General features: G+C 35.8%; 2 protein-coding genes and 3 long non-coding RNA genes across 7 annotated transcripts in view; 1 reads left to right on the forward strand and 4 right to left on the reverse strand.

Annotated features, from left to right (window-relative positions):
• The first annotated feature begins 7,861 nt into the window (after positions 1-7,861).
• LOC131536170 (NAD(P)(+)--arginine ADP-ribosyltransferase 1-like) lies at positions 7,862-14,419 on the forward strand. The gene is made up of 2 exons (XM_058768916.1): positions 7,862-7,912; positions 13,619-14,419. Exons 1-2 carry the CDS (start codon positions 7,862-7,864, stop codon positions 14,417-14,419), a joined length of 852 nt encoding a protein of 283 aa, XP_058624899.1.
• Positions 9,272-11,798, reverse strand: LOC131536173 (uncharacterized). Its single transcript, XR_009269873.1, has 3 exons — positions 11,642-11,798; positions 10,322-10,413; positions 9,272-9,557 (listed from the first exon to the last, which is right to left on the reverse strand). It is a non-coding gene; the product is annotated as an uncharacterized LOC131536173 (long non-coding RNA).
• Positions 12,128-13,703, reverse strand: LOC131536174 (uncharacterized). Its single transcript, XR_009269874.1, has 3 exons — positions 13,303-13,703; positions 12,749-13,023; positions 12,128-12,159 (listed from the first exon to the last, which is right to left on the reverse strand). It is a non-coding gene; the product is annotated as an uncharacterized LOC131536174 (long non-coding RNA).
• Positions 14,420-16,405: 1,986 nt separating the features above from the next.
• On the reverse strand, positions 16,406-19,893 carry LOC131536175 (uncharacterized). Its single transcript, XR_009269875.1, has 3 exons — positions 19,852-19,893; positions 17,410-17,476; positions 16,406-16,511 (listed from the first exon to the last, which is right to left on the reverse strand). It is a non-coding gene; the product is annotated as an uncharacterized LOC131536175 (long non-coding RNA).
• Positions 19,894-50,353: 30,460 nt separating this feature from the next.
• Positions 50,354-55,881, reverse strand: part of LOC131536168 (butyrophilin subfamily 1 member A1-like) — a 293,670-nt gene continuing 288,142 nt past the window's right edge. For all 3 annotated transcript variants that reach the window (XM_058768911.1, XM_058768913.1, XM_058768912.1), the window contains 4 exons: positions 53,985-54,026; positions 53,315-53,359; positions 53,047-53,073; positions 50,354-52,699 (listed from right to left, as the gene is read on the reverse strand). In XM_058768911.1, coding sequence (XP_058624894.1) covers positions 52,167-52,699; positions 53,047-53,073; positions 53,315-53,359; positions 53,985-54,026 — 647 coding nt within the window. In that variant the 3' untranslated portion in view covers positions 50,354-52,166. The remainder of the gene's footprint in view (positions 52,700-53,046; positions 53,074-53,314; positions 53,360-53,984; positions 54,027-55,881) is intronic.

Raw genomic sequence — 55,881 nt, forward strand, 5'->3', positions numbered from 1 at the left:
TCCGGTTTCCGCTCACATGCGCTGCGCGTTTGAACCGTTATAGCAGGCTAGAAAGTTTAAAGATTGACAAAAATCAAGAGTAAATAAAGGCATTACACTACTAAAATAAAATAAAACAAGACAGACAACCTTTTCCTGCGGCTTAGAGGCGATTTTTATAAGAAAAAATAAAACAAATTTTTAAAAGTGAAAAAGTCTGGGTTATATAACACGTCAGAAGTCTTAAACTTGACAAAAATAGAAGAGTAAATAACTAAACTAAAGTAAATAAAATAAGCACCATTTCCCTGCGGGTTAGGTAGGCCTACTGTTTGTTTAAAAGGTCAAAACTAGACTAACCTAATTTTAAAATGAAAAGCTTTAGGATGAGTGCCGAATTGTTTCATTAATTAAGAAATACTAAAGATTTATTAAAAATAACGTTCGTTCTAATGTTAAAACATTACTTTAATTCTTTTAAGTCTTTGCGTCGGTCTCTCCTCACGCTGTTAGGGGTGGCGAAGGCGTGGTCTGGATTCACCGGCGTAAACGCATTCTGAGTTTTGACGCTAGTGTGCGGTTATCTGGCGGAGTCTGCTCTTTTTCTTTTTCTTTCTTTCTTTATTTTACATCGCAGTTATTTTTTCTCTTTCTTTATTTCTAACTTGTAACAAGATTTTGACGAGTAGCTTACATATGAACGTGTCTGATGCTTTTTTCTGTTTTAGAAGACGGGTAAGATAAGTCAGAGCTATTTGCTGTAACTTGTGAGAAAAGCTACCTTTTAATCTGTAATGATAGAACGTTGTAAAGTATGCTTTTTGTTTTAGAAGATGAGTCGACATTATTTAGCTTGTAATGTTATGCTATTGTTTTAACTAAGGTGTTTTGTTTGTTTTAAATAAACAAACACGCATACACTTCTTTTTATTTAACTTAAAACGTTTTAAACTAGTTAGAGTTCGTTAGAACAACGCTAGCAAGTCGTTGCTCATTTTACGTATATGTTTGATGTTTTTGTTGATATGTGTGCGTGAAAACTCTAATAAAAACTTCCTTTATCCGTTTAACACAGTTTCACAATTTAAAGTTTAAACACATAATAGTCTTCAATGGCCCACACAAAAACACGGTTCCCAAAACATTCATAAATACCTTAGGATCACTGGACAGTAAAACAGATGCTCATTTAGATGGGTGGGGCGGACAAACAGGTGTCCAGTTTGGGTGGGTGGGAGGGGGGGGGTCTTATCTTTATGAGGGGCAATAAATCAAAAATTTGGACACAAAGCATACTACTATCTCTCTTATATATTAGCAAATAACATTTACAAATGTTTTTAAGTAATGACACATTTATGTAATGTCATGTAATTAGACATAGATTTTGAGATTTATTGTATTAAACATTTAGTTTCATATAAATTGGAAAAAAGAAAAACAGATTTCAGTGCACCAATGTTTTTTTTTTATTGTTCACCAAAGAAATGGTAGCACAACAATACATAAAACTTGTCAGCCACAAGACAAGTAAAAATAAACAGCTTGTTAACAATTGTAACTATTTTGTAGAAGAAACATGAACACAGTATTCAAGAATATATGCTATATCCCTTGTGAATGCCTGGATGTGCATTAACAACTGGGCATAAATTAAAACAGAGGCAAGTCTCTGTAACTTTAAACTTGGCTGAAGAATTGTGTGAACACACATTAACTAAGCACTAACAGCAGTAAGATGCAGAGACAGAATACACTTTAATGTCTCGTACGGCAGAACACAAGTGACTTCTCATTGAATGCTTCTTGCATTTCCTAACATTGTAGGACAATTTTTCAGAGTTTGCAACCTGGGTTAGTTCACTGTGGCCCAACATGAGAAGTACCTTTTGGATGATCTGGAATGTGTTCTTCATAGATTTAGGGTAGTTGAGATGCAGTGCTTAAGTCCATACAGAATGCACATAGCTTTTGACAAGTCTTCAATACTGTCCATCACAAAATCTCCTTCAATGATGATCTTCAATGAGGCTGGACTGAGACGCAGAGAGGATGAGAGCACATCACCTTCATGCTCAATGAGGATGATTCCAATGCCCAGCTGGTGGAATGAGTAATCGTCATCAGAGTCGATACATTTTCATTACTTAAGCTGTGACAATGAAATGCAAGCAATGCATGTCTATAATGAATATAGAGTAGACCAACCTTGATTTGTTGTGAAAGCTGTCAACAGCTGCCCAACATTACCTCTTTAGACTGAAATATCTCAATTAGATGATTGTTTGAGATTCTTGCCCACAATCCTGTAGAACTCCATGAACACCTAAAACAGAGAAACAAAGTGTTACATTTCAAGACTAACTGTAACTTTTAGCATAAATGTTTAGCATATGCACATCACTTTAAGCTCAACAACTCAGTTGCAGTTATTATAAATAATAATAGTTACGAATATAAGAGATAAACTAGCATTAACAAAAAGCTAATTCATGAACAAGTGCTGATATTAAACGACTGAAGCTAAGGGTAATGAAATGCTAACATCACAGCTAAACTGAACATGCAGAAACACACTTGCTGAACTTATCTTAACTGTGAACCAAAAGAAACACAGATTTTAATATTAGCATTATAGCTTCTGTGAACCGACAGGGGAAAAACCATCGATCAGTAAGTTAGGCCTATAAGACTACTTTAGCTTTAACTACAGTAACGCTGTCATCGGACCGGCCTTTTGGATGATCAATTATCCCGGAAAGATAAAGAGAAAGAAGCTAATTTACACACTCACCGTTTCATTATGTTTTCCAAATCCATCGCGTGCATCATCAACTGGTCTCAGGTCTCAAACATCGCGCGCTCACGCAGACGTGTTCAAATGGGGCTCCTCCCCCTCAGAGAAACTTAACACAAGCTATCTCTACTTAACATGATCATTGCATGCAATATTTCGTCTGATTACTTCAAATAACTAATTATATTTAGTAATGGCGACGTGTTTTACAAAAACAAGAAAGAATAATTAAAGACAGCTAAAAACGTTTATTTAAAACTAAATCCGGGTTTAGAGTGTAGACACATTCAACCAGCTTCTGGAGAGTCTCTTTGGACAGTCTACACACAGACATTTTAGGTTTTAGAGTGAATTTAACCCTGTCGGGTTAAAAACGAAGGAGTCTCCCACAGAGCTGGAGGTTTTGCTGGATAAATATCCTTCCAGCTTGAGTGAGAAACCAAGAAACTTCAAACAGTAAAGTCACTAGCTCTGAATTCTTTGAACCGGACCACTTTAACTAGACCCACATGTTGTGAAGTTCACTGATTTCTGAGCATTTTATGAACACTGATCAGTTGATGGCAAAATTCAAAAATAAGTTTCTGTGATGCAACCTGCACATGTGACAACCTCACCATCTATATTTTCAGTTTGAGGAGTTATTCAGCTGATCTGCTCTTGAGCTCCTGAAAAATAAAAAGAATACACGGACCTTTACAAAAAGAGACAACAATATTCTGAGGTAAGTTTAAAGTAACAGTTCAACAAAACATTGTGTGTGTGAGAGAGAGAGGTCTGAGGGGTGGGTGTCTGTATATTTAAATTACTTTTTAGTCATGAAAGTAATTCAAGCAATTTCAACTTTTTTATAAGCAATTTAAGTTGAAATGACAACCAAGTTGACTGCACTTAAAAATTTAAGGCAGGAGCTAAACTTATGTTTTCAAGTTGAAATTTTTGTTGTGACCATCACATATTTATGTGATTTTTCGGTAACACTTTATTTCGATAGTCCACTTTAGAGATTCTGCTAAAAGTAATTAACTTTGCAACTACATGTCAACTAGCAGTCATTAGAGTATTAGTAGACTGGTGACTTAATATCTTCTAACACTTTATTTTGATGGGTCCACAACATACAACATACTGACTATGAGAAACTTTGCAAGTATATGTCAACTTATTCTACTAACCCTAAACCTACCCTACTGAGAGTTAGTAGACATTTAGTTACAAATTAATGCGAATTAGTTGACATTGTAACTTCTCTTTCTTTCTTGTTTTCAGATTAGCCACATATGAGGGTTTTTCACTAAGATCAAATAAAGCCCAAATATGAACTTCAGCAAACAATATTTCTTCTGTCACATTTATTCACCCAATGAGAATATGTTCTTAATTATATAGGATAAAGAAAGAAAAAAGTAAGTCTCGAAACCTAGTCCTTGATCTTACACCAAAGAAATCGTCATAAAGTTCTTATCTGAGAAACGATGATCCATCATGTGAAAAAAGTGAGTTACTCGTTCTGAAGAAAACATTGAGTGCGTTGAAATATGTTGCTCCGCTTTATAGTTGACAACTCTGACTGGTAACGTTAGCTGAATTAGCCTCCTCAAAAGAATCCAAATCAAAAGCATCTCCACTCCAAACAGTACTCAATTGAACAGTCTCAATCAGACATGTATCCAAAATACATCAGGAAATGAAAGAGGAGAAAGAAAAAAATCCTTCTGAAAAAATAGAAAATACCAAAAACAAATATAAGTATTCCTCCCACATTATAAATAACAGAAGACGACAATATTCCATTATACTTAGGGATGGCTGACGCGAAGCTGATGTTTCGACACAGTGTCGAGATCCCGAGCGCAGATGTTTATAAACACTGCTCGAGCGTGATTGAAACACCCATGTCACGTGACTAAAGGCGATTCGAAGCATCGGGCGTGTCTAAGTGTTTCGAGACTTGGCATACCTGCCGAATCAGCGTTTGATTGACAGGGTCAGGAACAAATCACACAATCGCACATCTTTCTCAACCTAACTCCCACAAAGTCTAAAAGTTAAGTTAACGCATTAAGATTTTGCGATATAGTGATATTTATAGTGTAATCTTGTTAATTATATTTAGGCTAGATGAAAAGTTATTATTAAGATATTGATAGACATAGGTTATAGACATTGACAGATAATTAGGATAAATATACTGATACATTCATATAGGCATACATATACATTAATATGAGTTAGATAGTGACAAGCACAGCAAGTTAGAGATAGGATATCATAGGCTAATTGATACATAGATTATTTAATACTGATAGATCACATAATAATGGAAGCTCCATGCATCTGTGGTGTGGGAGCATTTCCATTTGGAAACACAAAATAAAGTGAGATGTATGTATTGTGATAGGCAGCTAGCCTACTGTAATAATACAACATCCACGATGGGCCATTTGAGGAGCACTCATCCTGGCCTTTTGGGGGGTGCAGAGGATGGTAACATTGTCCCTGTACCTAGGCCTGCTATTGACACTGCTGGGCCATCTAAGCAGAGGTGTAAAAAGTACTCAAAAATTTTACTCAAGTGAAAGTACAAATACTCAGTGAAAATTTTACTCAATTAAAAGTTCAAGTATCTGACCAAAAACATACTTGAGTAAAAGTAAAAAAGTACAACTTTAATTTGTACTCAAGTATTAAAAAAGTAGAAGTACTTTCTTTTCTGACAGACATTCAGAAGTTTGGTTAAAGGGAGAAAATGAAACAAAATGCAATGGTGCAGGTCAAACACGTATATCTAGTGCAACAACAACAATTAAAATGCAGCACAGCGGAACACCGGAAAAAAAAAATACAGGTAAATGGATTAAAAGGAGACTCCATCCTTTCCACCCTCATGCCATCCCATGTGACATTCATTTATCAGATGAACACAAACTAAGGGTTTTAGAAAAAAAAATTACGTGTATGGGACATCCAAAAATGACACTTCAAAAACTACACAAAGTGAATATGACAGTAACGCATGCAACCCCTTTTAATGAATCAATGTCTTCTTAAGTGAAATGATAGGCACATGTAAGAAGGATACAAATACTAATATTTTAAATTTGACCGTCGTGTTCACTTTGTGTGGGTTCTGATGTGGTTCTGTTTTGCATTATCTGGACTAAAAATCTTTGCTTGTGTTCATCTTAAGAAAGAATGTCATGAACATCTGACATGAGGGTGAGTAAATAATGAGAGAATTTTCATTTTTGGGTGAACTATCCCTTTGAGGAGCAAGATGTGATGCAGAGGCTAGAAACATATTCCACACAGAATACTAGAATGAAAGTCATAGAATTAAAACATACAACATTAACGTTTATAAAGGCCACTTTTTTGTGTGTTGTTAATCTTTTAATTATTTATTTGGGGCTTTTAGAGTTTTTTTTTTTTTTTTTTGTCAGCAAATATTGATAAATAATTATTTGTTACTATTTAGATTAATTAATGAGCAAATCATGTAATTATTAAGATTAAAAAAAAACATTGACAGTCCTGATTCCTACTCGATGTGTCATATAATGACATAATATAAATACAACTTATCCACTACCTGGTGAGAACATCACTAAACACGAATTACAATTAGTTCAACAAACAATGCTTATTTAAACACTTTTGGAGATTTTTAATTAATTAAGAAAATATTTCCACAAAAATATTTCCACCTCATATTTGATGGTGAACTTTCGAAGCCAGACATTTAACTGATGAAAGTCATAAATGAAGTAGAAATACATGTGCTTGATGCATGAAACAATGATCATTGGTTCTCACATCAGGCACGCATGTTTGTGCTTCCGTTTCCCATATTTAATGTGCATAAGATAACATAAAAATGTAATGTACTTTTCAAGATGAAATAAAATTGTAAGGAGTAAAAAGTACTGTTTTTTCTTCAGAAATGTAATCAAGTAAAAGTACAAGTAGTCTGTTTAAATTGTACTTGAATAAAGTAAAAATCCCCCAAAATAATACTTAAGTACAGTAATCAAGTAAAATTACTCAAGTATTTTACACCTCTGCATCTAAGCAAGGCATACATTGTATGAAATCTAATTCAGATCACAAAGTGTTGAGACACTGTTTAGAAAATCCATATTTTAAAATAAAAATCTTTATATGTAAAAAAAAAAAGAAGTCAGACATTGTGGCTTGATGTCTTTTATTAATGTTCATTTTTCATGACCAAAATAACATTTATTCATAAAGAGTTCATTCAGATGTCAGACCGATGTTTCAACACATTAGAATAGCAGAATAATAAAAACACAAATTCTAAATGTTTTTTATAATTTTATGAATTACTGCTTCACCCGGGATTCGAAACAAGGGTGACAGCATTCCAGTCATGAACACTAACCACTCCCCCAAATCACTTGACGAACCAAGGAACACAACATAGGTTATAATTCGTATATTCGCCTAACTGCTTCTCTGTCGAAACTGTTTCAGAGCAATACTTGTAAATGACCATTGGGTGTCACCGTAGAGACGGGTGTCGAATTGCTTCGAAGCCTCGACACATTTGCTTCGACTGTTTCAGTGTTTCACGAAGCCTCGCTTTGCCCACCACTAATTATACTCACATGTTGAGCTTAAAACCAAAGGTTTCTCAACTAGGACTTTGTAGACGCACAGTTCAACGTAGCCACAAAGAAACATGTGTTCCCTCTACCCAAACTGAACTACTTCTTCAGGCAATTGCACACCTGATATACAATCCAGGTGAGTCTAACGAGCGCCCTCTAGTGCCTCGTAGTATTACCACACATAGAATTCTTAATTGCAACAGCAAAACCGTGACAGATATTTCACTCTGTTACAACATGTAGTGTAAAAGTTACTTATAGTTAGAAGAATGTCTAAAGTGGACTATCGAAATAAAGTGTAACCAATTTTTCAAATGGTTCTGCTATCCACTAGAAGATACATTATTTTGCAGATCTATGTATATATTCCTATTGAAGTAATTGTCTTGTTGTCTTTCAGCATCTGTGCTTCACTAGATTTACTAGATCATCTGAGAGATTTAACTGAATCAAGATGATGCTAGTGATTGAAGCTCTTCTTCTCATTTTAGCTGCTCTAGGACAGGTAAGCTTGAGTTCTAGTTTGAATATTACCCAGACAGCACACGTACGTCTGGCCGACGTCGGCCCGATGTACAAAAGTTCGCCGGCACGATGTCGCTCAGGGATCGTTTGCTAATCGGCAATACGTCGCCGCGACGTCGGCCTCTGATCGGATATGCCCTCCGGCCGATGTTGGGACGACGCAGCTGTAAATCCCGGCCGCTCTGCGTGGACGCGGTTCACCGGCGTTTTGCTCATCCTTACGGACCACCTGCAGCTGCCGCCGCTGGTTTATAATAAAACAATACACACCACTCTCAAGAACAGCTGCAACTTTATTAATATTTTCATTTAACACATTACACATACAAATAAATTTACATTTACCAGATGTTTTGATCAAAAGCGGATAATTCACGATTATTTGTAGTCTTTTGAAAATTAACCATGATTTTACCACAGCATTTGCAGTAAAACCATAGTAAACTCAAAATCTACCATAGTTTTACTACAGTAACCATGGTTTAACTATGACTGTTGCAGTAAAACCATAGTAACTACAAAATAACCATTATTATAGCATTTGTAGTAAAACCATAGTTACAACATTTACCATAATTTCAAAAACTATGGTCATAGTCATAGTTACCAGTTTTACTGAAGTATTACTACAATGTTACTATAGAATATGACATCGAAGCATGGTTTCAATAAAAAAAAAAAAAACACATGGTTACTATAATCATGCTTGCTAGTTTTACTATAGTAAAACCATGGTTAAATATTGTATAAGTATAGCACTTTTCACAATACTTATTTCAAAGTAGGTTTACAGAATATGCATATTTCAAGGTTACAATTTAAAACATCCTTTAATCAGCCAGAGGTGACTGAGACTCACTGGGGAAGACCATCTTCTGGCAACAAAATAATGTCCATATGACAGTATTTCATAAAACAAGTCATGTGTTCTGTGCTGTCAGCATCGAAGGCTATCTTCATGCAAAAACTGAGTTACAATAATACAACAGTTGCATAAACACAAATTAAAAACCAGGCAAATAATAAATAAGCAGTTAAAAATTTTAAATAGCATGATAAAAATTCTAAAATATTTTTATTTAAAGTCTCTATTTTGTGTTCAGTTAAACATTATCCTTCAACATTATTAAAGGGTAAGTTCAACAATTTTCAGTCCATTTTGTATTGTTACAATGTTGGTAACATATGTAAAAGAACAATGTTTATTCTTTCTCCAAGATACCCAGTGTATTTGTCAGCAAAACTGATGCAAAACAGCATTTTTCATTTAGATGCTGCAGAAGTGTTTGTGTCATTTTGTCAAAACTCATTTCATTTTGCGTCATCTTGCAGTGCTGCTTACAAATAAAAGGGGACAAATAGGGTCCATATAACTCAGAGAAAGAGTAAATATTGTTCATTTACAGATATTACAGACGTTGCAATAATACAATAGCGGGTTGAAAATCGTCAAACTTACCCTTATAGGCAATATAAGGATAATATTTGTTTTGTGTGTCCAGTGTTTTGTGTGTCCATGTACAGTTGCCGTCATCTGTAGTCTTTGTGAGCGTTGGCATCTTCACAAGTGAGTTTGGATCCAAACTGGAGCTGGCTTCATCTCTAGTAACCTCGGGATGGGCATCCTAAGATAGAAACAGGAAATCAAAAGAAGAAAGTTTAGCATAGCTGCTGTTCATATTATTCAGACATATAACTGGAGTGCAAGGTTATCAGATGTGTTGTGTGAATACTTGGCTAAAACTACACATGCCACAGTATATTTAAGTGGGTGGAACATCATATTTGTAATTTACACTACTGTTAAATGTTTGGGGTCAGTAAGATTTTTTTACGTCTTTGAGAGAAGTCTCTTCTGCTCACAAAGGCTGCATTTATTTGATCAAAATGAAGTAAAACTATTTAACAACAGTTTTCTGCATATTATGCAATGTAATTTATTTATGTGATCAAAGCAGAACATTCATTACTCCAGTCTTCAGTGTCACATGATCCTTCAGAAATCATTCTGATACGCTGATTTGCTGCTCAAGAAACATTTCTGATTATTATCAATGTCAAATGCTGTACTGTTTTAAAACTTTATTCACCAAAGAATCCTGGAAAAATGAATCAGCACAGCTGTTTTCAACGCTGATAAGAATCAGAAAATTAGAATGATTTCTGAAGGATCATGTGACACAAAATTCAGCTTTATCATCACAGGAATAAATTACATCTCCAAATATATTCAAATAGAAAACAGTTATTTTAAATTGTAGTAAATTGTAATAATTTCATACATTAAACTGTGGTTGGCATAAGAGACTTTCAAAAACATAAAAAAAAACAAAATAATCATACCAACCCAAACTTATGAAACAGTGTGTATGTTCGAGACTTTACTTACTAATCCTGCGGTTTATAGCATCTTGGTGATGTTGTCTTACAGGAGTTCACACTGACTCTGCTGGGTGCAGCAGGCCATCAGCACTGAAGAATCTAGGAACAAAACAAGCAATTTGACACAGAGCAAACAATATTTAGTTTGCAACTCCAGATTTATTAGAAGGAAACGAGCTAGAGCAGCAGTAAAATGCAGATAAAAGAAAGAATAATATATATAGCAATATAATAACATATACATATATAACTAATACTACTAATAATATAATCTTAAGATAACAGAATCTATGTTTTTAGTTTTAGGTCGAGTGTCACTTCTGTTCAGATAAAATCTTACTAAACAAGTCTCTAGTTTTGTGTTCAGTTAAACATTATCTTCAACTTTATTAAAGGGTAAGCTAAAACATTTTCAGTCCATTTTGTATTGTTACAATGTTGGTAACATGTAAAAGAACAATGTTTATTCTTTCTCCGAGATACCCAGTTACAAGCATTAGTGACAGAATCATCAGCCAATCAAATTTTGAAGTTCAATGACAGCCCGCCCTCTGGGTCTAGTGACGTGCCCAGTGCTACCCCAGCATTATACCGCCCTTTTAGTGAGGGATTTCCAAGGTACGAAAGTGAAATTCAATGAAAAGAAAATGACAGCTGCAGTCATCGGCGCCTACACCAAATCTTGTTGCCTAGCTACTAAAAACATCTTTTCAAGGCGCTCTTTTGAAGACAAACGAGAATGACTGAGAAAGGAAGACCTACACCCAAACTGAATTCGCTAACAAAGGCCAGCAAAGTTTTTATGCGCCATTTCAAAGATTGCAACTATGAGTGCTATGAGTGGCTAACAGCTAGCACCGAGCACAAGTTATTTTGTTGACGTGTTTACTTTTTAATCCAAGTAAAGAGGCATGGAATGATAGACCCAGGGACTTTATTTACAAGTGACAGGTGAGTGCTTTATTATTTGATGAGTATTGTATCATGCACATTGTTATGGAGGTGTACATGGTGCGTTGATAATACTGTGGTGTGGTGTGTGGATGTCCAGCATTTGTACAGTTTTGCTGCTTTGGGCGTGTTGTCATTTTAGATTGACGTGAATGTGCATAGTGACTTGTGTATTGGCGGATTACTTTTACTGATCATGATGTAGGAAATTTACTCTGCATTTAACCCACCTAATCTAGCCTACTGTTGAAATTGTTGATCAGCAGTCACTGTTGTTGAGAGCCTGTGTGCGGCATAATATGTGCATTACGCATATGGCTACATTAGCTGTAACAGAGATGTGTAAGATGTGTACATGTAGTTTACAGTTGCTTACTGAAGGCCCTGACTGAAACCCCACGGTACGCCACTGTCTGACAGTAGGTTCACTCCAACTCCGCTGGGTGCAGCAGGCCATCACCACTGAAGAATCTAGGAAAGAAACAAGCAATCTGTCACAGAGCCAACAATATTTAGTTTGCAACTCCAGGTTTATTAGAAGGAAACGAGCTAGAGCAGCAGTAAAATGCAAATAAAAGAAAGAATAATATATAACAATTATTAACAAATATATATACACACATACACAACAAATTCTACTACTACTACTAATAACAACATAATCGTAATATAACAGAATCTATGTTTTTAGTTTTAGGTTGAGTGTCACTTACGTTTTGATGTCAAGGCCTTCTTAAAATTGGCTAAATATATTTTGAAAAATGCACATTAATATATTTCATGATCTATATTTCAGCTTCTTCAGTTCACCTGTATTTTCTAAGTCAGTAGCTCCTTCAGAAATGTTGAAATCTTGGAGCTTCCTTCTGTTATGTAGAGTTTCTTTCTGTCCTCCTGAAATCACAGAACAATTTTTATTAATATTTGTTTACCATGAAATATCAAAACTTGTTTTCAGTCGATTACACTCTCCATGTAAGTGATGTCATCGATTCAGTAAAGTCTTTTCCAACAACCCTTTGACAAATCGCCAGGAAAACCTTTACAGAGCTAACAAAATCTCTCATATGGGTAGTTGACATATCAATGTGTCCTATGGTGTGACAGCAAAAAAAAAAAAAAAATTAAATTAAAATAAACTAACATTGAAGATAAACCTCTCTCATGCTATTTGTAACTCTAAGAATGAAGATACATTTTCTCAAGTTATTTGTAGACATTTTGCTGTCACACCATAGGACACAGTCCAATTTTATTTTATTCGAATATTTGATTAAAAGCCCAGGGTTTCATAAACACGAGCTCAATCTAGAGTTAGCCTACCTGAAACTGCTAAGATGCTAACAGACTTTTTCGAAGACACTAAACCATTTCTATAAAATAAATATTTAATTGAAACATGTCAATAACAAGTAAGAAACGTGTCAGGGACGTTTGTATGTAATATTTGTGTGATTAAATTTAGGGATTATACAGTATTTACCTGAAATCAGTGGAAACCGCAGCGAGAGACGGAGATTACTGTTCGCCAGTAGTTGTGTCAACGCCCCGTTTCCATGGCAACTCTGCTCCCCGCTCGCGCAGAGCTCAACGCGCACACAGCATTTACACAAATAAACATATAGGATTAAAATATTACATTAATAAATTACAGTCTCGTTCAATTAATATTCAATAATGAACTTAAAACTCAATTTGTAGTTCAAAAAGCAACAGCAACAATAGCTCACCGTATAGAGACGGATTCTTTCTGGCAGCCTGTAAAAGAGTGAAAAACACGGCGAAAAAGCAGTTAGGACTTCTCTTTAATAATCCGCTTTAACATTTCCTCAGAGAAATGGCTGGAAACGCATTAAGGCATAAATATTAATTTTAAAAATCGCTAGCGTGACCGTTAGCTAAACAAGTTAGTTGAAATTAGCCACAGTCTCTTCACCTGTGCTGTAGCACACCAAATGTGCCTAACTAGTACCTTTTAAGTGTCACAGAATCAACAAAGTAGTATTTGTTTGTAATTTAGCTGAAGTGAAATCTTACCTGAAAGCACAGATGTCTCCGGGAGGAGTGTCTTCTCTCTGTGGGTTGCTAAGAGACGAATAACTGGGCTCGCCGCAAACAGAAAAGCGCGGCATCGGCCTGCGGTCGTGAACCGACTCAGGGCCGACGACTGATGAGCTGGAAAACAGAGCACTGACCGAATTATATCGGCCTACGCCTGGCCGATGTTTATTAGATGTTTCAGGTAGTGAGGCCGACGTTTCGATATTGGGCCGACGTCGGCCAGACGTACGTGTGCTGTCTGGGTACAGACATGAATACTGATGATTGATCAATATGATTGCTGTCACTGCAGGATAACAGAACTGCTGCTACTGATGAAAGACAAATATTTCCACTGGATATGGCAGAAAATTCAGTTGATGACAAATTTGATTGGTGTACGAAGAAAATGGAACTTCGTGTACAGACAGAATTTCTGAAGAAGGAAATTAACTCTAACTCTGTATTTGCAGAAGTTTGGGAAGATGCTGAACAGGAACACATACCGCCAGGAGATAATTTGTCAAAGAATCATTCAGTCGCTATTTATGCGTACACTAACTCAGCTTTTAATCTATATCAGCTCTTCAATGATGCTGTTCGTTCTGGTAAACAAAAATATACAGACGAGAAATATGCATGGTATTCACTTCACTTTTGGTTAACGGAAGCGATACAGATTCTGAAGAAAACACAAACTAAATGCTATACTACTTATCGTGGTACTAGAGTTGAGTTTGATAAGAATGTTAAGGGTAAAGAAATTCGTTTTGGTTCATTTACGTCTTCCTCTTTTGATCGTAACAAGACAGTAGGTTTTGGAACTAAATCTTGTTTTGAGATCAGAACTTGTCAAGGTGCCGATCTGACAAAATATTCTAGTTTTCCTGATGAGGAAGAGGTGCTGATTCCTCCATACGAGACATTTAAAGTCACTGATATGAAGACAAAAACAGATCAGAAAGATCTCTGGTGTGATACTGTGTTCACTTTGAAAAACTACAAAAAAATAAGTTTCCTGAACTGTGCAGTGGCACATAACACTGGAAACCAAGTTGCTTTTATGAATGTTTTACTAATTTTAACCTTACTTTGCTATTTGTTTAACTACTAATCAGTTAAATACTGCATGTTTCTTGATGTTATTAAACATTGAATTGATTATCATATTTTGTTGAATCAAATATTCATATGCTGGTCAGCAATGGGAAGAGTCAAAGCAGCTACAATGACACAAAGGCTGATTTAATATATTAGAAAACTCTTGAATTTTGAAAATTTGAATCTCTGCTAAATATGTAGTTAATATGCATGATACAGCTTTTAAAATAATTTTAAATTACCGTATTGTCCCGAATATAAGACAACCCTGATTATAAGACGACCTTTTGGAAAAAGGCTTTTTGAAAACCAAATGTTGTTTTTTTTTTTGTTTTTTTTTCTCTTCTCTCTGTAAAACAAATTTTTTTCTTAAATTATTTTCAAATTGCACATTTTTTCTATTTAAATTTTTGTTTTGAAAGTATAGTTAATACTGGTAAAATGTACCAACAATGACATTGAAAAATATACACTTTTCGATATACCATTGAAATAACAGGTAGGCCATCTGAATTATAACATTTAGGCTATCCATCTCATAGTAGCCTACCAAAATTGTATTATCAGTAGAAGTGAAATCTTATTATAGTCTTCAAACCTGGGTACTGTCTTATGTTTTAAAATCACTTACAGAGGAAGTTTGTTCCCATCAGGTGAACATGACAGTCACGACTCACGCCCCTGTAAGCTTTTCTTTTTCTTTTGTTTTCACTCACGATCTTTACAACACACATTACATATTTCATGGCACACTCGTTTTATGCGTTTTTGGCGCCACCTATTGTTGTGGGTGTGTTATTGACATGTCAAAGTCTAGACCCCGAATATAAGACGACCGCGTTTTTTCAGATGTATTTCCAAGAAAAAAAACATCGTTTTATATTCGGGTCAGTACGGTAATTTTATCTTTATATTAAGTAAATACCTAATTTTTATAAAGCAATTGCAAATATTTTTTTCTATATGTTACTCAATAGGGCTTTTCACACTTGAACTTGTTAACCCTGGGTCACCCTAAACCCCGGATAAGCGGAATCCCGGGTTATCTGTAATCACGTTTCACACTGCTCATACTGTGCCTGGGGTTAACTGTTAACCCTGGGTATTCATTAACAGACTTTTCACACGGTGCATTCCTAAACCCCGGTTAAAGTTCTTATTTGCATATTTGCGGTGTCACTGTCTCTGATTGGACGAACAGCATTTCCCTTACAAAAATTACCTGTGGTATTACATGTGGTAAAACATTAAAAGTACTACACAAAAATTGTGTGGTAATTATGTGGTATTATGTTGTTTTTTGGGACGCTTTACCACAGCATTTTTGTTGTACTGTATGTAATATATCTGTGATATTCCTGTGGTACTACTGTCATAAACCTGTGGTATTACTGCTGGCTTTCCTGTAATAGTCCTGTGGTCCTTTTGTTATATTTTTGTGGTATTCCTGTAATAATTTTGCAGGGGTTTTTTTTATGGTAACACTTAATTTGCTATGATATTCCTGCAAGAAAACCATAGTTTTTCTGTCATAAACCTGTGGTATTACTAGCATACTTGTCATAATCTTAAAAATGTTACAAATACAAAAATGTGACACAACATACTACATCTGCCATTTCAACATTTATTCACCATGTGTAACAACACCATCTGTGTACACTACAAAGTAGGGTATATGACACAATAAAACAATATAAGGCACAATTAAACAAAGCATGAAAATGCAAATTCACAGTATTCAAACATTAACATCTCACAATTAAGCTTTCGCTCATTTGATCATTTGTTGTGAACAGCCTCTCTCAGGGATCCTGTGTCCACATTAGGGAAAGCATTGTCTCGCGTAGCCAGAGCTTCAGACATGACGGCTTTCTTCTTTCGTGAGGAGTTCGGCGTCACGGCATCTTTGATTCCAGGTGGAACGTTAAAGAACGCAACAAGCACGTCTCCCGGAAATCCTGTATAATTCAACCAGTCCGATGACGACATTGAAACTCTTGAAGTGTTTCCACTTTTGTGTGCCATATGTATCAGATGTTTAGCCAACGGTTTGTGGGCGTGACGTCTGAGGCTGAGAATAGGGAAAGCACAGCTCACTTTTTCTGCAAAATAAAAAAATGGACATGACTAATATACATTAATAAATAACTGACAAACTACCGATATGTGTGTTGGAGCAGGTTTAGAACAAAGCTAGGACAGTTGCCCTCCAGGAGCCGAGTGTGATACCCTGCTATAAAGTGTTATAAAAAAAAAAACCTCACAATTCCAGGAAAGTTAGTCTATAAATTACTAGACCAAAGCCAAAACCATGCTGTACTGTTTTGCTGTTGTTCTGAATATGAGCACCGCTATCATGTGTCCATAGGAACAATGATTAAACAACAACATGACTGCAATTTTGATATTGCTCTTTCACAACAGTACATTAAAAATGTAATTAATAGTGAGTAGAGATGCATGACATATCAGCAGATGATATATTATTGGCCATAAGAAGGAAAATTCAAACATTGTTATTGCACCAATAACATAATTTCCACCAACAGTTCCACAGATAATTAAATCTGGTATATTTACGTACAGAGAAATTCATAATTACACGCAGCTTCTTTCATTTTGCAATTTGACAATGGCACTGAGCAATAACACACAATAGTAGAGAACTTTTATGTTATCATGAGAAGTGTACAAATGTTTCAGTTTATTATGAAACTGTGTGTGACAAAGAGTGTGCTTAGTATAATGTGAGCAACACATATACTCCACTCTAGGTTTTCTTTTTCTGCTCCCTACTCACTAAATATGAGCATTGAGGGCTTTCAAAAAATATGCTCCTCAATTCAGATCAATCCATTCCCCAACCTGCCTCTACTGTGCACCACATACATAATCTGGAATATTGTGAACACAGAGTAATAAAAACAGTGAAATGTCTTGGACCAATCAAATCTGAGGATTGAAACAACATTTTTTTTCTAAATACAATTTTATATTTACCTCACTTTCAGTTTGAGGTCGTGCCTCTGTCCTTAGCCTTCTCAGCTCATTGAGAATCCAGGAATCTCTGAAACAAGATTTTAACTAATTATTTTTTATATAAACAATTTATTTTATCTTATAAATAATTTAGAGAAATATAAAAGGTGCTTTGAAATTTTTCTATAAAAACATATATTTACATTTATCAGACGCTTTTATCCAAAGCGACTTACATTGCATTCAAGTTACAGTTTTTACATTTTATCAGCTCTTGCTTTCCCTGGGAATCGAACCCATGATCTTGGCGTTGCTAGCGCCATGCTCTACTATTTGAGCTACAAGAAAGCCTATATTATATTAGAGACTTCAGACTATGTTTAATTTAAAAAAAAAAAAAAAAAAAATTATTTGTTAGGGACAGATAAAATAAACATAGATGAAACTGAAACAACAGGCATCCCATGCATGTACCATAGTGCTTATAGCCAAAGCTAATTTGCAACACTTGTCCCTAGGAGGGCTTTTATAAATTACAGTTACAAAAATAAACAACAAATAGTACACAAATTTATAATACTAATACACTAAACATGACTACAAGTTTGTTGATGTATCAACCAAGATTTTGTGGCTTTTTTAAAATAATTATAATTAGCAGTAGATTTTAAATAATCCGGCAACAAATTAAAAGATTTTACACCTTTCACTAAGAGAGCAGTCTGAGCAAATGATGTTTTACAATGTGTAACTCTACAGTTTCCACTAGAAGCTGCTCTAGTGGATCTACTGCTTCCCTGTAATCTCACAAAAAAATTTACAGAAAGGCATAGGAGCAAGTCCATTTAAACATTTAAAAACAAGCTTTACATAATGAAAAAAGACAAAGTGAGCAAAGCTCAAAATCTTATATTTACTGAGGATCTGACAATGATGGTATCTTATTTGCTTTCTATCTAAAACTTTCAAAGCTCTGTTGTAAAGACATTCAACCTGGTTAGTTATGCATTGATTTGTCTGAGACCAAATAGATAATCCATATACTATATGTGATAATATCATCGAATTTAAAAACAAAAAACATGGTCATATGTTAAACAATTTCTTATTAATCTAAAGCTGGTAAGATTTGCCTTAATTGTTTTACATACCTTTTTAACATGACTTTTCAAATTTAACTGAGAATCTAAAATCATACCAAGATATTTTTCTTCTGATACTTGTTCTATAATCTCATTTTTAATTCTAATGTTTAATGATTCTGTTACCGGTAATTTTGTTATTGAAAAACATATGGACTTTGTCTTCTTGGTATTTAAAGTTAAAAAAGAGGCATCCAGCCAAGCTGACACTTTCTCTAAGTTTCTTGATAACTTTTCTTCAATTTCCACACAATTCCTACCAGATACATAGATGACCGTGTCATCAGCATACATTTGAAGACTTGCATCAGGACACATTTCTGGAAGATCATTAATATAAATACTAAAACGAATCGGACCCAAAATTGTTCCCTGAGGAATTCCTATATTGATATTATGAGGAACTGACTTAACATTATTAATGACAACACTTTGTTCACGACTTTTTAGATACGAATCAAACCATAACAGAGATCGTTTTGATATATTATACTTTGTTATTTTTGACATTAAAATATTATGATTTACGGTATCGAATGCCTTTTTCAAATCCAGGAATACTGCACCAACTTTGAGTCCTTTATCAAGTGACCGCTTAATATTTTCTAATGATAAGCAAGTAGCTGTTTCTGTAGAATAGTTATGTCTAAAACCAAATTGTAAAGGATGTAAAAGATTATTATTCTCTAAGTGATGCAAAAATTGTTCTGATACAACCTTTTCCAGCACTTTAGAAAGAACTGGTAGAAGACTACTTGGTCTATAATTAACCATGTCATCTGAATTCCCAGATTTGAAAATAGGCTTTACCAATGCTTTTTTCCAACTATCAGGAAACTGCCCAGTTCTGATAGAAAGATTAATTAGATGAGTAAGGGGCTTGACTAAAGCACTTACATTTAAAAAAAAAAAAAAAAAAAGACAGTGTCAAGATTATATATATATCTTTAGAATATGTAGTTTTTAATTCATTAATAGTTCTCATAATCTCAAAATTATACAGAGTGTAATCAATGAAGCGGCCATTTACAACACTTGCATCATGTCAGCACTTCACTGGAGAACTGTATGTGGAAACATCTAAATGAACTGGTTATTTAACATGCTCAACCTGACTGTATTGGCAGATCAAAGTCATTTTTAAGATCAGGTAAATATTGGCTCTATAACAACTGCATCAACTTTTTAGAGAGCATATTGTTTACTTTTTATTGTAACTGCTTTATAATATTCCTCATTTTGTGAGAAGTTTTTGTTCAGATAAAATATAAATACCTGAAAGACGTGACTCGAGATCTCAGTCCACTAATTTGTCACTTACAGTTTTCAAGTTCCTCTCTGAGCCGCTGTTTTCTTCCTGTAGCCCTTCTATTCTTCTTTACATTTCTTGAAAGGATACATAAGCAGCATAAACATTTATTGTCTTTTGTGGTATTGTGTTTTGAAAAACTGGAATTGACGTTTTATAGTATTTAGCCTACTATTTTTTGCCTGTTTTCTTGTGGACTTATGTTTAATTAGTTGCTGCATTAAATGCTGTCCAGTCTTTGTTTCTGTTTTTCTTTTTTTTATATAAAAGATTGTCAAAAAGAACATACTTACTGAGGCTGAGCTGACAGTTTTTTCAGCGTCATCTGAGCTTTTTCGGTTTTACTATTCTTCATTTAGTTTACCGGGTACATCAGCACCAGGCTTTATCTTCCCAGTTAATCTGGCTCTCTCTTTAAGCAGGTTTTCATCCAGGCCTGACTCTGTAATATAAAAACACGTCAACAATAGGGTTGTCAGCTGACTGAACTTAGTAGCTGAGATTTTTGTTTTAAATATGGGAAAAAAAGTAGATTTCTGCAGCAGCACTCTTTACTTGTTTAACTCACACAGAAAACACATGATGGTGTATTACACCGAACTCAGTAATCGTATTAATAAATTAAATCATGAAAACTGGCTATACTATGTACTGATCCACCAATGTAGCTCAGTTCACGAACATGACACTATTAAGCCAGGCCTTTTTGGACAATTTCAGTGTCCAATTTATTAACAAATAACTCTTATGAACCCGCTCTTTTAATGAAGAGCTGTATGTTATTTCCAGTCGGTCTAAATTCGTTATATTGATACTTACTATCTCATCTAAACAGAGTGATATGTAATCGCGTGGTAAATTAAACTAACAAATACAACACAGGTAGCATAACATGCACATAAAAGTACAGCAGAAGCACTTAATCTACTCACCAGCAAAAACTGATGAACTGAGACGTCTGGTTTCTCGCAGCGGGCCAGCTGACGATTACTTCCTCGGAGAAATACCATTCTTCCTTAATTACTGTTTCGTGTTTTATATTTTGAAGAAAACGAAAAGGCAGTGGTGTTTGATATCATTTCGTTTTATTAGTTCCCCTGATTCGAGTCTTCGGGTTTGAGTCGTTCGTTCATCACGTGACAGCCTCATACACGAACCTATGCAGTCAGAGCCGGAAAGAGAATTGATTCGTTCACCTCCCGAATCATCGGGTTTGAGTCGTTCGTTCTTTTGTCACGTGACGTGACAGTTTTGGACAGAGAAATTAGTTAATTTACAACCTTCCTTACAAACGGGTGCATAGTCATTATTATTATTATTATTAGCCTATTATTATTATTTATTTGTACAATTATGTGATGCATTTCTGGTCTCAAATTACTGCTTTTAATTTCTGTCACGATGGTTCTTTTCCATAATACTGAATGTAGTAATAAAGATAATAAAGAGTTGGTTATGCTTTAATTTAATTAATTAATTTTTATTTTTTTTTTGGAGTCTATCTTCATTAAATACAATACCTTGTTGTATTTATGTCTTTTGAGTTAACCCTTTAGATTAGACTATAGTGTTATACTTTAACATATGACACTTTAGACATTAACACTGTGTACACACTCTTGAATTGTTTTTTTATTGTTTATTTTTGTGCCAGAAAAAGCTTTAGCAAAGAGGATAACTATTCCAAAATGAATTAAAACAATTTAAATAAAAAATACAAGAAAATTAAAATATAATAAAGCCACAGAGCCAGATCATAACCTTAATATTTTAAACTAACATTAATCATTCATATTCAAAATGTTATTTGCTTTCACTTTATGTCATTGTGTCCTTTTGACCAATCTTCTTATACAAACATTAGACCAATATGTCAAGTCTACCTAGGAAAAACAATTATACCAGCAAAGTCAAAATTGGAGTAAAAATGAACAAACTATAAGTGCTTTGTAATTTTAGGCTTGGATTTTTTTATTATATAGTTATATTATATGTTTATTGATAGACAAAGACAGTGAAAGGACAAATAAATCAATATTTTATTTATAACAGGGTTTTATTAATTTATAAAATAACACATCCTCAAGAAACAGTAACAAAAACATAGTGACAGAAATGAACAGACCATTTTTATTTCCAGGAAAATGCTTATTACACATATTTTGATAATTTTATGATAATTCTTAAATATGATCCAACATACAAAAAATACAGTTTTACTTTATAGTATTTTACTGATCCGGCAAGTGGTCACGTGACAAAAGAACGAACGACTCAAACCCGATGACTCGGGAAGTGAACTAATCAATTCTCTTTCCGGCTCTGACTGCATTGGTCAATAGCATCCAGCTGCAGCCCCGCAGACTCACCTCCGGCTGGACACCAGTGGATAGACAGCCTACGTCATTTCCATTTTCTCCGTCATTTCCGTTTCGCCGCTAATTTCCGTTTTCACCGCTGGATGGACAGCAATTTTATTTCCTATTTTCACCTTTGGATTGACATATATTTATTTTATATTTTCACCTCTGGATTGACATATATTTATTTTATATTTTCGCCTATGGATAGACAGCATATTTATTTTCGGTTTTCACCAGTGGATAGACAGCATTCTATAAAAGCTGTGTGCAAATTGAAATATGATCTTTATCATATCTCTTTACTTAAAACAATTCTCAATAATATACTTAATATTATAACATCAATAATTCATGCAAACTGCATTCACAAGAACCACTTTGAAAATATATATTGTTCAGATCATATCACTATTTTTGTGACTTAAATTCAGCCTAGATCAATGGACTATAACGTTTTGTCAATACAACAGACTTGTACATGTTAATTGCCCACAGTTTTTTGCCTTGCCCATTTGGATATTCAATTCAGATTTTTTTTTGTAAATGTAACCACTTCTGTTTTTAAAATATACGTAGATTCACATGATCAGACAATTTACCAAACAATCCAGATCAAATTAACACATGGTTTCATGGTTTTGCAATATTTATTGGAAATTACACAATCTAATTAGTAAAATTAGACCATCAGAATGAAGATGCCACAGTCAGGCCCGTAAGGTTGTGGGGGAAGTCTCTATTTCATATTTCAATAGCCTGTGGAAACAAACACAAAAAAAACATTAACTACAGATTCAAACAATATACAAATATACAAAACATAGCTAACTATAGCTAGCAAACTCTCCTGTGCATAGACAACCTAGCATTTTTGACTATTCTCTGCCAAGACTGTTCTGAGATCTCGTTAACTGGGTACAATCTTCACACATCCAAGTGAAAAAAAACGTATTTACAATATTAAATCATACCACTCAAAGAACGATTTAATTGGAAAATCTATTGTAGCAACCTAACGTTAACTGTTAGCTCTAGCATTGAGGCACACCAGAGTTCACTAATACCTTTAAAAAACACGACACAGTACCTTGAAAACAAGACGATTTTTTTTACTAGTTAGTTTGTGCATTTGAATTCTGACATGACCTATAAATCATCGACAGTTTATTATTTTTTCTTACCGCTGACATCTGCATGGCGCGTCAAATTTGAAAAGTGAATGACGATACGGAAATGAGGTCAATTTGAAAAGTGAATGACCATACGGAAATGACGTCTGCTGTCCATCCACTGGTGTCCAGCCACTGGTGTCTAGCAAGAAGTGAGTCTGCGGGGCTGCAGCTGGATGCCTCTCGCATTGGTTAGTGTGTATGAGGCTGTCACGTGATGAACGAACGACTCAAACCCGAAGACTTGTCAGATAAGAGGTGAGGTGAGCTAATCAAGACCCAGATAAACGATTAATTAATCTTTTCTGTTTCTTATAGCATTATAGTTTGTATTGTTTGTAGTGTGATCAACTTTTGCATACGTAGTAGATGTGTTAGGGAAGTAGCACGTAACATTTTAATTATATTTAGCTAAAATGAACGAAATGACTCGGAAAAAAGATTCGTTCATTTTGCTGAACAAAGACTCAAAGGTCCGAGTCAGTAAAATGATCCGAACTTCCCATCACTAATTCCCACAATCCAATGCGGAGAACCGACGAGCTGTTAGAGAGAGCGGGAGCGAGCGAGTGAGTTTGAATGAGAGATGCCGTTTAATTTACAAAAATGATGATAATTTGGTGGATATTTAAAAATGTTCGTTGGTAGCATATTCATTCTGATGTCAAATTATCGGTCACCTGAGGGCGCTCTACAGCCATTGTCATCTTATTTGAGTGCAAAAACGCTGCTCGGGAGAGTTTCAAGATACTACAAACAATAAATACATAAAACGTGCTAATGTGAGTTTATTTTTGTTGACAATATTTTAATAGTATTTAATGATTATGACCATATAAGCATTACAAAACAAATTAATATACCTGAAACCACAAAGCCGATTACAATTTAAAGTCATTTTAAGTGTTATTGCTATTAATATTATTTTCTAAAATGAGGTACATGTAATATAAAAGTACATATGTGACGAAGATGTTTTTGGCAACAGCCAAGTCTCACGCGCAGTGTACATGTCACCGTCCGAATCCATTCACTTCATTTCGTTCACTGCTTTCTAATATAGTAATCAGCTGCTCGCGAGACTCGTTGTCAGGACAATGACCTTTGGCGCGAAAGAAGATCTCACGTGCGGGTTATTAATCTATGCGGGTGAAATATTCCATAGGCAAATATTTTTTGTACAAACATTTTTGTACGAATATTTTATAGGAAGTCTACATTACAAAAAATAAAAATAAAAAAACACTTGCCAAGTCTACTGTAACCACAGCACTTGCTACATGTTTCACAATACAGTATAACTGCAGTACAGGGCCTATACAAGAAGACTTTATTGGCAATGAAAAGAACCTCATTGCCATTAAAGTGAAATTACTGAACCTAATCATAGGAGCTTTATTTAAGAAATGCTCATAAAAAATAAATACAATTAAATAAATTGAATTAGACAGACTTAGAAGTTTTTGCATCTGAAATCTTCACCTGCATTTCAGCGTATCACTGAACTGCAGTTATATTGCATCTGTACTTCATTATACAGCAAATCGCTCTCGGTTACTAACGTAACCTCGGTTCCCTGAAATGAGGAACGAGACATTGCTATGGGAAATACCTTTTCCTCGAATACTACTGAAGCCTTATTGAATCACGCCAGTAAAACTGGCCAATGAAGTTTAAGCTCGCGAAATATGAGCGGGATCCCACTCTATAAATTGTGCTTTTTCAGACACACTTAATATATGTATATTATACTGTACTAATTGCATATTAAATGTATTACTTTGAAACAACTTTAAGTATATTAAGTGTATTTCAAGATATGCTTAAGTTCAATTTTAATCTATTTGTAATATATTTAATATATTGAAATTGTGTGAAATTGGAACCACTTTAAGTATATTTAGTGCAATTTAAGTGTATTTTTAAAAATACAATTACAATGTACTTTCAATACTTCATGAACTACAGGTAAGGTATATTTGAAGCATCGTTTTAATGTGCTTCAAGTACATTTCAATTGTATTTCAGCTTATTAGAAATGCATTAGCATTACACTACTAGTATATTATATTATATTTATTAGTATTATATTTTTCAATATATACACACGTACACTTTGATATTTAGAAAACTTTAATGTATTATATATTGTGTACATTACAAATATTCATGAAGTACATCAAAAAAAGTACAGCAGCATATATACTTTGGTGAAAAACAAAAAAAACATACTATTAAATGTATTAAAAATGCACTTGAAATACAAGTATGTTTATAGTATTTTTGTATTACTACAAACATACTCAAGTACATTTTAAAACATTATACAAAAAACAAATGAAAAAAAGACTGAAATGCTATGGAAGAGCCATCTTATCCATTTGTAGAACATTTCAGTTATACCTGTATTACTGAAAAGTAAAGAATTTTACATCAATGAATAAATAAAAATTACAATGCAATTTTCTGAAGAAAAACAAAACATGTAAAGTGAATAGATGTGTGTGCAAAGACTGAAGATGATAAAGTTCAAGCAACAGAATAGGGAGGGATGGAGGGGTTTTGGAGGTGGACAAGGAGATGGTGTAGGGATGGTGATGGGAGGATGACGATGATGCCCTGGCGGCTTAGATGGAGTTTGGCACATGGCACAGACCCAGAGCATCCCAGTGCTGACAACACACGGTGGAGTCGAGGGAGGGAGGAGCCAAGATGTAGATGGTGTGGCTGCCGACATCTGGGGGCCGACCGATGGAGACAGAGCTGGTGGATCCGAAGCCGCAGACTAAGGGCCAACGGAGCTGAGCGTCGTCGCAGGTTCCGGAGACCTGGGCACAGCCTAGTCAGTAGTGTCTTGCAGCTTTAGAAAAAAAAAAAAAACAGAAACAAAATTAGATAACAGATTTTTACATGAATGGCTGAAAAGAAGCACAAATTAGCCACCTGGAATGGACACATTGCTAACATTTTTTCTTCCAAGATTGACCGAATCCCCCTCTATTAGGCCTGATTCAAAAATCTCTATAACAGAGGTGATACGACATTAAAATATACTTACTATTCCTTTGCATGTCTCTGCACTCAGATTTCATTTTGTCTTCTATACACTGTAAAAAAGCCAACTTTCAAAAAGTCCTCCTAATAAACATAAAACAGTAAAATGAACTATGATATTTTCATTGGAAGTGTTCATGCATTATACTAAGTTGATTCAACAAATTCGTTGCTTAAATGTTAAAAACATGCAATATTTTGTTGATCTAACTAAGAAGTTTAAGTTTTCATTGATTCTAACGTTTCTTGTTAGCGCGTGCGCAGTTTGAACCTTGAACGCATGCGCACTTTGATACTTCAGCTACTTGACTGTATGACGCAGATTTCAAAAAGTTGATGCTGATGAGGGGTGATATCGTGCCTGGTATGTAGTAATAATATTTTATAATCGATCAATTTTATTTGCCATGTATAATGAATGTGGTCTTCTCAAACTTACGGCCTAATCTATTTTGCAGCGTGTTTCTGTTTTCGCGCACTTTTGTGTGGTTGTCGATGCTAACGTGAAGGACGAGTGGCGTCGTGCTTGATCGATCCAGCTTTTCTATAAAATTAAGTAAGTACTTTTTTTTATTTTTTCAGCCTTTGCCTTAAAGGGAAAATTCACCCAAAAATGAAAGTTCATTATTTACTCACTCTCATGTTGTTCCAGACCTGTGATTTTCTTTCTTTTTCTTGAACACAGAAGAAGATATTGTGAAGAAAGCTGACAACTAAAGGGTTGACTGTCATAATATTTTAATCCTATGGCAGCCAGTCAGTGACTACCTTCAACTGATCGGTTATCAGCATTCTTCACAATATCATCTTCTGTGATCAAAAGAAGAAAGAAAGTCAGGTTTAGAAAAACTCCAGTTGTAAATTAGAGTAAATGATGAAAAAACTTTCATTTTTGGGTGAACGATCTCTTCAGGCTGGAGTTTCTCCTAGTGTTTTTTTTTTTTTTTTTTCCTGGACAAAGTAATTGTATTTTATTTCTGTGTAGACACTCTACTTCCAAAGATCTGGGTCAAGATTCGATTACAGGCATATCAGTGTATGTTCTGACAAGAAAAAAGTACAGTGTACTTATAGCTGCTGAGTAGGGTTTGTAGTGTACTCGGATGCTTTATTTTTCTTATATATATAATGGCAAATTGTTTTGAGGAACATTTAGGTTGATGTTAAAATATGCAGAATAGAAGTTTTCACATAATTGTTACTTTAAAAATCTACCAAAAATGTTAAGTACATTTGCAAATGTGCCTCATGTCACAGGACAGCTAACATTGTATGGTATAATTAACACCGGTTTTGTGGATTTCTTTAACATTCAATGCATTGAATTCAGTGTATAATGTTAAGAAGTTAAAAGGCAATATTTGATACTGTTATGTCATTGCTGTGCATTGGACACAGAATGTTTAAATAAAAAAATTATTTGACCTATGTTATGGTCTCTTCTTTAATTAGACTATTTAAATAATATATAATAAATCAGTCTAGGCCTATTTGTTCAGTAAACAAAAAATATTTAGTTCTGTAATTCATTAGGTAAACATGACAATTTATGTTGTGTCAACTTGTAACCTTAACGTAATCTTTTGAGTTGGGTGGACTTCAGTCCCTGTTTGTTGAGTTTACTCAAAAAAGCGCTTGCGATAGGTTGCCTTATTATTTTAAGTTTACTCAACTTTTTTTTTTTACAGTGTAGCAGCTGATCTGAAAAACAACAAATGTTAATATTTCTCACACGCACACACACAAAAAAGGCAAATGATGACTGATGATTTGTTTTCTATTTAAGAATGACAGAACAATGTACCTGGTCGGAAATATAGTCAAAAACCTTACCAGCCTCAGCAGTTTCAGTTGTACTGTATGCTTTTATAAGCAACCCTTCTTACAATTTAATCTTTGTTCTTATCTGTAATGAGAAATATATATATTAGAAAATAAAGTCATAAGGTTGTCAAGCTTGAACAAATATAGACACCAATCAACCAACACTACCACAGTTTGCTGATCAGCTCAAGACACAGTAATTGTATATTCATAATCGTGGTTTTTCAAAGATCATTAACCTCATTACAATGAAGCCAAATTGTTCAGGAAATCAGAAATAAATATACTTCATGTTGCAAATAAAAGAATGTTAATGTTAACTTTTTTTTTCTTTTTTTTTTTCTGCCAATGCATGTGTCAAAAACATGACTGGTACAGACAAATAACGTTAATTAAATACAAATCTTACCTGAAGTCACAGTGAGGTTCTGAAGCCAGACGCCATACACGCTCGCAGAAGCTGCTAAAAATAAGAACATGCCATGGTCTGTCTGAATACTGGATTCTGATTGGCTGGCAGGTGTTGATTAAATTCGTTGAACTGCAGGTAGTTCCAGGTCAGTTTAATCACGTTCCATATTAATGCGTTTCCAATAAACATTGGTAACCATAGTAACATACAGTTACAGTTGAATAGTAATACAGACGAAAATAACCGTCATTTTTATCGTTCCGGTCAAATATTGCAGCACAAATATTATTAACATCTTTAATATGTGAATGCTGGTAAATGACCATGGCATAAACGGGGTAATCAACGGCTAGCTGTGCATTAAACGATTTGAATGCACTCCGCTGCACGTCGGGTGGTTCTTCGCCTCCACGTCATGCATTCAAATCGTTTAATGCACAGCTAGCCGTTAATTATCCCTTACTTATTAATTTCATAATTCCCCCAAAACAATTTGAATTCTGCCATCACTCACCCTTAAGATGCTCCAAACCATCTAAGACTTTTGTTCATCTTCGAAAGAAAAGCGGAGATATTTTAATGAAATCTGAGAGATGTATGTCCCTCTGATGAAAAGATTCATCAAAGATGTTCACGTTTCAAAAAGTTCATCGCAAAAAAAAAAACGCCAAAGTAATCCATATGAATTGCGTGGTTTCCTCCAAGCGCCCTAAAGAGACATGATGGCTCTATATAATACTGTTTAAATTTAGATTTATATTCACATTCAAGGGACATTTGCACGCACATCATATCTGATTTACTAAGCTCTCTGCTGCGGGTTCGTTATCATACGAACCAATCAGAGACGTTCAATTGTTCTGGAACCAATCAGGTTTAGTCTGTGTTGTTTGAATTTAAACACAAATAAACGTGTTTTTTTTTTTTTTTTTTATCATTTCAGATATGATGTTGAAATCCTTGTGGGAATTTCAGAAATGTATATTAGAAAATAAAGGCATCAAGCTTGAACAAATTTATAAACACCTAGCTTATTACAATTAATGTATCATGTAATGAACAACAGCCTAATCAACCAACGTAGCATAACCCATATTAAACAACATATTTCAAATACTGCAATGGTTAATAATATTTGACAAAGGTTTGTACATTGTAAATGTAAAAATGTTTTCAAAATATTGTACTTTTCCAAATATTAAAATTATAAATACATAAATATTTAAAATATAACCATGTGTAGGCCTACTGCAATATAAAGTACATTAAAACCTACTAAAAGTGTAATCATTTTATGTTCTTACACAAAGTACACAAAATATATTTTAAGTAAGAGTAACATAAGTGTGTTTTTGTAAATACACTAAAACGTCACTAAAAGTATGATTGTGTTTAGTATATTCCTTAAAAGTGTAATTAAGCATATATTTATTACCAAAGTATTTCTAGTATACTTTTTAGAAATATAGTAATAGTGTGCTTGTGTTTAGCATATTCCTTAAAAGTGTAATTAAGCATATATTTATTACCAAAGTATTTCTAGTATACTTTTATAAACACATTAAAAGTATGCTTCTGTTTAGCATATTTCTTAGAAGTATAACTAAACATATATTTAATACAAAAGTACTTCTAGTATACTTTTTAGAAATATATTAAAATGCAATTCAGTATATTTTTATTGCACTTCAAATAAGCATGTTGGGAATACAAATGTATTATAAACATACTACTTGAATTTCAAGTATATTTTTAATACATTTAATACGTCTTTTTCACCTGGGTTATCACACTGATATATGTTCAATTGTTCGTTTTTGTGATAAGTTTGATTTTAGCTAGTAATTTGATGCTATAAAAATGGGGCATGTCGTTATGGTTGATTGGGTCTGCGGGAGTTTGATTCCAGCGAGGTGATGTATGTATGTAGAATGGACGAGTGGATGACTTCCAACTGCAGCAACATGCTTTGAAAAGCTTCGCCTGCCTTATTATTTCATTAACTTTTATCAGTTCAGAGAAGACATGCTTGCATGCCACCGGTCAGTCAACTCAGGCTTTGGCCTTGTTTAAAATTAAATATGAAGAATAAACGTGTTTTTTGTTTGTTTGTTTTTTAAGACCTTTTAAGACCATTCAGCTTGTTCAGACGTTAGTACTTTTATCTTTCTTTGTTATTGTTCAGTTGTTATGCAAGGTACAACCTTAGGGTATGTAATTAAAAAAAGAAAGTTTTTAGCATTAAGCAATTTGAATAAAGGGATAGTTCATCCCAAAATGAGAATTCTGCCATTAATTATTCACCCTCATGTCGTTCCAAACCCGTAAGATCTTTGGAACACAAATTATGATATTTTTGTTGAAATCCGAGAGCTCTCTGAGTGAGTAATTAATGACAGAATTTTCATTTTTGGGTGAACTATCCCTTTAAACTAACATTTTATTACTCCAGGTAACGTTAATTATTCTATGTTTAATTCAGTTCCACTGTTACATTCATTGCGGTAAAAAGAAGACTGCATTATCATTCCCACAGCAAGCATTGTCCTCACGATACAATACAAAAGTATGTGCAATCTGTCAAGAAGCTAGAAATGTAATATTCACTCAAATCCAAACTTTTTTTTTTGACTTTTTTTTTTTTTTTTTTTTTGGTTTGGTTTGTTTTGGGCTGGGCAGTGTACAATGCTATTGTTGTTAATGAGATAAATGTACTGAATATGTCTGTTATTAAAAAAGACTATGTCATGATTCCTCAGGCTCAAATGGTTGTTTTTAGTAATTGCACTGCTTGTAATTAAATACTGTTTTATATATGTCTATAAGATCACCTGTCAGTCAAAAACTTGTTTAAACCTAAAAATGTTATGGTCCTGTATTAGGCAAATAACAAACTGAAACAATTACATCTTTATTCAGACATGACAACAACAAAAAATAAAATTGTGTATGGTCTCCTTTGACCTTGATAACAGCTTCTGTTCTTGTTGTCATGGTTTTTATGTACTTTTCCAGAGTCTTTATTTAATAACTGAGCATAAAAGAAGCCTAGAATTTGAAGATGCAAAAGCCCCTTAGCGCTGTAAATTAAACATTTTACACTTTATCCACTTGAAGTTCATTAAGTGCCCTCCTGAGGAAGACGCGAAGACTCCACATCTTTGAAGGTAATGTGTACAGATCATAGACTGTAAAAAAAAAAAATGGACGACGCAATTCGTTTGGAGCTAGAGTCTGCGCAGTAGAGTCGTGAGGTGGAGCCGCAGAATCAAACTCCCGCAGACCCAATCAACCATAACGACACGCCCCGTTTTTATAGCATCAAATTACTAGCTAAAATCAAACTTATCACAAAAACAAACAATTGAACATATATCAGTGTGATAACAACTACCATAAATGACCAAAACCATATTTCGGAAAATTGTATTGGAAGTGTAATTTATTTTTTTATTTTGACTGAAGTCCCATTCGTTTACATGGAGAGGGCGGGGTTTATGACCTGTACTGCAGCCAGCCACCAGGGGGCGATCAAAGAGCCCGCAGCTTCACTTGTAAAGACGAGTGAGACACACCCGGTACAGATAGGCCTGTGTGCATTTGTGAGTTTAAGCTGCGGAATGACAGTCTCAAAAGAATCCACAAATACAAAACCGCATATGTGTATGTATGGATCTCTCGCGCGCATGTGTGGATTCGTGTGTGTGTGTGTGTGTATGTGTATGTATATGTATGGATCTCTCGTCAATGTGAGTATGAGTTGATACAATTAAACAAACAATAATAATGGAAACACTTGTAATTATGATAAATAAGCAGATATGAATATATATCGCCCTGCTGAAAGAAACGGTAGAAACCATCACAGAAACTATAATGGTTTCCACTAACGTTACTAATACCATTACAAACATTAGCAAACCATCAACTTTTAAAACCATTAAAAATGGTTTCCTGTGTGTTTTTGGGACATACTCTATTAAGTATGGAGGACAAAACCTGCATAATAAAAATAAAGAAATAAATAACAGGAAAATAAATGACTTGATAAAAACAAATATAGTAATAAATAAATTACTAAATACATGTGGGAACAAATAAATATAAAAAATTCATAAACGCATGAATAAATACATTTTAAAATAGGTTAATTAATACATACATAAAATAAATATAAACAAATGAAATAAGTAAATAATAAATTACAAATAAAGACAAAATAATAAATAAATGAAAAGGGTGATAAAAATAAATTCAGGATTAAGTTTTATTTCAAATGAACCATATTTGTTTTTATCAAGCCATTAATTTCTTTATTTATTTTTATATTATAGCTAAGCAGGGCTGAGCCTGGTCAGTACCTGGATGGGAGACCTCCTGGGAAAACTAGGTTGCTGTGGTCATTAAAAAAAATCCCATGACACTCATCGTAAAGAGTAGGGGTGTAACCCCGGTGTCCTGGCCAAATTCTCTCCACTGGCCCTTGTCAATCATGGCTTCCCAATAATCCCCATCCACTTGATTGGCTCTATGACACTCTCTCCTCACCACCTGTAGCTGGTGTGTGGTGAGCGCACTGGCGCCGTTGTCCTGTGGCTGCCGTCGCATCATCCAAGTGGATGCTGCACACTGGTGCTGATTGAGGAGAGACCCCACATGATTGTAAAGCGCTTTGGGTGTATTGCAATACTCAATAAAGCGCTATATAAATGCCTCATTCATTCATTCATTCATTATTTTCCTTTTATTTATTTATTTGTATCATAATATTTTATCATTTTTATTTTATTATTTATTTTTGCTGGTTTGGTCCTCCATAATTAAAGTGGTTTTAACAAGCCGCTAAAAATTGCCAGTAGAGACCTACAGGGACCATTACAGTTTCTATTAAACCAAGACCATTCCCATTATAACCAGTAAAACCATTACAAATTATTTGATGGTTTCTATTCACCCCCCACCCCATTACCACCACCACCAGGGCAGACTATGCAGCTTTAATTATATTCATAATCTTTATTTTGTGTACCTACCTCTGTATGATGGATTTAGGAGTCTTTTGTTCACATCTGAAAATAGTGTAAAATATTAAAGTGTGAAATAATAAATATAATTTAAATGTATGATGTGAATGTGCTTAAACGTGTCTATCACTTCAGGTTGAAAGGCCTGCAGCATGGCTTGTCCACAGAAATCTGCTAAAGAGTTTGAATTTCAAGTATATTTTTAATACATTTAATACTACGTCTTTTTCACCTGGAACGCTCACGTCCATATTGATAAATTCCAAGTTTTGTGTAGAAACGACCGTACGCCCAATTTTCGGTCGTACGTTCGTTTCGTAATTGAGGCCCATTGTGTTTATTTGCACAACACTGGATTTGTTTGATGAATATTGGCACAAAATTCGTTCCATACTATGGTGATTACAAAATAAAAGCCGCTAGCAGTAGTACGAGCCTGCTTCCCAATGTGCATACTGTCCACCCTATCTGCCCTAAATAGTATTGAAAATTACTAATATCACATAGAATTTAGGATGGATAGTGTAACACGGCTGACGAGACGAGAGGCGTGCGGATCCATTTGCAGACTTTATTAAGGAGCAGAGACGTGGTCGTACAGGCAGGGTCAGACAATGGCAAACAGGTATGGCAGAGACAAAACAAAGAGGAATCCTGGGGCAAGCAAAGGTCGACGATCGGCGAACAAAATCCAATGGGCAAGGCAGAGAGATAATACAGGGAACACGGGCGAGAATCCAACACGGGAAAACAAAGGCAAGGCAAGGCTAGGCTAGGCTAGGCAAGGAAAACTAACGGGACTTCGTAGAGCAGCGATGAAGCATACAATACTCGGCACAGGGGAGAGAATGTCCAGGGTTGAAATAGTGTGTGTGATAGAGATGCTGTGTGATCAGGTGTGCGTGTGATTAGTGCAATGAGTGATTGGTGACAGCTGTGTGCGTGTGATTGGTGAGATGGCTGATGGGAATTGGAGTCCATGTGATGTGTGGTGTGAAGGTCCATGTGGTGAGCGGGTGACCTCTAGTGGTGAATGAACGGGAGTGCAGACCAGATTCGTGACAGAGCCCCCCCCCCAAAGAGTGGCTTCCAGACACTCCACACAGTCTATAATCAGGAGGGAGGTGGAGCGGAGGCGGAACAGGGGGAGGGATGGAGGGCCAGGTCCTTGTGGCAGCGGAGAGATTTGGGACAGAGGTAGAGCCGGCAGAGCAGGAGCCCACCAGGGCGGACCAGACGGAGCAGGAGCCCACCATGGCGGACCAGACGGGGCAGGAGCCCACCAGGGCGGACCAGACGGGGCAGGAGCCCACCAGGGCGGACCAGACGGGACTTGAGCCCACCAGGGCGGACCAGACGGGACAGCAGACCGCCACAGCGGCGCTGATAGAGCAGGAGCCCACCATGACGGATCAGGAACCCACAGCAGAGCCTGGGACCTAGGGAGGACGGAGACACAAGGAGAAAACAGAACATGCACAGACACAAGGACTGGGGTAGGGAACACAGGAAGTTCATTGACGGCCTTCATAGCCGTGACAGGACAGAACGAGAGTTCTTTGACGGCCTTCATAGCCGTGACAGGACAGAACGAGAGTTCTTTGACGGCCTTCATAGCCGTGACAGGACAGAACGAGAGTTCATTGACGGCCTCCCTAGCCGTGACAGGACAGAACGAGAGTTCATTGACGGCCTCCCTAGCCGTGACAGGACAGAACGGGAGTTCACTGACGGCCTCCATAGCCGTGACAGGACAGAACGAGAGTTCATTAACGGCATCCATAGCCGTGACAGGACAGAACGAGAGTTCATTGACGGCCTCCATAGCCGTGACAGGACAAGACGAGCGTTGGTGAGTGGATACCACTGACACCTCTGGAGGTTCTGCAGCGGTTACTGCCACCTCTGGAAGTTCTACAGCGGTAACCTGAGGACACAGGGAGAGTTTAGTAATGGTCTCTTTGACCGCAACACAACAGAATGGGAGTTCATTGCTGGGCGCCACCACCATACAAGGGGCCGAAGTGAGCACCGCCGCGTCGGAAGGTTCTGCAGCATGTACCGCCACCTCTGGAGAAACTGCAGCGGACACCATCACTTCAGGGAACACAGCAGTGAGCGCCACTACCTCAGGAGGTTCTGCAGCGTCAGCCGCCACCTCTAGAGACATCATAGTGGACACCGCCCCCTCTGGGAGTTCTGTGGTGGTGTATGCAGCCCAAACACACCAAAATGCGATCCCCATCAGGGGAAGTGTTTCAGACAGGGGAATCAGTTCAGGAACAGGAGGGTTAGAGTGAATGAGTTTGGGGATACCAGCTGTGCGTGCAGACACCAGCGGTGAATCCCTCACACTGGATATCAGACTGGGATAATGAAAGACTGACCTTGATGATCTGAGTGTGTCAGCCCGGACGTGACCCGACTCTGGAAGGTCAGCGGAGACGTGACTTGACTTTAGGAGAGCAGCTGTGTCGTGACTTGACTTTAGGAGATCAGCTGAGACGTGAAGTGACTCTGGACGAGCAGCTGTGTCGTGCGGCTGTGACTCTGGACGAGCAGCTGTGTCGTGCGGCTGTGACTCTGGACGAGCAGCTGTGTCGTGCGGCTGTGACTCTGGACGAGCAGCTGTGTCGTGCGGCTGTGACTCTGGACGAGCAGCTGTGTCGTGCGGCTGTGACTCTGGACGAGCAGCTGTGACGGCGTGCTGTGACTCTGGACGGACAGCTGTGACGTGACTAGACCTTAGGGGGTCAGCTGAGATGTGACTCGGTTGATGACGACCAACTGTAACTTGACTGGGTTCTTTAAGATCAGCTCTGACGTGGCTTGATTCGTGACGATCAACGGTGACTTGACTTAGCTCATGAAGATCAGCTCTGACTTGGCTTGATTCGTGAAGATCAGCTTTGACTTGGCTTGATTCGTGAAGATCAGCTTTGACTTGGCTTGATTCGTGACGATCAACAGTGACTTGACTCGATTTGTGAAGATCAGCTCTGACTTGGCTTGACTCGTGAAGATCGGCTTTGACTTGGCTTGAGTTGTGAAGATCGGCTTTGACTTGGCTTGAGTTGTGAAGATCGGCTTTGACTTGGCTTGAGTTGTGAAGATCGGCTTTGACTTGGCTTGAGTTGTGAAGATCGGCTTTGACTTGGCTTGAGTTGTGAAGATCGGCTTTGACTTGGCTTGAGTTGTGAAGATCGGCTTTGACATGGCTTGAGTTGTGAAGATCGGCTTTGACTTGGCTTGATTTGTGACGATCGGCTTTGACTTGACTTGATTCATGATGATTAACAGTGACTTGACTTAGCTTGTGAAGATCAGCTGTGTCTTGGCTTGACTCACGAAGAGAAGCTGTGACTTGACTTAGCTTGTGGCTGGCAGTAGGAACATGCCAGGGTGTTGTTGTGGCTGCCATTTTGTGAATGGGCTTTTGCGCGGTTGCGCTCACACAATTAAGTGCGGTGTCGCGTTCCTCCGCGACACCCACAGTGAACGATGAACCCACAGTCAGTAACGCATAGTCCATGAAATCACTCAAAGAAAAACGGGGACCCTCGCGAATTAGTCGCGATTTGAGCGGCTGGTTAATGCCCTCGCAAAAGAAGTCTATCAGTACACAGTCCGGCAGATCAGAAAGATAGGCTATGTCTAAATACTCCTGTACGTAATCCTCGAGCGATCGCAAGCCCTGCTCGAGGGTTAACAACAGTCTCGCAGTGTCCATACCTGGCCAATGTCCATATGAAAAGCCGCTGGATCCTTGTGTGGCCGAGTATTCTGTAACACGGCTGACGAGACGAGAGGCGTGCGGATCCATTTGCAGACTTTATTAAGGAGCAGAGACGTGGTCGTACAGGCAGGGTCAGACAATGGCAAACAGGTATGGCAGAGACAAAACAAAGAGGAATCCTGGGGCAAGCAAAGGTCGACGATCGGCGAACAAAATCCAATGGGCAAGGCAAAGAGATAATACAGGGAACACGGGCGAGAATCCAACACGGGAAAACAAAGGCAAGGCTAGGCTAGACAAGGAAAACTAACAGGACTTCGTAGAGCAGCGATGAAGCATACAATACTCGGCACAGGGGAGAGAATGTCCAGGGTTGAAATAGTGTGTGTGATAGAGATGCTGTGTGATCAGGTGTGCGTGTGATTAGTGCAATGAGTGATTGGTGACAGCTGTGTGCGTGTGATTGGTGAGATGGCTGATGGGAATTGGAGTCCATGTGATGTGTGGTGTGAAGGTCCATGTGGTGAGCGGGTGACCTCTAGTGGTGAATGAACGGGAGTGCAGACCAGATTCGTGACAGATAGTATGCACAATGGGACGCAGGCAGAGTCTTGTAGGATTACAAAATAAAAGTGAAACTAAAATCTTTAAAGTTCTATTGTTGTTTCAAAGGAATTAATTAATAGAATAGAATAGAAATAAAAGTGAAACTAAAATCTTTGAAGTACTATTGTTGTTTCAAAGGAATTAATTAATAGAATAGAACAGAATAGAATAGAATAGAAAATTAATGTAAAACAGTACTACTAACAAAGGAGTAACTTATCTGTAATGATGGTCACACACAGCGTTGGGACGCAGATCTGTAATGATGAGGATTTTTACGTTTTTAATAAAACACTGTTTAGTATGTTTATTTCGCCATTAAATTACGAGGACACACACAACTGTCTTTGTTGTCTAAATGAGGGAACTTTGGGCTATTATTTTTATTCAGTTATTTTATATAAGATATCTTAGTTTTAATAAATGGTATGGTAATATAAACATGGATTTTGTGTGACAATAGATGAGGGAACACAAAACTGCACTATTTTAAAGAATGTTAAATAGAATTTGTAGTTTGTAAGGCATGATTTTCTGTAAAGTTGCTTTGAAATAATTCTGAAAAGCAATACACATAGCCTATCCAGACCAGTCATGACAAGATAGAGGAGTGCAGAAGGCAGGAAAGGAAGTGTTAAAAAAATAAGTTTATTGTTTATTCTTTGTCTTAACAGAAACATATCAAACAATATGTTATGCAGTGTGTTTTGAAGTATTGATGCGAATACCCATCCTGAACTAACTCACACTAAGATCTGCATATAATTTCTATCTCTCTTTTTGCTCTTTCTATCTGTTATCGCTCGCCACCCATTTAAAATAACTGTAACAAGTGCAAACTTAAATAAACCATTACGGTGCACTGCAGCTAATTATCATGGAAAATTAGTTAGCGATCTCACCTGTAGTTTAATAAGCATTTGTGTAAAGGTTGTTTTAACGGGTATCAGTTGATAACGGGGTGTATTAGGAATTAATTCTGGGTTTTGGCCTCATTACTTTGATAATACAGTGATTAAATAAATTATGAACTGTCCGTATGATTTTAACGATATCAGTTGATGCGTTGCTTGGTCAAGCATTTGAAATTGTTAATTGAATGTCAGAATTAATTACAAATTTGAAATTAGTTTCATTTCATTAAGTAATTTCAGCTCCTGTTCCCACCTAGCAACGTAGTCACGGATTAAGTTAATCGTGGGGCTTTGATAATTTGACAATAACATTAAGATCTTAATCATTGACTATCAAAGTGTTTAATTCTTTGGCCTGAAAATTTTTTATTTTCTTTAGAAGTAATTAGGATGGTACAGATTAAATTGTTCTTATGACCTTCATGACACAAGGAGGAGTTAATAACTTGCTATAGGGATCCAAATTAAATTCAAGATTGGTAATTTAATTTCATAATCAATCCCAAATTTGAAAGTTTAATTTCATTTCATTAAATAATTTCAGTTCCTGCTTCCACATAGATTGATTAACACAATTGTAAGTGCTTTTATAATGTAATGAATTATAAATTGATCTTATGAATTTTTAATGACATCAGTGACTGCTAGGAACCTACTGTCCTTGGTAAACCGAAATTTGTAATTTAATTTCCTAATTAATTACGAGTTTGAAAACTCTAATTCAATTGAATAATTAATTACAGTTCCTCTTTCCAGATTGCAACAATAATTGCTGATTAATGAAATGTCAATTGCTCTGATAATTTGAATGACAACCATCTGTGGATTTTGATAATTGATTATCATTATTGCTCTGAAATTTTTTAATTTCATCAAATTTTGGGTTTGGCTTCCCTATTTCAATGCAACCTGATCTCACAGAATTCCGTGTAATGTTCACGGACTTAATTAACCCCGAATCTGTGGTGGCATCACGGAATCGGCGAAAATTCCGTGATGGGCTCACAGAAGGCATCAGCCGTGGTCCATGCACGGATTCACTGGTTCAACACCAGCGCTGCATCGGACCACGTAAAAAGAGTGACTCCGATGCAGTTATACTTTCACTGGAGTACCTGACCCCACCCCTACCCTAAACCTACCCAGTTCTGAACAATAATGAGGACGATAAATGATCGCGTCGGCATATTTAAAGTGTTTAACCAGTGGATCCGTGCGTGGAGCACGGCTGATGCCTGTCACTGACTTACATTGGTATCACTTCTGTGAGCCCATCACGGATTTTTTTCTGTGAGCCCATCACGGAATTTTCGGCGATTCCGTGATGCCACCACAGATTCGGAGGTTAATTAAATCCGTGAACATTACACGGAATTTTGTGAGATCATGTTGTTCAATGATACATTAGTGAACAATTTTAATCCTAACCACCCTACCAGTTTTAATGATAACATCATTAAAATATAATTAGAAACCACAATTTCTAACTTGAAACTCTAAATTAATTTGCAATCAAGTTCGGGTCCTACTTGTTAACCTCATTTTCTTTCTTTCAGTTATTTATTAACTCTTTATTAAAACTTTATGGGTTTATACTTGGTTTAAGCTTAATAATAAATAGTGCTCCACCTAGTGCTTGGCTGGTGAAGTTACATTGCCTCCTCGGTAGGCCCGGCCGTGGGATTCTGCTGGACAATTTAACTTCCCATCAAATCTAGGATATAAGAGCCTTAACCTCCCAATTAAGCAAAACCCCAAAAGGAAATTAGAGTTTCCTCAAAATTTAGGACAGTTGGTTTTAGCCTATTAAAACAGCAAAACCAATCCCCTAAGGGTATCAATCCAACAGCGCCACCACGCTGATACCCTTGTCACTAATCCTAAAATTGGGAGCAACTCACTCTTTTCCCTCTGCTCTGGTCTCCTTGCTGCTATCTTCTAATGTGATTATTGCTACTGTTTGCTGAGATTGTGCCAGTGGGATTGTCACAAACAGAGGACCTTAACCCTTGAACAGGTATTTGTGGAACTTGAGAAGACATTTCAAAACTGTTTCCAGTTACTGTCCCCTCTGTGAAATCCTACCCTGCCAAGTTAAAACAGGTCACCGAGAAGGTAGATGTCGGAAAACTTTAAGCACGCACGAAGGACACTCTAACTAGCGTTGTGGTGTCACATTGCCATTAACAGTGCTATGAAATAAAATTTGTTATGATTTAGTGCTGTATAAATAAAACTGAATTGAATTAACCATAAATGCAGATCTGCTTGATATGTATCTAATGTAAACTTCATAAACAAGTTTTTATACAGTAAGACAATTTGTGCTTGTGATTATTTTTTATTGATGGTCAACAAAATGGGGCTATTCAAAACCTCCTTCCTCTGTAAACTGTCTTCTAATGTCTGACTCAACACATGCAGGTAAGAACACCACAGGCCCAGCGGACAACTTGCCTGTATGCTGCCAATATTGAGTGTCTTATACCAATGGCATCAAAAAGTGACTTACAGGTAGTTGTGACCTACCTAAATATAGGCAACTTGTAATTGAAGAAAACGTTATTCAGATAGTTTTCAAATCTTTAATATACTGTGTGTTTATACATACAAGTATTTAGCTCAGAGTAATAAATGATCTCTGTCCCTAAACACACTCATGTCTGCTGGTCTGGAGAGGTCTATACTCCTGTCTGAAGTGAATACAGGCATCTGTAACTCATGGGTTCAGACCTGAATACACGCAGACTCATGGGGACTCGTGTCATGGTGGGGACCTAAACTGAGGTCAGGTTTAGGTGTAGTATGTTCTAAACCATTCCTAATCTTATGCTACAAACCAAAAATATGTACATTTTCTACACAAAAAGGATACATAATGTTTAGGGCATAGTATAAATAGGCGAATTGGGACGCACCATACATATAAACAGCATTCGATAATTTTAAACAAATCTGAGTTACAGTTGTCAAATAAACCTAAACAAAATCATTTCCCGGTGTATACCTAACGTTACCTTCTGTCGTTGGCCTAGTTTCAGAATTTAAAGTTGGAGCCGAAGTGTGTGCTGTTATCTGCTATACAAACACGAGATATTACAATAGTTAAATTCACAAAATAACTCTATGACATACAAAACTCAATTTACACAAAAAATTCGCTCTTAGAATTTTCTAAACGACTCGCCGCCTCGCAGAGCAACTGGGCAATCGACCTTCTTTCCGCCATGATGGATCTACAAACTCCCGCCAAACTGTTCGACTGCAATGGCTGTTGACACCCTCTGATTAGCATGTTGAGCTGAGGAAAAATAAATACGGAACTACATTCAAAAATGAATAAACGTTTGTTGGGGGGGTGGGGTGGGGGGGACTTTCAGTTTAGCATTTCTTTTAGCATTTTTTTTTTTTAATTTCCCCCAACATTCGTTTAATTTATTTAATTATTTATTTTCTCGCACATTTAATTATTTATATATTTATTTATACAGGAATATGTGGATTCATATATTTATTTATGTATTTTTTTGCACATTTATTTATTTATATATTTATTTATGTATTATTTTGTGGATTTATTTGCATATTTATTTATTTATTGTTTTTGCAGGTTTGGTCCTCCATAGGTGTGCATCTTGAGACAAAACAAAGGCACTGATATATTAGATTAAGATCAGTCACTGCAAGTTTATTTCAGCTGAAACAGCTCAGACTTACATTTTAGTCTAGGACTAGGTTTAAGCCTTGTCTGTGAAACCAGGGGATAGTGTCTTAGATTCTTCTTGAGTCTTCAGTTTAGCATTTCCTTTAGCATTTTCTTTTTTAATTTCCCCAACATTCGTTTAATTTATTTAATTAATTATTTTCTCGCACATTTAATTATTTATATATTTATTTATACAGGAATATGTGGATTTATATATTTATTTATGTATTTTTTTGCACATTTATTTATTTATATATTTATTTATGTATTATTTTGTGGATTTATTTGCATATTTATTTATTTATTGTTTTTGCAGGTTTGGTCCTCCATAGGTGTGCATCTTGAGACAAAACAAAGGCACTGATATATTAGATTAAGATCAGTCACTGCAAGTTTATTTCAGCTGAAACAGCTCAGACTTACATTTTAGTCTAGGACTAGGTTTAAGCCTTGTCTGTGAAACCAGGGGATAGTGTCTTAGATTCTTCTTGAGTCTTCAGTTTAGCATTTCCTTTAGCATTTTCTTTTTTAATTTCCCCAACATTCGTTTAATTTATTTAATTATTTATTTTCTCGCACATTTAATTATTTATATATTTATTTATACAGGAATATGTGGATTTATATATTTATTTATGTATTTTTTTGCACATTTATTTATTTATATATTTATTTATGTATTATTTTGTGGATTTATTTGCATATTTATTTATTTATTGTTTTTGCAGGTTTGGTCCTCCATAGGTGTGCATCTTGAGACAAAACAAAGGCACTGATATATTAGATTAAGATCAGTCACTGCAAGTTTATTTCAGCTGAAACAGCTCAGACTTACATTTTAGTCTAGGACTAGGTTTAAGCCTTGTCTGTGAAACCAGGGGATAGTGTCTTAGATTCTTCTTGAGTCTTCAGTTTAGCATTTCCTTTAGCATTTTCTTTTTTTAATTTCCCCCAACATTCGTTTAATTTATTTAATTATTTATTTTCTCGCACATTTAATTATTTATATATTTATTTATACAGGAATATGTGGATTTATATATTTATTTATGTATTTTTTTGCACATTTATTTATTTATATATTTATTTATGTATTATTTTGTGGATTTATTTGCATATTTATTTATTTATTGTTTTTGCAGGTTTGGTCCTCCATAGGTGTGCATCTTGAGACAAAACAAAGGCACTGATATATTAGATTAAGATCAGTCACTGCAAGTTTATTTCAGCTGAAACAGCTCAGAATTACATTTTAGTCTAGGACTAGGTTTAAGCCTTGTGCAAAAGGACATGCTTAATTTAAATTTATTCAATTATAATAGTTCTATCGCAATCAGTTTATTCTAGTTACTGCGTCAGCCGAGTAGGCGTGGTTAGAGAGAGTCTCGCGAGTTCAGAGAGATTGAGAGATCAGATGCAGCGGCAGAGAGAAGACGATAACTTGCAATTGTTGTCAGAAATTATAAAAATGAGGTTGACTTGACGCCTTCGCGTAGGGGATGGGACATAAGTATACAGATTGTACACTGACTGAAGTTTTCCACGCGGATGGTCGGCTGATGCTGTGATTTGCTTCGGAGTTCGTTGGTATTACTCGTTGGGTTTTTTCCGTGTGCGTCATTGACGATTGTAAGTGTTGTTTATTTGTTATTCATCTTAATATTTTGATCTGACATGTTATCAGATGTGTTGACACATTTCTTCAATTATGAAAGAAATGCTGCAACATTTTCGTGTATCTTTATATGTTTGCTTTCTCTCACGTGTTTAGTCATGTGAAGCTATAATGACTCGGTACCTGTTACACCGATCGCATTAGAAACTAATTGCACTTTATCTATTTACTATAGAACCACACACATCTCACGAATTATACAAGAATTGTCAGCACATCACACATCCAGTGCATCACTACACCGACGAGGACATATCTACGGACATCCGCCTGTTCAAGTCTCCGTGTGAAGATTACACCGAGTCTGAACATCTGTCTGCACCTATCCCTCCTTTCAAGTAGACTTTTCCCTGAAACTATTGGGACTTATCAGAACTAAGAACTATCTCATTGCAAGAGTATCTCTGTATCTTGAATCCTTTCTCTGTGTATTATTTCTTTATATTGATTGCTTATTGTTTGCGCAGGCCTACGCAGTTTGTATTTTACTCAATACAGATGTGAGTTTATATATGGGAATTTTCAAGTGTGAGTAATCATTACATTTTCTGTTGGGTGAACAATACATTGAGTGAATTCTAATTCAAAGGCTCTGGCTCTTTACTCCTCTCTTGGTCCCTGGACATTAATTGGGTATCCGGCCTTCTAAGGTGATTTAGTACCGTAACAGCAACCAACGCATTCATACAGTCTCTAATACAAGCCTTGTCTGTGAAACCAGGGGATAGTGTCTTAGATTCTTCTTGAGTCTTAAGTCCAAAGACTTTTTCTCTGTCCTCTTTTTTTTTTTCCCCTCTCTTCAAAAACATTTTTTTCTTCAACTCTTTTATTTTCTCCCTTCAATTTTATTCTCTCTCCAAGAGCAACACAAGTGAGAGAATAAAATGATGTTTAGCTAACATTAGCATGCGGTACCAACCTCGACCACCAGAAGTCACTCTCAGTTTGCATGTAATCTAATGGATTTGGATTTGCTTGTTGTAATCAAGACAAAAACAGGTTACACATGATTCACATGACACTGGCTGACATGTTATGACATGTAGTTGTTTTTAGTTCATATTCTAAACAGTTTATATTCTATTCTTGCCTGAACATCAGTATATTTTATTATTCTGAATTGTGTTTGTACTGACCTGCTTAGACTAGTCTTAAAAAGTTGGTCATCTAATTTGTTTTCATAAAGACTGGTCATAACTTCTTACAAAAAGATAGATTGGCCCAATTTGAGTCAGAAAAATAAGAGTGATACCTCTTTTTCACCAACTTGAGGCTTCATTTAGCTTTCAGATGTATATTAAGGCTTTCAGATATATACAAAAACATTTAAAAATGTATATTTTGTAAAAAAAAAAATAATAATAATTTATACTGGATTTGAATCCAAACATATGCAAATCCATAAATTTTCATAAATATGCAATAAATATAAAAGATCAATTTAAAAATACAAATATGATATCAAATGATTGGTCTTCACCTCATCACTCAAATTTAACTGTGTTTGGTCAAAAAAAATGTCAAAATGATATTCATTTCCCAGCAGAAACATTATTTATGTTATAATGTATGTATATGGGAGTGTGTGTACCATGTGTGCGTGTGCCTGTGTGTGTGTGGGTATGTGAGTTTTTTCTGCATTGGGGACATCCTGCAGTCTCAGCCCTTCATTTGGCTATGCATCTTTCCTGGATTGTCAGATTTTTTATGGTAAAAAAAAATGCTGTTTTTTTCGGACATTCCATTGATTCCTATGGGCGGGTCAAATTCCTATGGTCGGGTTACATTTTTTTATTTTATTACACCCACATAAAATCATCGAATCGACTGTGTGTGTGCTCTGTGAGCGAGTGTGACAAAATTCAATTAAAAAAAAATCCATTTTTTTCCGGGTCTTGGAATCCACTCCAATTTTTTTTTTTTTTTTGTGAGTTCCGTGCGACAAAAGTCCTGAAGTCTTGGATCATAACGATCAACTCTCGATTTTTAAAAAATCTTTGAAAATCAGTTTCGGGTCGTTTTGACCCGAGGGAGGCATGAGGGTTAAACAGTGTGGATTAATTTGATATTTGGTGAAATATTTCACTGTTATTACCCAGGAAAAAAGACAGATAGAAACACTGTCACAGTACAGTGGGGCAAAAAAGTATTTAGTCAGCCACCAATTGTGCAAGTTCTCCCACTTAAAAAGATGAGAGAGGCCTGTAATTTTCATCATAGTGTAGAACCTGGTCGAAAAGAACGCACACACATGAGTTTAACTTAAGAACATTCCACTGGAACTGATCGTCCATCATCAGCTCGTAAAAGTTACAAATGACCAACACAACGCCCAAAGTATCTGACTAAGCTTCCTGTCTGTTCTCCTTATCTCATGAAGCTGGGAGGGGAACATCTGGCCATCCCTTGAAGAACCAATCTTCAATGTTATTCCTGACCAGTTTACCATAAATAAAGTCGAATAAACAGACAGTACAAAGCACGGGGAATCTGGACATGCTCCAGCACAGACCCTCCCTGAATCCCCTGACTGCTTTTGACCGTAATTCAATGATGGTATCAACAAGGAAAGACAGATATACGTGACCAGACCTCAACAAACCTACAGCACGGTCAGCCTCATGACCTCATAACAAAACCCCTTTTTCTTCACTGCATTCCAAAAGGAATGCGCCTTTTTTCTCTTCTTCTCCAAAAAGAAAAGAACACCCAAACTTTTATGGACAAAGGATCTTCAAAAGGACAATCCAGAAAAGACTGCTACTATTAAAGCAATATTCTCAAGAGACAATATATATATGAATGTGGTATTCTATGTTTCATTTATCTTACTGTAGTTATCAGAACTTAGGATATTTTAATTTATGACTTAACCCGTTTAGTAGGTAAAATTATAGATATTTGATGTGACAACTATCTCATGTTTGGTATTAAATTACACGTTATGTTGATTCCAACATGGTGAAAAAGATGAATGTTGACTTTTAGCATCATAAGGTATGATTATAACACTTTATAGAAATCTGCTAGGATATTTCCTCCAGGTGACATATTTATGAACAGATAATGTATGCACGAAAAAGAAGTCGTGCTGGGCGGGGCTTCGCCCTACAGAGACAATGTGATTGGGTCAGACAGTGAATAGGATGGACTTATTTCTGTCCGATAATAACAGACACCCCAACTTTGAAAAGTACACAAAAGAACAACTGGTGAAACTGCAAGAAACGTGGCTGAAAGTCTGGGCGTTGCCCCTCGATCGTGCTGCGAAACATCTGGCTGATCATCTAAAAGACTTCAACACCCTGTCCACGTCTGACCAAAGAAAACTTGCAAAGCTGCTGCGTAAGAACTTCAAACTCGCTATTCGCACGCTACCAGAAAGCCATCAAATCCAAAAGGAGGAATCCCGAGTGACGTCACGCGACAACAACACGTCAGCAGGAAAGTCCGGGGCTTCCCCCCAGCAACCCCTCAAGAAGTACAGCCTTCAACTCAACTTCAACTCACAGCAAGTAAAACAAACAAATCTCTTATTCGCTGAAGCTGATTTGAATTGAATGAGTCTTCTGTTTGTGACTTCCAAGGTCGTTTTATTCTCAGGAAAGAGAATAGCTTAACTTTCTTCAAACTGCTTTGATCTTGCCATAATGTGTGTGTGTGTATGTGTTTCGTTTTGTATTGTACCCTAGAATAGTAAATAAACTCTCGATTCATTTTTAATGAATAGTCTGGTGCCTTGATTTTCAAATCTTAAATTATTTGGCATAGATCGTGTTACCTGTTGCTCAAGCAAAATTTCCCAATCAATTCTGTATTCTTATCAACAATAAGAAGCATTGCTAAATTATACTGTATTAATACTCACTGGTCGAGTCGTTAATAAGGTATAAATTATACAATTTTGATTAATATCAATTAATCAGATCAAAACCGAATTTCTACGATTTGGTTCCCTAAAGCTAAAATTTATAAATGAAGGATAAAACCTTACAAAATTATTACAATAGGTATACCTCAACTATGAGAGACAAAATGAGAAACAAATCCAGAAAATCACATTGTAGGATTTTTAAAGAATTTATTTGCAAATTATGATGGAAAATAAGTATTTGGTCAATAACAAAATTTCATCTCAATACTTTGTTATATACCCTTTGTTGGCAATGACAGAGGTCAAACGTTTTCTGTAAGTCTTCACACACTGTTGCTGGTATTTTGGCCCATTCCTCCATGCAGATCTCCTCTAGAGCAGTAATGTTTTGGGGCTGTCGCTGGGCAACACGGACTTTTAACTCCCTCCAAAGATTTTCGATGGGGTTGAGATCTGGAGACTGGCCTTCGTTGCCCGGGCGGTGTGTTTGGGATCATTGTCATGCTGAAAGACCCAGCCACGTTTCATCTTCAATGCCCTTGCTGATGGAAGGAGGTTTTCACTCAAAATCTCACGATACATGGCCCCATTCATTCTTTCGTTTACATGGATCAGTCGTCCTGGTCCCTTTGCAGAAAAACAGCCCCAAAGCATGATGTTTCCACCCCCATGCTTCACAGTAGGTATGGTGTTCTTTGGATGCAAGCATTCTTTCTCCTCCAAACACGACAAGTTGAGTTTTTACCAAAAAGTTCTATTTTGGTTTCATCTGACCATATGACATTCTCCCAGTCCTCTTCTGGATCATCCAAATGCTGTCTAGCAAACTTCAGACGGGCCCGGACATGTACTGGCTTAAGCAGGGGGACACGTCTGGCACTGCAGGATTTGAGTCCCTGGCGGCACAGTGTGTTACTGATGGTAGCCTTTGTTACTTTGGTCCCAGCTCTCTGCAGGTCATTCACTAGGTCCCCCCGTGTGGTTCTGGGATTTTTGCTCACAGTTCTTGTGATCATTTTGACCCCACGGGGTGAGATCTTGCGTGGAGCCCCAGATCGAGGGAGATTATCAGTGGTCTTGTATGTCTTCCATTTTCTAATAATTGCTCCCACAGTTGATTTCTTCACACCAAGCTGCTTACCTATTGCAGATTCAGTCTTCCCAGCCTGGTGCAGGTCTACAATTTTGTTTCTGGTGTCCTTTGACAGCTCTTTGGTCTTGGCCATGGTGGAGTTTGGAGTTGGACTGTTAAGAGGTTGTGGACAGGTCTCTTTTATACTGATAACGAGTTAAAACAGATGCCATTAATACAGGTAACGAGTGGAGGACAGAGGAGCCTCTTAAAGAAGTTACAGGTCTGTGAAAGCCAGAAATCTTGCTTGTTTGTAGGTGACCACATACTTATTTTACCGAGGAATTTACCAATTAATTCTTTAAAAATCCTACAATGTGATTTTCTGGATTTTTTTTCTTCTCATTTTGTCTCTCATAGTTGAGGTATACCTATGATGAAAATTACAGGCCTTTCTCATCTTTTTAAGTGGGAGAACTTGCACAATTGGTGGCTGACTGAATACTTTTTTGCCTCACTGTATGGGATGAGTTTTCACATGGACAGGTGCTGTTTACTGACACAGACTGAAAAATACTATCATTTTAAATATGAAATAAAGCACAGGCTCCAAATACAAATCCTGGTTATTGCAGTTATTCATTTGTTTTGTGTTAAATCCATAGGTTCACATACATTTCCAGCAGGTGTATTGTTTGAACATACATCAGTGTGGTTTTATTGTGTTCATGTGTTTTCTCAACAGCTGTAACAAAAATATGATGATACTGTTTTTTTTTTGTTTTTTTTTGAGAGAATAAAAAAAAAAAAAAAGATTATTCTAATTCAAGAAGGTTCTGCAGTGGTTTAGTTTGAAACAAACATATTCAAAACTTAACCGTTAGCCTCCTTCAGTCCTTGGAATTAATATTATAAACACAGTCAATTTTATACTTTATATTTACACTAAAGTTTGAGAAAACAGACTTCTGTTGTTATGACGCAGCTATTATTATTCCAGCTGAGCACAACAGCAACTGAAATCAGGACTGATGTCCTGCAAGAATTAAACCTTTCACCTACAAAACAAAGTAAAGACTCACATGTTGAACACACATAAATATTTATATATAAAGACTCTGAATGAAAGATGACACAGTGCTGCATTTACATCATTCATTACAACTTTCAGAGATGTGTAACTCTATTATTATCACTGAATAACTTCAGAAGAGTCAGACTACAGAACGTGCATTTAGTTACATGATCTATTATTATAACACTTATTTATAATGACGGTGAACATTCAGAGGCGAGGGAGAGTAAAATCTAAACACAGATTTAATTAGACAAACAATAATCAAAGAACAAGGAGCAAAAACCAAGAAACACAAGCACAGAGGACACCAACAACACATCCAACAATGGACAAGACCAACAAAGACCAGATCAAGAGCTAACAGACGAACAACACGACACACCTGGAAACAATCAGGGAACTAATCAACAAGAAAAACTACAAACTGAACAGAAGACAGGAACAAAACAGGACCGAATGCAACGTAAAAGTCCTAATAACAAAAACACAAGATACATAAAGCCTGGTATATGTAAAAGTTATTTAAGGAGCTTGGCAGTAAAAATATATTTTTTATCGAACAGAGAGGTTCAGACAGAAAGATAACATGAAAACGAGAGAAAAAATGAAACAGGTTGGAAAGACACAAGAATTCAATGAAATACAAAATCAATGAGAAATCAAATTAATAATAAAACATGAAAATGAAGGACATTCATCAACAAACAGCAAACACTATTGAAGAAGAAACATCTTCATGAAGCTCTTCATTCATTATCTGCTGCAGATCAAAACATTATTCATGTTAAAGTAAAGCTGCGATCTTGTAAAGAAATTCATATATAGGCATTATTTATGTTCTTTTATGAAGTCATTTCAGTTATTTAAGCAGAAGTCTTTAAATACTTTAAGATCACAGTAAACATATAATCAGCCTTGTGTGTACAAATGTTTGACTGATAGTGTAAATAATATTTAATATTTAAGTTGGCTTGAGAAAGATTTGAGGAACCCTGCAGTCAACAGAAGAATAATAACAAGTTTAAACAGCATTTTAATGAGTCGGCTGTCCTCGAGATTTAACTCTACAAACTCCAAACTCAGCCCAGATCTTCAGACACATCTGAAGTTAGTTGCTATATCTTTTCTAACTGATCGTATTTATGCTTTTCATAAAACTGAAGATTAAAAATCATAAAAATCCCATTGATTTACATTGAAGGATGTTCAGATGAGCCAAGACTATTCAAACTCCAACTGACAAAATTCAAACTTAAACTCCCAGAATCCCTTGAGACTCAATCAAGCTTCCCTTCTGTGTACTGTTTCTAATCCATTCAAACTCCTCTATCTATCTATCTATCTATCTATCTATCTATCTATCTATCTATCTATCTATCTATCTGTATAGTGTCTATGATACTTAGCAGCAACTTCATAGCAACACTCTAGCAACCATCCAAACCATCCTAGCAACCACCCCGAGTACCCTAGCAATGACATAGCAACACAACAGTAACTGCCCCGATAAACTAGCAACTGCATAGCAACAGCCTAGCAACTACCCTGAGTACCTTATCAGCCGTATAGTAACACCTTAGCAACAACCCTGAGTACCCTAGCAACTGCATCTATCTATTTTTTAATAGACTATATTACCTTCAAAACATTCAGATTTTAATTTTTAAAACTATTTCAAACTGAAAACCGTAAAACTTTTTTAAAACATTTAAAACTTTCTGGCCTTGTTTCTCAAGTCAACTTCAAATCCAGTTATTGCTGTTTCCCTTTTTATTGCGTCTTCTTTTACTTCAGTTGATCGTGTAAATTCACTGATCTCATTAGTAATCATCACAGATGATCAGCGGAGTGGAGTTTGTATTCCACTGATACCCCAAACTAACAAATGGATAGAGTTTCTCATTAAAAGACTGATTAGTGTAAGTGTAGATATGAGAGCTGGACTTCACATCATAAAAGAAGACGAGACCCTTCTCATAATCCACAAACACACCGATCCTCTCAGGATCCACTCTCAGAGAAAGAGAGTAATCAGAAGAACCACGAGCTCGATATCTCTCATATCTCCGTCCCACGATCCAGTATCCTCTCTCAGGTCTCAGACTCTCCCAACTCTTCCTGTCAACAGATTCTCTGGCCACTCCTAAATGCCACTCAGTTTGTCCCGTCACCTGCACCTCAAAGTAGAAACACCCCGAGGAGAATCCCTCCTTCCCAAGAACACCAAGATATTCATCAAATCTGTCTTTTCCTCGATGCACTCCTGTTTGTGTGTTTCCATCTCTCACTTGTTTCCCATCACGAGACACGATGAGACGAGGATGAGCCGTATCAGCATCCAGAATCACATTCACTGCGGAAAATATTAACAATTCTGCTTTACAGAGGAGTATATCATAAATATAATCACAATTATTTATTTTTATAGGAATCATGAGAACTTTACAATACAAACTAAAATAAAGACACTATTAGATGAAAATAAATTTAATCTTTAATATACATTATATTATAATATTATTGTATTCACTTTGTTGTTCATTTTCGGATCCACGTTTCTTTTCTCTTTTTTTTTTTGGTCTTGCTTGTTTTTAGTTATGAATGTAAAATAAATAATTATAATAAATCATGTATTATTTAAATAATTATTCCATGAAACAAGCCTTTAATTAAAATAAATAATTATGCCTTTTTACTCACCCGTGTGTGTTCTTAAATGTGTGAGAGCTGAAAACAGAAAATATGAAGTTATAAAGTCTTCATAACAGAATTCATCTTTAGATCAATAATTTCAAATCACTGTACAACAAAATACAAGAACATCTTACAGAGTTTATATATCTTATAATTAAACATAATTAATTGAATACATACTGTATATGAATGCACAGTGTATTCAATCATTATTTTGCTAAATAATTTAAAAGTAGAGGATTTATATTTTAATAAGATCATATAAAACATTCACCTTTAGGTATAATTGTCTTCAGACTTTGTAAAAGTTGATCACGTTCTAAAGAAAATTCAGAAAAAGATGAGAAAAGAACATTAAAATTCTATCATTTTTATTACTCTGACAAACAAGTTATGATCATTAGTTGAGTTAACGTCACTAAACAGATAAGATCAGTGTGTTCTGCTTCTTTCATTAAACAATACTGCGTGTGCTAAGATCCAGCTCTATACTGTCTTTTTTAAACCAGCCGTGATACACAACTGGTGACCATTTACCAGAAGATATCCACCTTTTTCTTCAGCGCGGAAGTAAGTCTATGGGTGAGACTCCCGGTTCATTAGCCGCTAAATAACGAGGAGAATAACAACGTGCAGTAAACGGTAAAACTGTTTGCACTACAATCCAGTGTGTTCATGATTAAGATAATACATTAAAATAATATGATAAGACAAACTCATTTTCAATATCAAGCAGCAGAATGAACTGTTTTGTACAGCTAACAATAGCTGGACGCGGATGAGACCGGAAGCTAGACCCATAGAATTTACAAATGCCCATTTTTACGACAAGAAAAAGGTGGATACACAAAATAAATGAATGCACACAGTTAAAACAGTATTTTACTGCTGAAAACAGACTTTAAATGAATAATGAATTAATAACATAATAAAGACAGATTCACCTTGTTGTATTCTCCTCTTCTCCTTCTGTAGTTGAATGTGTTCTAAAGAAGATTCACAATAAAGACGAGAGAAAACAGACAACATTCAGACAACAAATACAATATAATTGTGATCGAGGAACAATAATAAATTGCAAGACCTAAGATATACACAAAAGTATATGAATGCACAATGTCTGTTAATTAAATATTTTGTGAATGAAAACAGACTTGACATTAATACTGAATTATATTATTGGTCACACTTTAGTTTGGGGACCAATATTCACTATTAACCAACTATTAACTATGGGTTAGGTATCATTTAAATTTGATCAATTATAATTTATTAATTGATTCTGTTTATCGATTCTGATTCTTATCGATTCCCATTTTTAATTCCAATGTGGTTTTAAAACATGAAGTCACACGTTTAGATATCAAACATCTTATTCTGTGTCTCTTTTTGGAAAACATTTACAATGAACATGAACAAAAATCAGCAGGCTACATAATAACTAGAACCGATGAAGAGCTTTTTGTGTGAAAAACAGAGCTGCACGATTCTGAATATGTTTTTAATTTTTTTAAATGCAGGTTGTGTTTTTTTTTTTTTTTCTTCACAATAATTAAAAGTATATTTCTACTTCAGTAGTACTTCAGTGAAATTGCAAAAGTATACTAAATACCACTGAGATTTAAATTGATTTTTAGTGCATTGAAATAAAGTACACTATTGCAAAAATATACAGAGGACTTTTATTTGTGTATTTCTTAAGTGTGCTTTGAATGATTTAAAAATTAGTTCAATGTTAGTACACTTTTCTATAGTTATCCTAAGTTTAGGTAGATAGGGAAGAGAGTGTAGGTGGACCTGGCGGGCTGGTGGAAAGAGACCTTCCTATCATTGCCGCGGAGAGGAAGGTTGAGTCCTCACAGTGACGGCAGGGTGTTGTCGGACGTGGACAGGAAGTCCAAAATTATTTTAATTATTTCACAAGATTTGTGTGTGTTGTTGTGCTCAGCCATTGGTGATTACTGTCCTCCCGAATTGTATATTGATTGCCTGTGCTGGTTATTACACATAGGGCATGTGATTTATGCTTGGAGTTTCTAATTAAGTGTGCTTTGCATGAGATATCACACCATTTATAATTTGCTGTGAATTTGGAATGAGTTTCCATTTAAATGTGTTTTAAATTCACGGTTTAATGAAATAATATGACCAGTGCATGTAATCAGGATATTTAAGTGAGACAATGCCATACGGCTGCTATTGGTGCTAATAAAAAGTGTATTCCTTTGTAATTCTTGTTCTTGAGTGTGTTTTGTGTGCTCCTCCCGGACCAGACCAGGATTTTCTAGCATAGGTGTTAATCCGCACTAAGGAAGCTCACCAGTGGCCTCTAGTGGTGGCTGAATGTGTTACAGACTGAACAGCATCAAATGAGAGACTACAGGACAAGTCAACTGATCTGCAGGAGGAAAACCCAGGTGAAAAAAAGTATACTTGAATGCACTAAAAAATACTTAAATACTAGCAAGTACATTTGTAGTACATTCTTTTTTGTGCGAAATAAAAGTTATACACTTTAAATACACTAATTAAAAAATATATTTCTACTTCAGAAGTACTTCAGTGCAATTGCAAACGTTTACTTAATACCACTGAGATTTAAATAGATTTTTAGTGCATTGAAATAAAGTATACTACTGCAAAAGTATACAGAGGACTTTTATTAGTGTATTTCTTAAAAGTGTGCTTTGAATGATTTAAAAATTAGTTCAATGTTAGTACACTTTTATATAGTTATCCCAAGTTTAAATTAAATTGATTTATTGATATATATATATATATATATATATATATATATATATATATATATATATATATATATATATATAGGTAATGTAGTAG

Source organism: Onychostoma macrolepis, chromosome 03, assembly GCF_012432095.1.
Source record: "Onychostoma macrolepis isolate SWU-2019 chromosome 03, ASM1243209v1, whole genome shotgun sequence".
Taxonomy (NCBI): Eukaryota; Metazoa; Chordata; class Actinopteri; order Cypriniformes; family Cyprinidae; genus Onychostoma; species Onychostoma macrolepis.

Coding starts and splice junctions, on each gene's coding strand:
- LOC131536170 (XM_058768916.1), top strand. CDS start 7,862: ATGATGCTAGTGATTGAAGCTCTTCTTCTCATTTTAGCTGCTCTAGGA. Junction 7,913..13,618: donor TTTTAGCTGCTCTAGGACAG/GTAAGCTTGAGT, acceptor CTGTCACTGCAG/GATAACAGAACTGCTGCTAC.